The following is a 72089-nucleotide window of genomic DNA, read 5'->3' as shown; positions in this document are numbered from 1 at the left end:
TACTGTATTTAAGCCCTTTTCTCCATTCCCTATATGTCTGGTGCAAGATCAAGATCAAACCATATTCTCTTCTTGTTGGATTGCAGCACTGTCAATCCCATTGGATTATTCAATATCAGCCCGCCAGAGTTTAATGCACTTGTGCTAAGCATGCTGCGCTATTACTGTACATACTGGTCCTCTTTGAGGGTGGCCAAAGCGCCCATCTGACACAGGCTAGATTTATGGGATGCTCTCTTATAAATTGACAAGCATGGACGAGGACTCCGTCCACAGTACCACTGACCACCGAGGGAGAAAGAGAGGGGGAATGAATGAGAAAGAGAAAAAAGAAAGAGGCTTTCAGGCTTTCAACCAATGCATTTCCATTTCCTCCCATCGAGACTGACAAACTGACGACTGAATGTTGGGAAATAAAAGCAAAAACAAATAACAGCATAGTTTCCCACCCGGGAGTGGCAGTGGATTTAGCGGTACACTCTCTGGAGCTGGAAATGGCAGAGAGGAGAGGAGGTGTATGCGCTCTGAATCTCTTATCTGAGCTCAGCTCTGACCTCCTCCCTCCATCGATCACATCTGCTGTATGTAAACAGTTCTGATAAAAACGTGTAAAACAAAAAAGAGGAAGGTACACTCTTCTCCCTTCGATGCTTGGATCTTTTTTTCTGAAAGCGCAGAAAATCACCTTGTCTTATCTTCCGCTGACAGCTGAAGAGCAGTCCTTATAATTTACGTGTCCATTTTTGCTTTATTTTTTTACCTCAAGTTGTTTTTTCATATTTCATCCTACATGCCAGATTTGATTTGTCGAATATGTTGGGGATTCTCGCTCAGTCCTGCGTGACGAGTTCAGGAAACAGAAATCATCCAACATATGGGCAAGGCCTATCCTACTCCATGGAGTCCTCTATCATTACCCTGCATTCTGAAGTAAATGCAATCACACACACACAGACACACAAATACGTGAAAACACACACACAATAGATAGATAGATAGATAGATACTTTATTGATCCCCAGGGGAAATTCAAGGTCTCAGCAGCATACAGACAACACATACACATTCTTTAACAGCAGAAAAAGTAATTATATATATAAAAGTATATAATATAAAAAACACAACTAAGGAATAAGGACAGTAGAATATAAAGAATATACTAAAATACAAATTATACTAACACTTAATCTAAATCAATTCTAAAAACAGTATCCACATAGTGGTGATTAATCAATCAGAGGCGCTTGCAATGACTGAGGCAGGGACTGAGCCTGTGATTCTCTGTGCATAGTAAGGTAAGGTGCTCTGTGTGAATGAGTGTCATGGTGATAGTGGTCATGGTGATGCATATGCACTAATGTGCTAATATGATGCAGGGCTGCCAACTTTTCAAAAAACCTTGGAGTGAGATTTGGTGTGGCCAACCAAAATTTTGCTGCGGACATTTTTGTTTGGCTCATTCAGCATCATTACTGTACAGTAAAAAAAACGTACATCAGTGGTTTTCAGGTGTAGGGATCAGGGTCCCAGAGGTTATTTAACATTGGTATCAAAGGGATCTACTACTAGGACCTCGGCCTGAACCTGCGTTCATCTGATGCTGTGTCGTCCTAAGGGTGTTTAGTAAGAATTTAAGAAATGTTTGTATATTTTAACTTTTAAATGCATCAATCAGGTGCACTTTCAAAATAAATTCAGAGCTCAGACTTGCTTATTTTTATGGAAATATTTGTGCTGTAGCCTAAGCAATTTTGTACTTCAGAATTATAACCATGCACACACAGGTGGAATAGTTAATGGTGATATTGCAATAAGTTCACAACCACAAAACATATATGCTACATTTCACAGTTCAGAAATGTTCAAAAATGTGTGTACATTTCAGCACTCCATGAAATTATGCAGAAGTGGTCACCTGTGTTATTCAGCTAGTTCATTTAAGATATTGGTCATTGTAATGGCTATAGCCTACATGGTCTTCCTTTTTCAGGATATCTGGGAACGTATGATGTGAATGTTTGCATATGGCTTATGTCAGGCTTTATATCAATATTTGTGTCTCATTATTTGATTTTCATCATATTTTTGCATTAATGTCACTAGGAAGCATGCCAATAGAAATATATTCATTTATCTGTGTAAGTGGGATTGGCTGGAACCTACCTGACAATATAAGAACCATGATAGTGGGATAATCTATGGCTGAGCAATTTACGAAAATGTATGTACTGACAAATAGTTTACATTAGAATACATTATAATTTCGCCGCAATGAGGCTATGTAGAAATGTGTTGCAATTTCAAAACCGGATTACTCAGGAACCACTTATTGCACAGAGGCATGCTTTATATCCTCGTATTCGGTAGGCTACGGTTTGCTGTTTATTGTGATATTGGGTTTGCCACGTGTTGTGTGAAGGGTTAGTGAGATATTTAACCGAGAGTAATGGGTGTGCACTGTGTGCAAAATGCAAATATGATTAGCCTAAATTGCATGTCGGTTCAATGTTAATTTTCTCGCAAACCATTTATCACTTGGCGCTAATATCATTGGAAAGCTTAGATTCCGCTCGTTCACATGATGTGTGATATAGGTTTAGTTTAGTTGAACCTCATCTGCCAGGTATTTGACCTACCAGGTTGACACTTCAGCTGGAAAAATACTCAATAATACTCAAAGCATACCTGAAGCCAGGAAAATGCGGGGGAAATGCGCCTGGGATGGCTTCTGAAGAAGCATCGCAAATGAGAGAAAATTTTGAAAATTCCACAGACACAGCTCTTGAACCCTCTCACCATCTCTGAAAGCATAACTAGTCGATCAGTGGCTCAACAGGTAGATCTATAGATAGGCTAAGCTCATTTTTCAGGCATCTGACCGGGTTGACACTTCAGCGTGAGAAATCGGGGGTGTGGCGTGTGAGCGTGTGAAACTAATCAAATGTGTGTGTCTCACGGCCAATGCGTGAGAGTTGGCAGCTCTGATGATGCATGTAATGCATATGTGCTAATGTGCTAATATGATGCATATGTGCTAATATAGCACGCAAACAGTGAGGCAGAAAGACAGTGGTGAAAGTGGCTAGACAGACAGTATCCAAACATGGAGGGGGTGAAGAGGCAGACAGACTATGCAGAGAAGTCTATCTCTCCTCTTCCCTTAAGTGAAGCATTGAACAGTTCAATGGCCCTGGGGACAAATTACTTTCTCAGTCTGTCTGTTGTGCAAGGCAGTGAGCGAAGTCTCCAGCTGATCAGGCTCTTCTGCTTAACAATAGTGCTGTGGAGTGGGTGACACTCATTGTCCAAGATGTTGATCAGTTTGTTCAGGGATCTTTTGTCAGATAGTGAAATGATGCACTCCAGTTCAGCTCCCACTACAGAGCCAGCTTTCCTTACCAGCCTGTCAATTCGCCCCGCATCCTTCTTCCTTGTGCTTCCTCCCCAGCATACTACTGCATAGAAGAGGACGCTGGCAACAACAGACTGGTAGAACATCCTGAGGAGCTTGCTGCACACATTGAAGGACCGCAGCCTCCTTAGGAAGTACAGCCTGCTCTGCCCTTTCTTGTAGAGTGCATCAGTGTTGGCTGACCAGTCCAGTTTATTGTCCAGGTGGAGACCCAGATACTTGTAGGTGCTTACCACCTCCACATTGACCCCATCAATGTGGACTGGTAGCAGAGTGGGCTTAGACCTGTGGAAATCCACCACCATCTCCTTGGTCTTTGAAGTGTTAAGTTGAAGATGATTGAGTTTGCACCATTGCACAAAGTTCTCCACCAGGCTCCTGTATTCCTCCTCCTGCCCGTTCCTGATACACCCCACAATTGCAGTATCATCAGAAAACTTCTGCATGTGGCATGACTCTGTGTTGTAGCAGTCAGATGTGTACAGGGTGAACAGGACTGGAGAGAGCACAGTTCCCTGTGGCGCTCCGGTGCTGCTGATCACAGTGTCAGAGAGACAGTTCTTCAGTCTGACAAACTGTGGTTGCTCGGTCAGGTAATCTGTAATCCAGGTTACTAAGTGAGCGTCCACACCCATCTGCAAGAGCTTGTCTCCCAATCTGAGGGGTTGGATGGTGTTAAAAGCACTTGAGAAATCAAAGAACATGATTCTCACTAGAGACCGACCGATCGATCGGCCAGCCGATTTAATTGGCCGATTTTTGCTATTTTTTAATCAATCAGCATCGGCCGATTTTCTTATTTGGCTGCGCCGATTTTAAGTCAGGCACATCTGTGGGCAGCTACTTGGAACACAGCGCGAGGTTTTAAAAGAGACGGTCTATTTAGAACCAAGAAAATCTTTGGTTTCAAGAAGGAGCAAGACTGTCTACAGGTAAGGCATCAATTTTTACATTCCAGTGTCCCAAAGTTGTATATTTTCTCTTATGGTTGTAATCTGTGATGTTGCTTCATTTACCAAAAGTGCGTTGGGAATGCGCCGGCAAGCCCCCTCAATGCTGGACCCCGTTTCTCGAAAGCATTGTTGCTAACCAGCAACTTAGTAGGTTGCCTATGGGAAATTGCATTGCAACCAAGTAAGTTGCTAACGCCATTGCACCATTGCACAAAGTCCTCCACCAGGCTCCTGTACTCCTCCTCCTGCCTATTCCTGATACACCCCACAATTGCAGTATCATCAGAAAACTTCTGCATGTGGCATGACTCGGTGTTGTAGCAGAAGTCAGATGTGTACAGGGTGAACAGGACTGGAGAGAGCACAGTTCCCTGTGGCGCTCCGGTGCTGCTGATCACAGTGTCAGAGAGACAGTTCTTCAGTCTGACGAACTGTGGTTGCTCGGTAACTTAGTTAGCAATGACACTGTCGAGAAACACCCCCCTGGTGACCAGCGTGATGTTTTGATCTAAACTATAGTAACGGACAATCTAAGTGAAAATTGAACAAAAAGAGGACGCAAATCTAACATGTGAACGCTTTATAACACTGTCATCCCATGTCCATTCGTTTTCAACTGCCACGGAGTTGAAGAAGAAATGAAAGTTGCTTAGCGTTGTGGCTACGATTGCGTTGGGAATGCGCCGACTATGCAAGCCCCCGCCCTCAACGCCGGTGACTGCTATGTTACGATCTAAACTTAACGGACAATCTAAGTGAAATGATTGAGGAAAAAGAGGACGCACAAATAACAAGTGAACGTTTTAAAACATTGTCATCCCGTGTCAATTTGTTTTCGCGATGTATACATGTTTGATTTGATGCATGCTCACAGCATGCTGGGAGACGGAGTTTTATATTGTTGAAACCTAGGTCTGTGGTAAGGCATGGAAGTTCCACAGTGAAACTGTATAACCTGAACATGTATTTTGCCATTTTGAAGTAACTATCTGAAGTTGTCACATCATGGAAGTCTTCTTGCACTCTGTTAAACATATTAAAATGAATAATTAATAGACTAACAGACTGCAAGAAGTCATACATTTGTTAATTCTTGTTGTTATGAATCGATGAGTAGGCCCCTACAGTCATTTTTATATAATAGCCTACATAATATTTCTACTATATACATAAATATATAGTGTATATATAGAACATATGTTATTTATCATATGTTGATCTTTTAATGTTCAATTTTAAATAAATCGTGTGAAGTTTACAGTGTTGTGCCTCCTCTTACTAGTATGATTTTTAGCATGCCAATTAAGGATAATACGATAGCATATCGGCCCAAAAAATCGGCAGGTCACATCGGCCATCGGCTGACTCCTGTAATGTTTATGATTTATAACATGTGATGTTATGTTGTAGTAGCCTGGCTAGCGCCACCACTTCTCAATGAGACGTGGTCTGGGAACCAAACGTTCATTTTCTCGTATTTGAAAAAAATGCCCAGATCCGTTTATTGGGTGCCACGGATGTCTATCAAATGCGTCTGTGCATAGCTCATCATCGTCTTGCTTTCCCCCCTGTTCTGTGATTGGTTCCCTATCTTAGGCGAAAATTTGCTCCATGGTCTCCAGGCTGCCTTAGCAGCGTGAATCAAATCGCGCGCAAGGCAGCATGGGAACACCCAGGCTAATGTTGTAGTGTTTCATGTTCACATGTGTTGTGTCTTAACATTGTTCCATTCAAGCCACAAGGGCGCGCTCTGGCTTTATTGTTTAAGTAAAACTGCGGGAGTAGGAAGTCGGGCATTATTCACTAACATGGATGTACGAACTGAAGTGTGAGATTGAAGTTCAGTAAAGAGCCGAAAATATTACCCTGCTGCGTCTGAGTTTAATTCAAGAACTTTACAACTCTAAAAATCGGTATCGGCATCGGCTTTAGAAAAACCCAAATCGGTCGGTCTCTAATTCTCACAGCACTTTTCCCCTTGTCTAGGTGGGAATGTGTCCTGTGTAGAAGATAAGTGATTGCATCGTCCACGCCAACTTTCTCCTGGTATGCAAACTGTAACGGGTCTAGTGCTTGGCGTACCTGGGGTCTGAGCATACCTAAGACCAATCGCTCCATTGTCTTCATCACATGTGATGTAAGAGCGACAGGTCTGTAGTCATTAAGCTCACTAGGGTGTGGCTTCTTAGGGACAGGGGTGAGACATGATGTCTTCCACAGTGTTGGAACTTGTCCAAGGCGTAGGCTCAAATTGAAGAAACACACACACACACAATATACACACACACACATTAAAACACACACACACACACATACATAATTCACAGGTATTTGTGTGTGTGTGTGATTGCATTTACTTCAGAATGCAGGGTAGAACACACACACACACACTTCAGTCCATAGTGATGCATTGCCAGACAGAGGGTTAACCACCAATAGCATGTGAATGAACAGCATCCAGTGTGTCCCTGCTACACGGACCAAAAGCTGATATGCAGCTCTCTGGGTTCATGTGTGGGAGACAGCAAACAAATCACACAAACGTGCTGAAATGTTTCAGAAAGAACATTCTGTGGAATTATAGATTGATTTTGTGCTCTGAATATCTCTAACATACATGTGGTAAACACTAATAAGCTAATCGTGAAGACTTCTCTTGTGACCTTTCCAGTCTATGGAGACATTACCGCCTCAACAATTGAACAATTGCAACAAAAATCAACACCACCCAAAATGGTGGCTGGTGTTTGAATGACTGAAAAAGGCCACAGATGGCCAGTACTCTGGCATCATTTTCTCTCTGGATTGACCACCAGTTATCCCCATACTCCCCACAATAACACACACACACACAGAAACACCCACACACACACTCCTAATTGGACTAGTGTCAGTGGACGGGTCAAGCAGAGGTCGCCAGCTCCAGGCCCTCGATGTGGCTCGGCTGGAGGTCAGTGGAGCCCTGCAGGCTTTTGCTGATGACCATAAGCCCCTCGCGGACGGTAAGGTGTATTGATCAGTCTGTAAAATGAACTGACATGTCAGCAGTGACATTAAATGAGAGGGGAAAACAGTAGTCTTACAAAATAATTTAGCCATTGGGTTGCCTGCGTCTCAGGGTGCAAAAACACCCCGGGCCTCGTCAGATGTCAACACTGTAATAGCTACAAGGTGCTGTTGTTGCTTTGTGTTATTACAATGGTAATTGCTCAGGGCATATATGGTGCAGATATATGTCAGTTATTTTATGAAGTAATGCAAGTTTAGCAGTGAGATACATGAAACTAGGACGAGCAAGATTCTCGCACTATCACAGCATTGTTATAGACACACATACAGTATACAGTACAAAATGCAGCCAGAGTAACAGCAAAGGATCATTCACATAGATGTATTTGAAAATGAATACATTTCCTTAAAAAATGATGTCATCATACTCATAATCAAACTAGTAGAAGTCTGACTTACTTGATCAGTGACTGACTCACTGGAAGACGGCATCAGGCTCATACATAGGACTCCTAGTCTTAACTAATTCATTACCCTCCCGTTTTACAATTTACAACTCCTGATTGGACCAGGGATTACCCCAGCTCTGTTTGCTTTTCTTAAACGACTGTTTAGCCTCTACCACTTAGCTGATGAGATCGATGTGACGGGCCTAAAATAGTGACGACTATCACCCTAACAGCCTTTGCCGCATTACAGCTACAGACCCGCCATCATGCGCTCCCCTTATTTTCTTTGACACGCTTTCAAATGTGCTACTCCAAACGCCAGAATGCCAAACGCCTGGACGAGTCCAAATTCCCTCCACTCGAGGCCTCCTGACCTCCGAGTCAAGCTGTGGATGTGCGAAGCACTGTAGGTCAAACACCAGTGGAGGAGAACCTTGGCACCAGAACAAGGATAAGTGTCGGGGGGGACCACTGGTGTCAAGGGATCCCAGCGAGTGCCCTTTAAAAACCAATGCTTACTGGAGGACGGCCAGAACCAAGCAAGCGCGCGCTGGTGAAAGCCTGCACGGGCGTGCGAGAGTATTTCACCATTTTGGAGAGTGATAGGTTTCTGTGAAAAGTTTAGGACCGAGCAGCGCAACACACACACACATGGGAGTTCATGGGATAGTTGTAGTTATTCTAATAGATTACTCTAATTATTCTACTCTTAGAAATGGCATTCATTGTCTAGACCAGGGGTGTCAAACATACGGCCCGCACGTCAGTCCCTGTTTTTTTGTGTGTCAACCTGTCTAGGGCATATCCCGTAGCATATTGTTCAAAACAGGAGTGCCTGCATAGCCATCAGGCTATTTACAATTTTCTATCACGTAAAGTTAGTGAACACGTTATCAAAATTAACGCGCACACATTTTGTTTGAGCAGGAGACAGAATACGCACGCAGGCACGCAACTAGGCTACATGTTGTTTTCTTTTACTCGGCTATCTATATATGGTTATCAGCACACAATGTTGAGCTAATTCACTAACTCAATAGGCTACTCATCATGGATATCACAAGTTTAAACAACGAAAACAGAAAGGATGGAGGCAGCAAAGCTAGAGGAGTTATTCCAGATGGGCAAGAACAAGGTAGGCAATTGGTGTGCTTGTCAGAACGTTAGACTGCATTACAGCTGTTTAAAGCCAGACGTCACAGTACGCTAGAACAAAATTAAAGGTAACTTTAGCTATAGGGCTGTATCAAGTTGTCCAAATTAATAGGTCACCGTAGACGTTGTTGTTGTATTATTTCATGTGGATATGGTTATGCTATGTAGGCTACTTTTTTGCAATGCACGGACCTAAAACCGGGAAACGGACAAATATTGTCCACGCGTGGATTTTTTTTGCGGGTGTGGGGGGTGGGTGTGCGTACCATAGCTCTCTCTCTCTCTCACACACAGTACCACAGTTTCTTTTAGTGGTAAGCACAAACAAGTGTTATGGACATTGTTATGCACATTATTGACTGCAGTTTATTCTCATCAATGTCAGTCCATGAACGAATATTGATCAGTTGTTAACTAATAGGCCTATAAGTTGCATTTGAAAATGTTACTGTAGGCTGTTTGTTTTTTATTTCAGCCACACTGTTTTAAAGTGGTTAGGACTGTAGCGTTTCACCAAGAGCCAGAGTTTCATGAACTGGTTTATTGTCACCAAAGCACACAATGCAGCATAACCCACAGCGGCCCGTGTCAGGCCCAGAACCGAAAAGAGGCAGAACTTCCTCGAACCGTAGCCTATATTCCCCGGGGGTCCCGCCCCCCTCTCACCAGGCTGCCAACCATGAGCGTGCCCGGGGTTATGCATAGCACGGGCACTCCCTGATTGACAGCCGGTCGCTACAAGACCATTATTCCACACCAATTTTGAATAAACCATACTGCAATACAGATTTCATGGTTGCACCATGCACATGTTCGCCGATTATGTGGCCCTCAGTAACCTATAAATTCAATGATGTGGCCCTCTATGAAAATGAGTTTTACACCCCTGGTCTAGACAAACATTTGAGTGACATTGTGAGTCTGGATTCAGTGAGTTAGGATTCAGTGCTCCATAAGCATGTGGGACATTGACTCACATTTCCTCCGCATCTGTATGGGCTATTTTCTCTCCTTAGAGAGTGAGGTCGTGTGAATGCTGCCACCGAACCTGAATCCCTCGCTGACACCCAGGCACTTCTTTTCGTTGTTTTCTTCTTTCCCAGAAAATGTGGTTTTAAAAAATAAAATGCATGGGTCTGTTTACAAATTTCCACATAATTGGTTATGCTATTTCCCATGGTGCCCAGTACTGAATAATCAAAAGGTTCAGCTGTTGACACTTCTTCCATTCTAAAATGAACAAAATGGATAGCGAATATTTAATGGCAATGGCTTGAATGGGTTTTGTTGTTTTTAAGTTATATTTCTCACTGGAGCATTTAGAATTCACTTCTGGTTCAAAAAATAGCCCAATAACTGTGGTGATATTTCAAACCCAAAGTTCCTTGGCTTGTATTACAAGTCACAATGTTATGAACAAAGAACAGGAAATTCATGTCTGCACTTACTGTAGGGGACCGCTTTGAGAAATAGCTGCAGTACAAAAGACAAAGGGTGGCGTTCAGAGGCTGAGAAATAAAACTCAAATTCTCCCCTCTGTTTGCCTCACTAATGCACCCTGCTAGCTCATATCATTTACTCACTAACCTTCAATAGGGATTGTTATTGATTAGTTTCCATTAAGTATTTTTTTTTCACCACAGTTGACTGTAATGAACACTTAACTCAGAACAAGCAAACCACAAATAGAGTGAAATAGGATTTGCTAATCGTCTTAGAGTTCCTGAACCTCTAACAAACAACATAATTGACACAAAGTTTCTTTCTCTGGCTGAAGAGCAGAGCATTTCCTAGGATGTGCACACTGTGTTTAGGCCGCCCCAAGCCTCATATGGAAGCTTATAGGTTTGGCAATGGTAAAGATAAACTGTCAGAGCTATATAATGTGATTAACATACATAATTAACACATAATAATGAACATACTCTTAATCTAAAGCACAGATAAAGTATGACTGCATTGCACAATTGCACTGATTGAGATCGGGGATGCACTGCAGACTTTCAAATCAGTGTTAACCTCAGAAAGTACAAATCTATAGGGCATTTGGGTAGTATTGACACTGACACTAAGTTAGGAAGATGATTGCAAGCCAGCATTAGTCCACTTTGTCTGTCTTCTACCTCTGTGTGGTATTGATCTTGTATGATAGTCAAGTTTTCAATGTTCCCACAGCTGGTTTCTCCTCAGTCCAGGCACATCTAATTGATCCGAATAGAAAGTTAAACTGTGTGCTATCTAATCGCTCAGACAAAGCCTTCACTTTTCTCCTTTGTAACCCATGGCAGATGCCTCATTGTTAAAAAAATCGCAGCCCAGGCAAAAAATGTGTACCTTATCATCGTGTAGTCACTTATTCCAAAGGCTAATAAAATGTCAGGCTTATTGTCTTTGTTCTCCTTATCACTTCAGTTAGCCAATTTAGCCACACTTTTCCCCCAGTGTTTAATCACTAGCCCACTACAATTAAGCCATCCTCAAAGTTTCAAAACGGCAAAGGCAAGGAAAGGTTGGGAACGCAGTTAGGAGAGGTGAGGCCAGTTCAGTGCATAATATATATTTAAGCTTTTCCAAATGGAATCTTTCTCTTAGTAGACCAAACTTAATAAATGAAACAGAATGGTCATCACAGTTATCACATTACCTTTACAAAATTGGACTTTCATTTTATATAATTGAATTTAATTCTATATTAATTTAATTCTTTTTTTTTTTTTTTTTTTCAAAAAAAGATATCCAATATAGTTTTCTTTACCTATTCATGCTATTTCAGTTTAATGAGGATTCTTTTTAGATAATTGTACTTGCAGAAGAGTCATCCCATGAACCTATGAAGACCAATCACACCACGCATGGGTGAGGATAACCTTGCAGTCAACAAATGATTTAAGCTTGAGAAGGCAGCTGACAACATGGCAATTAATGTCTTCAGTTAATTAAGTTAGTTCATAGGGACAGAGGAGGGAGGGAGGGATGGTTTACACCTCCAGGCAATGGTTTCACAGTTTCATCTGTATCCGCAATATAAATAATCATTCCCTGTAGGCAGGTCAACATATATCTGCGGTTCTTTTTTGTAGTTCAATAACATTCAGCATCAAACTGATTTTTGGTGTTTTTCAGATACTGTATACATATACCATATATCCATGTTTGACGTAGGTCTCTAAGTGATATTTATCATCAGCATCCATACGTATTACGTAATATGTTTTAAAAATCACATAGTAAAGCAAACAAAAGATGACCACTAGGGAGTAATCTTCTCATAACATGCTCATCAGAAAAAAAGGCCTATGGGGATACATAAATAAACCATCTTTCCTGATGTGAAACAAATTGTTCCTTTTTATGATTAGCATACACTGTTACCTTGTCTATTTTATTTTTGTCCATTACAGTATCTTTCCAGATTTGTTTTGCTTGTTATTTTTTTATGAATAAATGTGCTAATGTGCTAGCCAGCATAATGTGAAATGATGGAGGACTAAGAGGTTCTGAGACATAGGGGGTCTGGTAGAAAGTGTTCGCGATGCAGGGATGTCATGTGAATTCATTCAAGCAATCCAGCCATCTACTGATGCCCAACAATAATCCTGTGGATTTGATATTGATTTATGTTAATCAGATGCAAGTGTTTTGTTTTTGATGTTGCTGTGTGTGTGTGTGAGTATGTGTGTGTGTGCGTGTGTGTGAGAGAGTGTGTGTGTTTGTGTCTGTGTGTGTGCATGTGGGGTTGGACAGCCTTTCTTTCAGGAAGGCTAAAGGTGAAGAAGAAGACTAAGTTCTTGTTCCGTTACCATTCTTAGAGTAGTGGCAGTACATATGGGATTTGGATGAATCTGCTGACTTTAATCAGCCTGTTTTGCATTTGTGTGTGTCTGCGGGCTGTCTGTCTTGTTTCTGACTATTGTAGGGGGACTAGGGGAGTAGGTGCATAGTGGGTGTTGACTGGATGGGAGTGGTGTAATGGAACTGTACCATAATCACTGTCTTTACTATGTATAGTTATGAAACAAATGATACCAAAAGGGATGGATCTGAGACAGAACACAGCCATGAATATCAGAATTGGAGTGATAAGACAATGCTGTGTTTATATCTCTAAATAGCCATGGGCAGTGTTCAAATTGCACTACTCTGCTACCTGTTTCATGCCTATAATTCTCAAAAAGTAGGGACGGTCTTAACACTGGAGCCACCTGTCTTCACAATGAATCATTCAAGACCTTTTGTAATAGTTATCGTTGAAAGCTCATAATTTTGGGAAATAAATTGCAAACCCAGGACCACTTCCTCAACAACAACGACAACAACAGCAGCCCAAAACAGCGTTTCACCTGATGCATCACAGAGGCAGACAGCGGAGCAGAGGGAGACGAATGAGGTATCCTTGAGACAGGCAATCAACAAGCAAGCCCACAGTGCTTGACTACTATATTTACCCATCACAATGAAAGTGGAAACAGCTGTTTGATTTTGTACACCTAATTTCATACCCATCTGGTTGGAAAGAAAGAAAGAAAGAAAGAAAAGGAAAAAGTGGCAATTTTCTCCTTGCACACACGTGATTCTAACTCACAGTTACCTTGACTATTCTAGCTGTGCGCTGTCAGGTCTGCTGTTTATTATCACACTCAAATTCTTTAGCTCCACGAAAAAAGGCAATTTCTGAATATCTTCCCCTCTGAGGGATTGATGAGGCATTGTGAGACCGGGGCAGCCTACAGGCCGAGGCCGAGGGGAGATGATGGTATATATACGTGGAGCATACTGAAAACCCCCTCCCCAGGGGCCCTCTTTTGCCAAACAGATCACTTTGAATAAAAAAGCACCACAAGTTATTTTGCGATTACCCATTTCATAATAGGCCTCTCTCCAGGGGACGCAAGGGCCACAGAGTTGCACAACACCCAACTCCCTTTTTTTCTTACTTCTAAGAGCTCAAACCTGTCTCTATGGCAACTGATACTGGTTGAAAGAGTCTGAAATGGCCGTCAGTTTATACCAGTGCTATACACAGGTGTTACGCGTTTTTTGTTGCTGTTTGTTTTCTGCATGGCTTTACACCATAGGCGTCAGATGAATTGAGACCAGCTGTGGCAGAGCACCAGGGAATTAAGACCCAAGCATTTAAGGAGGACTCTCAATGCAAAACAGAATAGTTAGAGCATAACGATTTAAACTGCTAAGTAAAATAAGTACGTATGCAAACAAAGAAACAAGCCCACAGACAGGCAAACATGAGCACATTCTGAAATGTGTGAAACCAGTATCCTGCCACCCCCCAGCTGTTGTGTCCTGTGCTCTAGGGCCCTACTAATCAGGGGCCACAGGCTGTTCTTTTCTTTCATTATTCAGTGCATCTTATTTCAGTCTTATTTATTTAGCCATCAATCTTGCCTGACAGACGTGCAGTGCAGCCGGCTCCCTCGTGGCAGAGCGCGGGTAATGAGAAACACCAGCTACCTGTCCTCAGATCATTCTTCTCTCTCAGATACTCTCTGATGCTGATGAGATGAACCTCAAAACTTTCGTAAATGGCTTTGTCATTATCATTTATTCATTTTCCCCCCGTTCAGCCCTCTGAGAATGCAGTAATAATAATAACTAGAGAATGTAATTCCAGGGAATTACGAGTGCATGAAAATGAAGCTAGGACAGACATAGCATAGCTTAATAAAAGTTGATAGTTTAGACGTAGACAGTTTAAAAGTTAAATGTAGATAGTTTAACAGTTGTTAATAGACAGAAAGTTTAATAGACAGATAGTTTAATGAATGTTGAAAGTTTAAAAGTTTAATGTAGATAGTTTAAAAGTTGTTGACAGACTGAAAGTTTAATGCGTGTTGATAGACAAATAGTTTGAAGGCTTAGCAGTTTTACTAAAATGCTAACATGCTAACCATGTGACTCAGCTAACTTAGCTAATCATTTTTAGCAGTTATGCTAAAATGCTAACAATGCTAATGATGCTAACTAGCTAGTGAGGACTTTTATTTTGAAACAGTTGAAGGCAGAGGATACAGTTGATGGGAGTCATAGTTGACAAACAGTTACAGTAACAGTTGAACAGTTGATAACAGTTGAACAGTTAAAAAGTTGGATAGTTTAAAGGAACTTTTATTTTGAAACAGTTGTGGGCACAGGAAGCAGTTGAACAGGATCTGTAGTCTTAATACAGCCATATTGTATGCTTAAAGCCTGAGAGAGTAGCTGCAGGTGGCCTGAACACCTGGCATAGGAATCTAATTGCTATTTTCATGCACTATAATAAGAAGACTTGGAAGAACAGTATAGTGCATTTTCATGCACTATAATAATAAGAATAATAATAATAAGAAGCCTAGGAAGAACAGTATAATGCATTTTCATGCACTATAATTAAGAATAATTCAGATAACAATAGATTGCATTTTCATGCACTCTAATAATAATAAGAAGAAGAAGCCTAGGAAGAACAGTACAGTGCATTTTCATGCACTGTAATAATAATAATAATAATAATAATAATAAGAAGCCTAGGAAGAACAGTACAGTGCATTTTCATGCACTGTAATAAATCGGATAACAATAGAGTGCATTTTCATGCACTCTAATAAGAAGAATAAATCGTAGAGTGTATTGTGTATTGTAAAACAGTAGAGTGCATTTTCATGAAAATGTATATTTAAAAAAATAGTGTGATGAATGTTGTTATTTTGATCATTATGAGGTCTGCCGGTTTGGGTATATTCTCACAATAATCACCCTCAGTCCTGCTGGACTGCCTTGTTTTACCTCTTCAGCTTCGTCCATGCTTTCAGTTGACCGTTCACTTGAGTTCAAGTTGCCACTCGGGCAGGATGAACGAGTCAAGTTAAATCTACTTTTCCATAAAGCAGAAAAACACACCTCTGCGCTCTCCCAGCGGAGCCTCGGAGGAACCAAAGCAAAGCAAGTGCTGTGTGAGCAGCAGGAAATGTTACCTCGCATTTAAATGCCCTGCTAATCTGCTGGGATTTTAAGCAAAGATATCGAGGACATGTGGGCTTTTGAACTACTGAGGAAGTGTAAAATTCAGCTGACACAATGAGGACCATTATGAACTTTAAGCACTGCTGACAAAGGGGGTGTTAAAGAAATCTCACTCTCTCTCTCTCACTTCTCTCTCTTTCTCTCTCTCTCTCTCTCTCTCTCTCTCTCTCTCTCTCTGGAGGGCACTAGTGGAAACTCAAGGGTGACACACAGGAAGATGAAATCATCAAACACACACTTCTTACACATCGCAAAAGATGAGGAGGACTTCGAAATATACGGCAGAGCAGTCATACGATGGCAAGTCATGAATAAAAATCATTGAATGGTACGGGATGAACCTGAATATTTCTCCTTCGTTCTGTATGTTTTATTCTCTCCTGTTCTGCATGCTGAATGAAATGCCAGCGGGCAGGAAGTGAAGAGAGAAGGTGAGGGAGAGAAAGAGAAAGTGCATGGAGAGGAAGAGGGGAAGAAAATAATAGACTGAAAGAGACAGACAGTGAGAGAGAGAGAGAGAGGAGGATAAAAATAGAGAGACAGACAGAGAGATGGAGAGAGAGAGAGAGAAAGAGAGAACCAGCCAATGAGGAAGCATTCAACCAAGACATCCCAACATTTGTTTTGTTTACAGTTCATGGCTGGGCCGGAGGAACTGTAAATAGCAGCATATCATTACATGCCTGATTCTATGAGTCACCATATCAAGTGCTTCCATTTTTAGATGTGTCATACATCGCCACGGGACACGTTTTTTCATGGTCACTGCTTTCACCTTGATCCAGGGATCCTGCTAGGACCACAGCATTAATTGTGCAAATGACATGACTTGATTACCACCCCCTCCCCATGCTGAGCAGGCTGCAGGGCACAGGAGGAGCTGTAAACTGGGTTTGCATGCAGATGCTGATGGACGTTTGCAGTAGGGAACACAATCTGACAGGGAACCTGGGAGCCATCTCAGCCTTTGATGAGCATCCTCCTTTCATGGGGGGGTGGTTTTGTTAGGCTGAGGCCAACCACATGAATAAGGTCAAGTGTGGAGACCTGTATGTATATAGTATACATTAACTAATTATAATATACTATGCCTTACTGTGTTGAGGAATTATCTATAATGTGGGGGAATAATTCAGCACTGTGGACAGGGAACAAGTCTCACTCTTGCTCAACCTAAAGGATAAAGCCCTGTCGGCAGTGCTTCAGTTCAGCACCTTGGACAGCGCTTCTGTTTTAAGCAGTGAGTTGAGGTCCTGAGATTTCTGCTGGACTCTTCCAACTTTGTAACAGCTAACTTTTTTTTCTCTCTACTGCAGCAGAATTCAACTGCAGCACAGATAACTACTTACATGTCTTAACATGTCTAATTGTTTGTATATTCAGAACAACATTTCAACTCCTGATATTTTAACAGGAGATTCTTTCAACTCTTCCTTCATTGTTGTGATTATAGAGGAAACTGAGCTTTTCCTACCAATTTCCTGAGCATGTGCCTCACGCAGACCAGGAGAGGAGGCATCGCCAGGCTTGCATCTTGCTACACCTACACAGCTTAGACACCTCTACATTGGATGGTTAAAATCATAGCATGTTACGTTGATTTTACATGCGTGGAAATCTAATTATGCTAAGTAATTATCTTACAGAGCTATGATTTGTATGTTTATGATTTTTGAAAATAATAGGCTTAAGAATAATTTTGATAAAACATATTATTTTCATTGTTGATATTTGATATTTTTTGTTGATATTTTGATATTGTTATTGCTATTATTGTAATTATTACTAATATGGTTAATGTAGATGTTTCCACTTTATCTAATGTAGTGTTCATATACTGTAAGTCACTTTGAGAAAAAACATCTGCAAAATAACATAACCATAACCATAACTTGCAAGTAAACCCATGGCTCTCAACAACTACTGTGGATATTCCTCTCTCTTAACATTGCCTGAGCCAGTCGCGTGTGCTGTATCAGTCCACATCAGTGATGTACTATGTGTGTCATGCTAATCTCAGGTACAGGGATTTCAAGAGTGACTAGGGACTCAGCTGAAGTATTCTTGGTTCACACATGTTCATGAAAAGACGGTTTCAATGCCACGATTAGCAGTTTATATTTTCAAATATGGATTACTGCAGTAGCACTCATCATCAGAATGAGGTCTCTCTACTCTGAAATGAAAATGTTTGCTCATGTGGAGCTGTGAGCTATGCTGTCAAGTTATTAAGTGGTCACATCTGCTGACAGGTTCTTGAGACAAGCAAAACAATCTTTTTATTAAAATATTAAACGTTTCTATGCAGTTTTCTATGGCGTGGATCCCCAAGAAGCATTTCCTAATGATCCAAATGTGCTATCAAACTTGTCAGACAGAGACTCCAGATGATTATGCAGCAATATAGGCTTTCACTCTGAGAAGTGATTCTGTATGCATCACAAGTGTCAGAGATTATTGTCTTTAAACCTGAATATCTCACCCATAAAATATGGATAAGAGAATTGCTTCTGTATAATCTATGTAAATGTGCGGTGGATATTACCTGCCCTTTTCCATTTCTCCATTTTCTATCTCCATTTCTTTTGCCACTCAGCCCCAACAAAAGCGTGTGTCTATCAAACCATGTTGGTCATCTAATTATATAGCAATTTGTGCACAGGGGACTTGAGACCTGTGCCCTCCAAAAAAAAACAAAAAAAAAAAGGACACCGTGGCAGAAGGACACTGTTGTGTGTGTTTTTTTAGAATCGCTCAAATGGACATAAAACCTGATTAACATTTCCTCTGCATGTCTTATTATTAGATTTGGTCAGGGAAGCAGACAGGCTGTGGCGGTTGTGAGTACTCTACTGTGGGAGGTAAGGGCTGCTCATTATGGACGGGAGGCTGCAGATGCTGCAGATATGAAGTTCTGCGGGAGAGAGAGGAGAAAGAGGTCTGGCCTCTCAGCAGTTGCCTAAAGACTGCAGTACTGTTTTCTTTATAGTTGTGTTATTTCCACTGTACTTTTATTTAGTTGTTTTATTACACAGCCTTTTATGGTTGAAACTTCTGCCCTTTCCAACTCATTTATTTATTTATTTATTTATTTTTGAACTGCTTTTAAGTTACACAGGCAAGCAATTTTGTTTTACTTTGTATTTGACAACCAGACGGTTTACAAGCCTCTTCTCTGCAAGAAATGCATGCAGCAAGGGAGCAGTGTTAGCACATAATATTGCTATGCTAACAGATGTCCAATAGATAGGATTGTGCAAGACACCCTAAGGCGGGAAAGAGATGGGAGGAGGAGAGGCTCCCAGAGAGAGAATTGGCACATATTGATCTCACCTCCTTCTGGCGGAAGCATACAGCTGCCAAGGGGAATGTTGTCATTGTCAAAATGAATGTATTTATTATGGCTAACTACAGTGGGTGGAAACGGGATAGAGATAGAACTGAGCGCTGTTTCCTCTCCCCAGGGAAGACATGAAGAAGGAGATGAGGACCCCAAAAAGAAAATGAAGGATGGTTTATGTCAAGGTACTCAGTGTGTGTGTGTGAGTGTGTGTGTGTGAGAGAGAGAGAGAGAGAGAGAGAGAGAGAGAGAGAGAGAGAGAGAGAGAGAGAGATGGGACAGGGGGAGGAAAGTAGGAAACAAAACACAGGAAGTGTGGCCAAGAAAAGTCCAAGTAAGATAAAAGGAGGTGGGTGATGAAGACGGATAGCATCAGACAGAGAGGGAGACCCTGCTTAAGAGACAGTCTACTCTACTGTATGTGTGTGTGTGTGAGATAGAGGCAGGCAGAGAGAGAGAGAGAGTGAGTGTGAGAGAGAGAGAGAGAGAGAGGTAGAGGAGGGAGAGAGGGAGTGTGAGAAAGAGAGAGAGAGAGAGAAAGAAAGAGAGAGAGGTAGAGGAGAGAGAGAGGGAGTGTGAGAAAGAGAGAGAGAGAGAGAGGGAGGGAGAGAAAGAAAGAGAGAGAGGGAGGGAGATAGGGGACACATAGTTTCATCCCAGGGAAGTGCCCTTCCTCTGTCTTCGGAATGACTTTGCAAGCTTTGTGGGCCGCTCCACTGGGAGTGGGAAGGCCCAGAGTGGGGATTGGATTTTGATTGGAGGCAGGCCTGGATGAAATGAGGCAGAGGCTCGCTGCATCTCCCCGGACTTCAATCTCAGCTCCCCGGCTGAGAGGAGTCACAGAGGCGCGCCCGGCAGGTGAGGGCAACTCGGCTCCCATTTCCATCTATCCACCCCCTCCACCCACACCCTCCTACGTCAGCCCCTGGCCACATGTGGAAGACAAACACTGCAGCCTGGTGCGTCGACTCCGATCCACACACCCTAGTCCACGCAGGCAGGAGTAGAGACGTCCCCACTGTCACACGCCTATCTATAAGCATTCCAGTGGACATGAAAGGATTGTGATCATTTAGCCATCATTTTGCATAAGCACATAATACATTATGATAGAGTGGCAATCACAGCTGTGGACTTCCAGTAGGGGGCACTGTTTCCATTTATCAGGCGTTGCAACTTCTCCACACACTGACGCCACACTCAGCATTTTAGCTGAGGGGTGTACAATGCATCTCAGGGATGGCTGCAACGGCTGTTCACATGGCTGCACCACTGTGTTGCAGTAGCTTTACTGGTGACAGTAGCAGGACTGGTGGGATTTGGGTTTACAGATTTACTGCCTGTGCTAGTTACACATTTATAAAAGTGACTGTATAAATTAGAGAGATTAGATTAGATTCAACTTTGTCATTGTGCAGAGTACAAGTAGAAAGACAACAAAATGCAGTTTGCGTCTAACCAGAAGTGCAAAAAAGCAGAAAAGTGCAATGTGATATACAAAGTATAGACAGGGGATGCATAGACAGGACAAGAATTATAGTGCAGTGTAGACAGAAGTATACAGATGGTTTACTGAAGGTGGTTTAGAGTAATATAAATGAAATATAAATATGTGCAGTGTATTAGCAGTTACCTTATAAGAGCAGAATAAATATGGCTATGTAATATGAACGATGTATGAACAACATATACAGATATGTGCAATGTAGTAGCAGTATCATTATAGTAGTAGTAAGAATGATATGAATAGAAATATATTGTATAATATGGAAGTACAATAGGTAGTAATACCTATTACCTACCCTCACGGGATCAAAAGAGTTTATATACTTATACTAATAGTTTTACACTAATGATGTCATTCTTACACCAGTGTTATAAAAGGCTGGCGGTGTTGCTAATGTTGTTACAGCTAAATGTGTGTTATTAATAAGATGTCTAAACACACTCACTGTAGTACTATTGAGTTGAAATAGTAACTTCTGTTTTTTTTATGTTAAAGCACCAAAATGTGTAATACAAACCATTGTGTTATGTTTGCAGTGTAAAGTCACATGACCTACAATAAAATGCTATTGGTTATGAATTGCATGGATGGAAACGCCTTATACACACATTTCAGCATGGCCCATAAGATAATAGGCGTCTATAGCACTGTGCAATAGGTGTATTAGGTTGTGCATCCTTTTGCTTATCATTGTGATCTGGTACTAACAGACTTCTATCAGTCATTTTTGTTGGCTATAATGCATGTTTGTGTGTGTGTGTGTGTGTGTGTGTGTGTGTGTGTGTTTGTTTGGCGGGACAGGGGCGTCTAACCCTGGCGTTGTTTATGGGAACCCAAGCATAATTAGGAGGATTAGCAGAGAGGCAGCCCATTCTCATTATCCCTTTAGAGTGTCTCGCGCTCACGGAGGTTTTAATTACAGCAGGCCAATGAACTCCCCCCCATCCAAAGCTTTTGATCTTCAAAGGCACCCCCCTATGTCTGGGAGCACAAGCAGCTCCTAGGTGTCACAGATTTCAAGGTGTGCCTGCCTTTGGTAGGCAGGCAGAGAAAATGCATTCGCTTGCATGTCTACCCCAGTAAGAAAATTATGATTGATTCTCATCCAGCATCTAACTTTATATAGTCTTTAAGACATATAAAATGACTGGCAAGACATGAGTCGTATATTGTTTACCAAATCAGTAATACATTAAATAAATAATAGTGTTGTGTAACTAAAAAATATAATGTTTTGAATACTCTGTTATTGTTTATGATGATAAGGATACTGTTTTGCTTTAAGCATGATAAGTGCTGTGACATTATAAGGTTTGAGAGTTTCATGAAAAAATACCAGCGATGTACAGAAAACATTTAAATTGTTGTATTTTGCTCAGCTGGGTTATTGAAGACTAATTTGTTAGAATAATTTGACTAATCAGTTGAAAATATTCCCTACTTATCATGCCTAAAGCAAAAGTATCCTTAACATCGTAAACAATAACAGAGCATTCAAAACTTATTACTTCTCTTGACTAACACATCTTAAACAAACATGTCAATCTTATCTACTACCATTACAGTAACAATGCTTTCTTGTCTTTTCAATCACACTTAGCATAGGTCAGAAGTTACGTCTTTTCAAATTTGTCATCACACTAATATGTCGGAAGTTAAGTTTTTTTAAGCAAGCCTTGAGGATGTAATAAGTGGCAAGGACAATCACTTTCAGGAACACAATTTTAATTTCCGGTTAATGAAAAGCGGCACCATAAAAAGGTGATTAGCAAATAGCCCTCTGATAAGAATGTCTGCTAATTCTGTGCATCAAAGGAGCTCCAGCCCTTCTGCGGCAGGAAGTAAGTGCCTATGCATCACACACAGCCTACAAAGCCTTGGGTTTTCACAAGCTATCTGCAGGACCCAGCCAAGAGCCCACTGAAACTTCACAAGTGTTTATCGCTCCATAGACGCCACATTTCTGTCAGGATACCAACTTGGTAGCTCACATTGTTCTGCTTTTATCAGTTCCCCTGCAGTAGAGACTGCTCAGGCAGTTCCAGCCCTGTCCCCTGTCTGGGGTGATGTGTGCCACATTTCACAGTTTATATGGTGGGCACAGAAACACGCTGTTGGGGCTTAGCATGTGCAGTGTCAGAGGAATGGTGTACATTTGCATGTCACATTTATAAAACATATCATAAAGCATAATATGCAACCTTAAGATCAAATATAACAATTGTTTCCTCTGACACCCAACATGTAGAAAAAAGTCATACAGCCGAACTTTCTCTCCACTTTCTGATCTTCAGCCAAATATTTTCTTATCTCCTTTATCTTTTAAACTCTTTTAAAATCCATTTGCACTCTTCGGCTGCCTAAGTCGGTGCTCTCACAGTTATGATCAGTGTTGGGCAAGTTACTTCAAAAGCGTAATGCATTATTTATTACTTGTTACTGTCATCTCAAAGTAATTTGTTACATTACAATATTACTGTCTTTGAATTGTAAGGCATTACACTACGTTTACATTATTTTCACCAAAATAACAGGAAATATGGATTTGGTGTTCTCAATAGATCTTCATGTGTTCAATGCAGCTCATTACACGGCAGGAGGTGATGTTGTATGGCATAATGACTGAGCTAGGCTTAAGGCTAACAAAAGAACAATATAATGGTTGCAGTTATGGCTCATGTGACAATGTAGGCCTCAAAGGCCAAAGGTCACTCACAACTTAATATAGTAAAATATAGCCATAGTGAAATTGTATGTTGACTTTAAATGGTTCTCATCATTTCTGGTTGCCTTTCCTTCCACTTACAGTGGTGTAGACTTAATGCAAATAGTTTGAGAATAATGGCTACGATCTTTGTCTGTAAAAGCAAAATTTTAGTCATTCTCACTGCTTGAAATGAGAAGTATAGCCTAACCATGTTAGATCTGTTGCATGAATGGAAGAGATAACTCAAATTCCCTTTCTACAGTCATCTAAACAAGGCAATCAAATTCCAGGACCAGCATAGATAACTTTTTTTAATTCTTGGATAAGCTTCTCTGCATGGTGCCAATTGAGCATTTCTCAATTTTGGATTAAAAAGCAAAGTAACTTCAGTTACTGAGAATTGTACCGAGTAAAATATTACTGAAATTGTATTGGTAATGCCTTACATTACTGCATTACAGCAAAAAGCAGTGCATTACTGTAATTACATTACTTTTTTAATGCATTACTCCCAACACTGGTTATGATTGAGATTGCGATCACATACTGGCGTTAAAAGTCCATCACATGTCTGTGCATGTCCATGTATGTTATTCATGAGAAAGAAATGGTGGTGAGTGAGTATATCTCCCCTGGTGTCTTATCCAGTTACATGATTGGTGTGAGGCTTTGGGAGAAAACAGCAACACAAGTTGGTCACTCTTTTTTTATCCTCTTTATGTCTGTGGTAGTTATTGATTGCGGTCGGACGGGGTGATTGATTTTCCCAGTGTCCTGCCTGTTTGACTTTCTTAGGACCCATATCTCATATCTCATACCCCCTCACACACACACAAACACACACACACACACACACACACACACTTCCTAACCCCACAGATTTCTTTCATGTTGTATTTCATGTTGCACTACAAAGGGGAGGAAGTAGCTTTGCTGCTCGAATGGAGATGGTACAAATGGTTCTTTCATTCACCCCATCATATACTGTACGTCCTAGGCTGTCATTATCTTTTGTTTCAGGGGGAAAGCATGTTTCCTGCATGGGGCTTTTGGATTCAGGCTACATGCTGTGAAAGTAAGCCAAACTCATTTGATTTCACTTAATTAAAACATTAGTAAAATCATATGCATGCATTAACACACCATTGACATAGACCACACAATCTGCAATGCCCGGAATCTGTCAACGTTTTTTTAGCACCTCTACAAAGCACTGGGGCCGACATGTTTTCTTTTTTCGCTTTTTCTTGATGCATCTCATATATGCGTATGAGAAATCCAATGTTCCGTCTATTTCTGCTCAGCAGAGGCCTTGATGAAACGAGGCCAGCCTGTGACAGAGTGAGAAAGAGTGGTATGGGAATCACGTTAGTTTCTGTGAAATCAGGACACTCTCTTCTCTCTCCCCCATCTTCCTAGAGGCACTTTGCTTTTCTGTGTGTGTTGGCCAGACTATAGTGCTGCTGTGCCTTGATACATCCCAACATACACACGGAACAAAGCCAGGCCACACACAAAGATGAACTGATTCTATCTTTCTCTGATATAGCTGATGGCTAGTTGTTTTTTTTTTGCCTAAGAAATATCACCACTTTTGATTAAGTGTTCTTTGTTTCAGCATTACATTTGTCTCAGAGTCTGAGGCTCTCTTGTCGAAGAATTACCCATTTCAGTGTGTGGGTGAGACAGTGTAGATGTAACTTAATGTCAGCATGATGCTAATTTCATTAATCATTTAACTATATATTTTTTGAGCAATGATTAGATGTGTTGAAAGAGTAGGAGTTTTTGGACTAAGTGTTATGATCATCTGAAATGGAAATAGTGAGCATCTCCTCTCTTCACCACATCATGTCTTTAGCTGCAAAGTTTGAAGCTGCCTGTGGAGGACTGTCAGAGACTCAAAGTTCTTTGCTCAGTTCACACACACGCACGCACGCACACACACACACACACAGAGAGAGAGAGAGAGAGAGAGAGAAAGTGATTTCAAAAATGCTTTTTCATCTTTTAATACTAATTTATTTATGGCGGTGAAAAGAATAGACAATGATACTCCTTCAATTATGTGGTGAAGATTGTGAAGATTTTGTGTTGCTCTTGGACTTATTATGTTATAGCCTATGTTTTTCATTGTGTACTTCGTTGATATGAAATATTCATATCACAGCTTTCGTAAAAGATGGCTAGGAGAGTGATAAAACAATATGGAACCTCTTGTGAGCACATTGAACACATGGTATCCCTTATGTGTAATATTACAAATACCAAAGACAAAAACATCCTAATTGAAAACCATAAAACGGACTATTACTGAAATAAGATGTTTTTTTGTGACTTGTGTGTGGCCATTCCAAATTGCTAAAATATCAGAAACTTGTTAGCCAACTTGTTATTCGTTTGTTTGGGAGTCTGCAACAGTGTGGACCAAGCAAGTCAAATTCGAAATGACCAGCAAAATAGTTGTTCCTGTACCTGTACCTGTATTTGAAGATGGCAATGTCACATGTAACCAGGGGTGTAGTGGTAAAATAAGAGTTGGGTAAACTATGAATTCTGTGATCACTGTAAGGTGGACTGCGCCATGCAGTATCGGATTTTTAAAAAATAATTCAGAACATGTTTGATCATGGTGGAGGTTATTGTCCAATGTTTATAACAATACCAGTGGTATTAAATGGTTCCTAGAGCATTGATGAATCTACGTATTGTGAATGTGGATAATACAGTGCGGTTTTATAATGTTAAAAGTTGCAACTGGTGAATAAACTCTTTTGGGAGGTGGATTCTGAAATGTCAGATGTGGATAAATGGCGTTTACTTGCGCATAGCCTCCACTATAGCCCTGCCCATAAACGCTAGTATTGGACTGCTATAATGGCAGAATAACACAAAGCATTCTGTGTTTGATCATATCCATCCAAAAATAATTGCATATTTGCATGTAAGTGTACTGTATCATTCCTTGCAGGCCTTGCATGGATAATTATGTCTTGTGTGCATACAGTATGTGTGGGGAGCATGGGCACATGCTTGTGCATTATTATACTTATACTATTTTTATGTGTATGAACATGTGTGCATACTGTATGATGAATTGTACAGCTTGTATGAACATTCTATTCTTTCCAAGTGTGTGCATGTACATGTGTTTGTGTGTGTGTGTGTGTGTGTGTGAGAGAGAGAGTGTGTGCATGTACATGTGTTTGTGTGCATATGTGTGTGTGTCATATACTGTATGTGTTCATGTGTGTTTTCATATATGTGTAGATGCAGGGGAGTATTGTTGCGCTCAGATGATCTAGAGTTTAGCCAGGTGCGTTTAAACCAAGAGTTGAAGAGAGAGAGAGGAGTAGTTCGCACACTGAAAGAATTGACTTAAACAAAGTCTTCAGAAAGGAGTTTTTCATTTAATTTTGGGAGCAAGACTGCTCCCAAAATTAATGACTGTTGATGTATGTGTATACAGTATGTACATGAATGTGTACCGTATCATCACCACTGCATGAATATTGCTGTTTTGTGTATTTGTGTGTGTGTGTGTGAATGTGAGTTTGTATGTGTGTGTGTGTGTGGTGGTGTGTGTGTGGGGGGGGGGGGGGGTGCCTGTGTATCTATTTTTATGTGTGCATGTGTGTATACTGTATGATGAACTATAAAGCTTGCATTAACATCCTGTTGTGTGTGAGTGTATCTGTGTGTGTGTGTGTGTATGTGTGTGTGTGAGTGAGTGAATGTGTGTTTGTGTGTGAGTGCGAGTGTGTGTGTGGGGTGGGGTGGGGTGCGTGTGTATTATAGCATGAGTCTATTTTTATGTGTATGTATACTGTATGTGCATGTGTGCATGATGAACTAAGCTTGAATAAAGCTTGCATTAACATCCTGTTGTGTGGAAGTGTGTGAGTGTACCTCTGTGTGTGTGTGTGTGTGTGTGTGTGTGCATGTGTCTGTGTGGCGTGTGTGTGTGTGTGTGTGTGCGCGTGCGCGTGTGTGTGTGTGTGTGTGTGTGTGTGTGTGCATGTGTCTGTGTGGCGTGTGTGTGTGTGTGTGTTTGCAGTGAGGGTCTGGCTGAGCAGGAGGTGAGGCGTGTCAGATGTCAGAGGACCATGTGTCCGGTGATGGCCAGAGCTGGCTCCTGGCCCTGGCGGCAGACAGCAAGACCTCGCACCTGAGAATCCACAGGAGGTGTGTTTGTGTGTGTGTGTGTGTGTGAGAGTCATCCCAACAGCTCTGTGCTGTCCCCACAGCTGACATACCATCTCTTGGTCCCTCTTATATCCTGTCCAGCTATTTATCCACCACTGAAAAGCCTTGTGTGTGTGTGTGTGTGTGTTATATTTTCTGTAAAAAAAATAAATATATAAAACACTACAGTGAATTGCTTCTGTCTTAATGCCTTGTGTGGAGTATAACTTCACAGTTGCTCTCTAAGCTGGCATGTTAGAGCTGAAAAGAGCACACTTATTATTGCAATTAAGAGTGGAGCACCACAACACATCCTTCATACCTGAGCAACAGGTCAGCTTGAGCCAGCAAAAAAAAGAGTAAATACACATTATGGACTACTTTTTCCATTTGTGATTATGTGGGTACGTAACAAAAGCTTTTTTTTTTTTTTTTTGGCAAAAAGAGGACACTGTTTTGTGTACAAAAGCAGGAAGGAGAAAAATGGTCTCTGCACTTAACACTACATTTATTCGTTTAGGACCTCTGCTATACAAATAAATGTAATTTATTTGCACTTACCTCTTAAAATTTGACAAAGATACTTACTGTTACTGTTTTGTAAAAACAATTCAATAAAACTCTGAAAAAACTTTGCTCAGAAACCACACAAAAGCAACACAATGCATCAAATTGCCACCTTTTGAGGTATGCTATGAGATAAACACCCCGGTCATTCCCACACAACATCCTGTGCATTATGAAGTTCTGTGGTTTGGGTAAAAACACCCAGCGGAAATGACAGACAAGCCTTCACAACAAAATGGTGTCAACAAATTGCCAAAATACACCAGTTAGTATGTTAGCACACTTTTATCAGTACCAACTGAGCAATTGGTGGTGTGGTGTGTTCAAGAATCTCCATGCTTTTTCAAATAGCTCACGTGTTACTTGAAGTGTTGCATGAAAACATTATAGTGCTTCTTAAACTGGAAACTAACCTTTACACAGCCACAGCTATTTCAGTGCACTCTTAAGACAAATTGAGCGTCAGCGTCAGTTCTGGCAGGCCAAGTAGTCAAGGCGCTGCTAACCGCTATGGGCGTCAGCTGATCAGCTGTCAACTCCCTTCGCACTCCCCTCGCTTCTAAATGGCTACATCCAAACAGGGCGCCTTATTTAGCTTATTTTATTAAGCTGCTTTAGTTATTCCTAACTGCTTGCTGCTCGCATTTATGCAAACCACCTCCTCCCCTGTTCCACCCTGTCGCCTGCTCTGTTCATATGGGGGAATAGTTTAGCTCGCTCAGTGTTAAACTGTGTGAGTCCCCCCTAATGCTGCTGCTGTCCCCAGGCTCACTGCTCTTTCATGGTGCTTATGAAAGGTCTGGGGACAGAGGTCTGAACAGAGCCATACCGCCAAATTTAATTTGTAATATATTCAATAACATTTCTTAAAGAATTTATTGCCTGTGTTGTTCTTGACTTAATGGACCTGACAGAAATGTGTTGAAAACAACACAACTTGAACACAGTTAGTGTTGTTTCCAACACATTCGTTTTAGAAGTGTGGTTGTTTATTTTTTTTTACCTCAGCTAAGCAGAGCTACAGCAGTTGTGCTGACCGTTAAAAAACCCAGAAACGGTTCCATATATTCCCTCATTCCCTCGCGGTGGTCAGCGACTCCAGTTTGTCATACTGTCCAGTTGACGGTTACTTCGTTTTGATCAGCCAACGCTCTAAGCAAAAGGGAATTTTGAGATTAATGTAAATTACAGCTTTTAAGCAATTATAGCAACCATGAAGGTAGAGTATAGTACCAAAAGGACTTCAGATGGAATCAGCAATACACTCCTACAGCAGTGTCCATTTGTCATCACTGGTGGGCTGATTTGATACTAAAATGGGGACATTTAGCATGAACTGCCTATACATGAATATGAACAAGTCCAAGTCCTCTAAAAGTTTAGGCTTGAGTGAGTGGGTGACTAGATTATGTGTAGGAATTCCACCTTTCATCAGTTTTAAAGGTGTCTCGTACTCAATTAGCGTTAAGAGTATTATTATATACCCAATTTGTCTAAAACTTACACAAGGGCTCCAATCTGTGCCATAGTGCCATGCCAGGTATTGCAGGTGGGCATCAGCAAGGCCAGACTCCATTCTCCATAAGTCAGTGTAGGATCAAAATGAGTTTGAAGCCAGTATTGTAAGGTAAAAGGAACTACACTATGTTGTTATAAATCACAGCTGAGGCTATTATGCACTAGAGTAATATTTGTTTTTATCTCTGAAAATATTGCAGGTATTCTCTATGCAATCTGGCAGGCATTGCTATGCTTTTAATCTTGTGCTCACTTGATAGCATCTCAAATTCCACTGAAAATGTTATATCTGAAAAGAACACAATTAAGACTAAATGCTCATGATTAGATCAATGTTTTATGCTTTTTGCTCAAGAAAAATGACTACAGCCTGATCAGCAAACACATAACAGGATATGGAATGCCCTCTGAATAATAATTCCATGATTTTGGAACTTTTAAAACACTCTCATTTTAATTCTTTAGTTGAATTTGCCAATCACCTTAACCAACATTAGGAGATTGCTGAAAACAGCACTTGCGCCACAGACGCACACACACACACACAATATGTAAGTAAGTATAAGTATATAAGTATATATACTCTTTTGATCCCGTGGAAATTTGGTCTCTGCATTTATCCCAATCCGTGACTTAGTGAAACACACTCACACAACACACAGTGAGGTGAAGCACACACTAATCCCGGCGCAGTGAGCTGCTGCCTGCAACAACAGCGGTGCTCGGGGATCAGTGAGGGGTTAGGTGGTGCCTCTCTCCGGTTACAGGTCCAGAGCACTAACCAGTAGGCCATGGCTGCCCCATGTAACTAATTACATCCCATAAGGTTACAGTAATTTCCTGTGTATTAGCCACACTATGTTTATGCATGACAACAGCATAAAAACAAAATAAAATCAGGTATTGACCACACCCATGTACTAACCACAGTGCCCGATGGCAGATTGCACTTTAATCAGAATGGAGAATGAATAAGAGAATTGCATTCCTATGTATAGGCAACTCCCGTGTTTACAAAAGCAATGTATAAACCTTGTTTAATAAGCAAATGATGGTACTAGAAAACACAATTATGTTTCCTTCATTACTGAATATTTCTTTGTTATGCAGGGAAATTGGCAGTACTAACTGTGACATCAGCTGGCTCATTATAATATATATATATATATGTATATATATATATAAGGAATTAATTACTTACTATTTTGTTTCAAGTCAAATATTATACTACTCATTCACAAAAGGAAACCCTGGTTCATGTCCTCTATCAGAAAATGAAAGGCTAGGTTGAACAACACATTGTCAACCAGAGGCAAAAAATATGAATGAAGTCTAATCAGCGTGATAATCAGCAGTGTTTGGAAAAAGGCACATGTCCTTAAATGAACTGGCAGGTAATGAAGTGGTAGTCGGATGATTGCTCAGAGAAGTTGCTTCTGTGAATCATTAATGAAGTGGTTGAGTATCCCTCCAAAAAAAGCAGTGGAGAGGCTTTGAGAGTTACCAACCAATCAGACCCGTATTCAGGTCTTTCAACAAAAATTGGAGGTTGATGGAACTGAGTATTGGTGTTTCCCTGTAGTGCCACATCTAAACTATGACATCTGTTACTTAGTGACATTTGTAACTGAGCTCTTTTGTCTTAACAATAACATATCTTTGGTCAGTCTAGCTTAGTTTAGCATTCAAAGAGGTAGTGTAAAAGCCGGATATGTTGGGTGCTTATCTGCCCTCGCCCTGAGATAGCCTCTATCCTGCTATGGCCAACCCTTCCCCTTTACCTTTTGTCCACTGTTCACTTCTCCCCCAGAGGACTAGATCTCTGTTTCCCGAGGTCACAGAGTACTAAAAAACTAAAAAAATAAATTGGTGCTACCTAGCTTGAGTTGCTGCAGCCAACAGCTAGAGCTGCCAGACAGCTAGTGCTACACTCTTGGGGCATCTTTAAAAACATGCCCCAGAGTATTGCCATAGCCATAGCTAAGCTAACCCCACATCCTATTGTCTCTGTAAGTGTAAGTGACTGTAAGTGACATATATACAATATATGTCACTTCCTGTTGACCAAATAAAACATCAATCAATTTCTTCCCATTGTTGAGTAGCCATTTCTCTGAGCACCACACTGAGGGTGACTCAACACTGGAATAAACTCCAAAATCAACGACTTACCCTCTTCTGGTACTTCATACAAATTGGTGTTATTCAGCAATTACAAATTGGTGTTATTCAGCAATTACATCAAGGTGAAAGAGGAAATGTGCTTAGGAGTGGGGCTGAGAGATTTGCTGTGTGTGTGTGTGTGTGTGTAAAGTCCAGCCAGGCTAAACTTCTGCCTGCCGAAATCTCAGAGTGCTCTGAAAACACACCATGCTTGAATGATTACAAAAATACAGCTTCCAAAGGTCCAAGGTGCTAAAATGGTGCCTTCAAGTGAGCGTTCACATGTTGGAAGATATCTAAATGACTGACATATTCTCTATTCACTGCTATACGGACTGGGTGAAGGAAGTGAAGGCAATTGACCTGTCGCTAAGCCCCGCCCCCCATTGTTACTGTGTGAAAACTCGGACAAACAAACCAGACTTGATTAGAAATACATTGTGGACAATGGCAGCTGACAGTATATGAAAGCAGGCTTTGAGGACGTTTTGGTCGATAAACGGATTTACTTTCCTCCAGAAGCTATCAAAAGGGACTTAATTATGTTATGGGGGGGTGTATTCAAAACTTTAGAATACATACAAGGTGACAAGCAGTTGTGGCGAGTAGCCGTGCAAATCCCACTGACGTTATTGTTAGCTAGCTAGCTAGTGGAAGATTGATACTAAGATATGTTAGGTTACGTTAATATTTTATGTAGTAAGAATATAGTAGTTGGTTAATGAGCATTTTCATCTTGGGATTTAACAGGGAACCTGTTCCCACGTTGTTGGCTTAGTTGCCTACATTACGTCGAGCTGTTGCAAACGCGAGAGACGTCCTGTAGGCTACTTTTGATGAAAATATACCCCGTTTTCTAGCCTCTCGGGGTACCGGCTATCAGTATTACACGTCCCCAATGCAAAATGTTTGACCATGGTTATCCGTCGGGGTTTTTTGAGTTAATAAACTCCATAAATAACCATTAATTTGTCATTTTATGCCTGCCCCGTTGTTTCCTATGGAGTTGTCCGAGTCCCGTTGAGGCTGGACTGTCATTGGCTCATCAGCGTTCTAAGGGTGGCGCTTAGCGACAGGTCAATTAAAGCTTGACAGCTTTAGGAAGTAGTTGAAGCAGCCTTCCTGGCTCCAAAATACTTTCTACTGAATGAAGTTAAACACTTCTACTGATGTTAATGACGTAACGGAACATAGCAGTCAGGCAAAAGCAGACCTTGGCCACTTTTTCACAGTTTTACAGTAAGAAAAGTGAAAAAAAAATGGCAACTGTAGGCTATCATGATTCGGAACCTGACCAAGCTTTGGATCTGAATGAGTGTTTAGGAGACATTTTAGTGAGTGGTGACCTTCTACCTTAATTGAAAATTTTAAATAAATTGGACTAGTCGTTTTTAGGTTAAGTGGGTGAGCGCACACTCACATATACTGTAGACATACGGAAAGGCAGACAGGAGATAGATAGTCTTTATTGTCCACAGGGTAAATTTGTTTTCACAGTCTTTACTGAGGCTCACACATACAGTATAAATGCACACACATTAACATCTTCACCCTAACACTCTATTATGCACACAATTACTACAAGTCATATTCTACCAGGCCCTTATCAGATGTGTGAAAGTCCAATCATTCACTTAATCAGCTGATTCTCTAATTAGTACAACTCTTAAGGTAGATCAGTTAATTAGTGAAATCACCTGTGTTAAGTGCACATGTAGAACTAATTTATGGCAGGACTTTTAATTTCTGCCCCTTATACATATACTGTAGTAGCATACACAGCATACTCTCACACACGTAGTGGTCACCTCCTGGCAGCTTCATTTAGATGTGTTGTGCCTTATGCTATGGCAGAGGGCACAAAACGTCTGCCATAGCGCACCTGTTGCCTATGGAGTTACATTTGTTCCACTTTTATGAGCAAGCAATAGCACAATTTGAGCGCAGAAAAATATTTTGAGCGAGCACACAAATTATATTTTGAGGAAAAATGAAACTCGAGCACAAAAAAACTTAGTTTTTAGTTGAGCAAACAGGAATCTATGTTGTGCTCCACAAATGTCTTTGCCTGTTTGCTAATATCAATATGTATGTGCAACATCAGTCCCCTTTCTTTCAGTTTCACTGTACGTGCTCACATAAACTGTTCCTCCGCTAGCTTAGGAGATCTCTGTCACGCTCGCTCAACTTCGTCTGTGTGCTCGCTCAAAACTGTCGACAACGTTACATTGTTCCACAATTCATCAACCAATCAGAAAATTCAGGGGCTGAAGTCCAATTCTCATTGGCTGCTGAAGTCCACAACGCCTAGCGTCATTTACTAGTGTCAGTGGGAATCGGGAAAGATTGGACATTGGAGCACGCCACACGAAAATACATCTTTGGTAAGTATTTATCATATGGGTATTGTTGGATTTACAACACGGTTACAACGTCTACTTAACTTTATGCGTTGAAACTAAGACCAGCATTATTAACCTTTCCCGATTCCCACTGACACTAGTAAATGCTAAGGATTAATTGGCTCTGTGGTAGAACACATCAACCCTGTGTTCGCCTCCACATGATCCAGCCGACCCAGTGATAACAATCTGTCCCAATGACAAGTCACCAATCCTTAACCTTGAAGATCCACATACTTCTCTAGGGCCACACAACATGCTGTAGCATCCAACACATGGAGGCAGGTCTCCTCCCTTCCAATCAGAACAGCACACCTGCAGTACAACAACACAGGGATTTGGGGAATGTAGACATCCTGTTGTGAAATGGGCAACCTTTGCATGAACAAAGGAGACAAATCCATCACTTCAGCTCTAGGGGAATGTTGGCTGACTTAGCTTGAGAGGCTTCTATTCTGGAGCTAAGCACAGTATTCTATCCTTGGCTTCTTCAAGACTGACACCACATGAAAGGAAACAGCAAACATAACATGAATCACAGCATGGGCAATATCACCTGTGCAGTAGTCTCCTTCATACATATAGTACAAGGTCAATCAGGAATATTGCAATATTGTATAGAGTCATTTTTATCATCTTCAGCAGTATAATGTAGTTTTGTTATTTTTCATAACAACTGAAAAAAGCAAGCCATAGAAAAGCTAATGAACATAAATATGTTTATTTATGCAAACACAAAGCTAACAGGAAGACCTGCAGACACAACCTATACCTGCCATTTTCAGGAAAACATGAAATCAGGAATCAGTTAATAGGGCCAATCTAGTAGGACTAATCTTGTGCAAACACAAATATGCTGGTTTTAATAGGTTATAGGGAACATGCACAGGGAACACACAATAGTAAGCCTAGCCTAAGTGCTCCTATTTAACGGTAGACAGCAGGTTGGGGCGATGTAGGGGGCTTTTATCCACCTCCGTGTGCGTCTGGTCAGGTGGCAAGTGAAGAAGCCAGTATCCTGTGATGCACATGACGGGAGGGTGCAGGCCCAGCTGGTACTGGCACCACTTCCTGGTCCGGGCTATGAGGAGCGGCACAAGATGCCAGTCCCGAGAAGTCAGAGCACATCAATACATTAAGACATTTCACTATAACCTCAAGCTGAATTGTTGGAAATGTGCAAGGTCTTGATGCTAGTCAAGATCAAAGATGAAATAGGACTGAGAGGGTCAGTAACACTGACAGGAATTTTTCTGGGTTGTGGGGGTCAGTGCCAACCGTGCCATCTTAGGCCTTACCCTACAGTCACATTAGCTACAAAAGACAGCGGCAACTCCACCAACTTGCTGCTGAGTGGGTGGTAAACAAGGCTGTGCTTTGTGGTGATTGATTTCAACATGCTAGTTGGCTGGCAGATAGATCGTATAAGGCCTCAGATGTATTTTTTGGTTACAAAACCAAATTTTGGTAGGAATGCTAAGGACAGCTTATGAAACGTGGTGGAATCACCACTCTTGTTAGCTTTACTACACAGGAGTTTACATGTCATCGGACACATCCATATCTTCATATCTATTACTGAAACCTTCTTCAAGGCTGTTGTTGACTGCTGCAGCTGTTTCGACATGGCTTTATAAGGAGGGTTACAACAACCAGATGTCTCTTTCTATTCGGAAAGGTTGATGAGGTTGACTGAGTAAATCCTTTGTGTATATTTCCCTAAGAATCAGAGCAAGGAATTTGCCATATCTGTGTAATATGAAATAATAACAAATAGGCATTTCTGTTGCAGTAGGTCTGTAATATTTCTATTTTTCTTTGAATTAACTCTAATCTGGTCACATATTACCCAGTAATACATTTATTTCCGTTTCTTTTATTTCACTGAATGAAGTTCAAGTGCTGTGAAGTGTCAACTTGAATGGTAATTATGATGCACTAATGATGTTCAATATTTCTGTTCAATATTTCCCAGGTCACATATTTCTAGTTGGGCTATCACAAATGAGCATGTATCATTTGAGATAAGAAGAACTTCAGGGCAAATTATGAAGACATTCGCAGAGTAAAATCAAATATAAGAGCAACCTTGTCACCAGTGGAGTCTGTCCACATCTTCATCTGGGCCCATCATCTTGACAAGCACTAAGCTGTAAAGTCAGAGTGGAGAATAAATGCATGGACCCGAGACTCTCTCAAGGACTTATATGGCAAGCTCATCAGTCTTCCCAGTTCAGGGGCTTCTATCCTTCAGATGCAGTCTGCAGAAAGGAGTCAGCACCCCATAAAACATGCCAGTGATTTGCATCTAGTCTTCCTGACAGATTAAGCAGCTCCTGTTAGCTGCCTAGCACCCTGCCAAAAAAAAAAGTCCTTACATCCTGGTGCTTTCTTAGAAGTAAAGTGCAGTGTCGCCGTCACATGGGACATCCTTCCTTCATTATCGACATTGATCTAGGGACACGGCAAGGCCCCGGACAGCAGGAGGTGACGGAGGCCCCAGGGAAATATAGGCTGAGTCCTCGCTGAACCGACATCACAGTCCTGCCAGTCAGCATCAGCATCCTGGGTGACCCTTCACAGGTGTGGAGCTGAATGAGAACGAGTTGCTGTTTGGAAAACGGGCATCATGCCATTACGTGCCCATGTCTGTGCCAAGAGAAGGGTAAGAGAGATGCTCGCGTTTAAAAGCATGCTTAACTGAACTCTGGCCCGCTGCTTTGTATGCTATTTTTGGCAGTCATTGTCACTTCCTTGAACTGCGTTGGCCAAAAGGACAAAAATTTTGTTTCATATTCAGACTACGTGCCCTTTGTGGTTGCCAGGTTTTGTTTGAATGTTTTTTGTTTTTTTTTTGAGCGGTAGTAACTCTTAATCTAAATCCAATAACAAAGGTTCTAGTGTATAATATGATTTGAGGAGTATACTTGGAGTTTCCAAAGCAGTAGGTCATGATTCCATTATGCAATGAGCATTATTTTATTAAAAGCTAATCAATAATAAGGCCTCAAGACCTACAATGACAGCATACATGTAGTTATTCTAGACTGATGAAAAGTCAATGTCAAAGATCAGAATATATTTTAAATTCTTGCTACATGTAGGCCCCTGAAGAACAAGGATCCCCCACCCCACCCAACACACTCTTCAGATTTGTCAAAGCTCTGGTTCATTTGTTGAGAATTCTTGAAAATAGCTCATGTGTGTGCAACATTATATAGATGTAGAATTGAACAAGCTGTGGAAGGAAACATTCATGAAGAATACTACAGTAGTTTCATATTAGCACTGCATACAGATTAGCACTGCATAGTACAGTGAGTAGTGTTGGAGGATCATTGAGAGCCAGGGCAGATTTCATGGTTGAGTCTTTACTCCGGCCTAGATGTGCTAAGAATCACTGCCAAATTACTGCCTGCTTCTGACACTATTTGCACCTTAAACATGGCATCATACGTACAAACACACCACAGATGGATGATTGGATGATGGCACATTTTGCCACTGGAGCGCAGAATGGTGAACTTCGCTTTTCTTACTCATTCAGATGCATTTATGGGAAGGTCGAGGCAAAAGTATAAGTATTGCACAAAAACATGGGAGGAGAAGTGTTAACAGTGAATGATCGATTGATTGACACACACACACAGTCCACATTCAGTGATGTGTCAAGGGACCACATTCTTGTGTCAAGGGACCATACATCATTGTGTTGGTGAGATGTTGGATTCCAATTAAACAAGGGGTGTCTAGTCGATCCAAATCATATTGAGAGTGATTGGATCAGCTCATTGCCCTCTTCATGGACACTGAGGTCAAAACGGGTGCAAGGATAAGTAGAAACAATCAGTAAATTCAACTCTAACCCCAGTAAAAAGAGGAGCTTAGATTAGGCAAAGCAGGTACAGGCACCGACTGATGGAATGTTAGTTTTCATTTGCATAGTGATTGATTCAGTTGTCAACATTTTACGCTGAGCAGTACTAAAATATTCTTGTAGTATTATAATATTCCTCTTCTTCTGCCATATTAGGGGTGCTATTTAAGTTCACTGAGTTATCATAGAGAGTCTGATGAAATGGTTTAAGATGTAAGGACTACAGATATTTTTTTCAAAAAGAAATGTTCTGAACTTTGCCAGCTGTAAGTGTTTCCTTTTATGTCTCATTTTGATTCATGGGAATATACTGTATATATCTCCCTTCTGCTGACTTTAATCTTATAGCAGGCTCAGTACGGTACACTTTTACAGCTGAGGCTCAAACAGCATTGGTTGAGGAGGAATTGAGCATGAAATACAAAATATTTCTACCACCATATTTTGCACATGTTGATCATTGTAAAATGTTATCATTATCTTGAAGTTGGACACCTTCGAAGATTAGGTTGTGTCAAATCATGTGTAATTTTTTTTTACCATAGACACAAATGATGAGCTCATAAAAGATGACATAAGCAAACCATTAAACTAGTGTTCAGACTACCAAAGACTTACCCGCCAAAATGACTAGTTTTATCAACCAAAACTTGTGGCTTAGGCTTTGTAATTAGAATTGTGTAATACTAATGCAAGTCATAGTCTTTTCCGGTACGCTTTGGTCCCTTTCCATGAGAACCAGTTAAGTTTAAAGACTGTTGTGGTGCTACAACTGCTATGTCTTGACCATTGATTAATTTTTACATTCCTGCATTTAGAGCATTTAGCAGGATGTCTTGCATATTTAGCAGCTTATGTTCAGGTGAGCTTGAGTGAACATGAGTGAGTATGCACTGATGAGTAAGACACTTCCGGGTAGACACTTCTGGGGATTCAGGAGAACACATACATCTCAATCTGTACGTTGAAGAGTTAAAATATGACCAACCTAATGGCTTTGAATAATTTCCTACATGTAAACAACCTGCAAATTGTCAACACACAGTAGAGTGGACATAAATTACCCTTCAGTACAGTCCTAATAAACCCCCCCCCCCCCCCCCCCACCCATTCCCCCCTGCTTTGGCATTATTTGAAGCCTGATAAATGTACACTTCCTTACTATCCCTCATTCTGTTGGTGAGCAAAACAATTTACTGCATCTCCTAATGAGTTAGAGCTGCTGTTAATTCATTTTCGTAAAGAACAACAACAAGGCGCTGAATGAGCGGGATGCAGGGTGGTGGAGGGTCAGAACACACCAAGCAGATGCTCATAATTGACATTCTTTCCTGTGACAACGGAGCATGTTTTTCGTCAAGAAGATCTGCTATTTCTATTTCACAGTTTCTTTTTTTTTTTTTTTCATTTTCTCTTTCTCTCTTTGTCTTCTAGGCTCTGTCAGGCTTCGTTTTCATGTTTTTTTGAGAAGTAGTACCTCCTAATCAAAGTCAAACAGCAAAGGTTCTGGCACATAATTGGATTTGAGGACTCCTTAGAGTTTCCAAAGGAGTAGGTCATGATTTCATTATGAAATAAGCATATTTTTAAGAAAATTTGAAGAACAATAATCAATAAAGATGCTTTAAGACCTACAATGTCAATATGCAAGACCTATTTGTTTTATTTTTATTTAATCTTCTCTACATCCTTAAGCCCTGGAAGAACAAGGATTTCAGAATTCAGAACACACAACTCAGATGCTCTCAATTGACATTTTTCCCTGTGACAACGGAACATGTCTTGTCAAGAAGTTCTGTTCTTCACAGTTCCTTCTGCCAGTTCCCTCTTTCTCTTTTACACAAGGCATAGGCTGCCTTAGTAACTGTTGGCGTGCAAATTAAGTGTTTTTGTTTTCTTGTGGTTCACCTCTCAAAATCATGGAAGTCTTTCATTTGCTGTTCAATTTTGGGAGAAAGCAGGCTACAGCTCTGCAGCAGTTATAACAGTTAAATAAATAAAAAATAGAACATCTCTAAAGAGCTTAATAAGCTTATATCTACTATATGAAACTAACTGGTGGTCTATTCACTAACACAAATGTTGCTAAAAACATGTCATACCTTTCTTCATCTATCATGTCATATAAACCCTTTCACGGTTCACGTCACAAAAAAAATGCGCGCACATATCGGGGTCAGAAAGCCTTCCATCCGATTGAATTGTGTGTGTGTGAATTGACTGAAATGTCCAGAGAAAAATGCCAGAGAAACATAGAGAACAATGCCTACTTGTACTACAGTAGATAGCCATAGATGGTAGGCCAATGAATCTCTGGCCACTTGCTAATGTCGTCTATCCATTGTGTTATCAGCTCAGGATCAGGCAATCATCATTAGCTAAGACTAATTTAATAAGGTATGGTTTTCGGTCCTAGGGTTACAAGGACAGTGCGTCAGTTTTCTGACCCCATGCTGCCCGCACACCCAACCTAGGCTCTGGATGTTTGCAAACATTGAAGAGGTCTATACTACATAATTTTTTTCCAGATATACTTTATTTTCACTCCATTGTTTTCCTGTCTCTAGATGGGACACGGATGTTTAGTGAGCAATGGGCAAACAACATGTTTCAGGGGTAGATAGGGAGGGAGTGGCCACTGCCATCTTGGTGTCTTGTGAAGACATACTTTGGCACAACTCTGGTCATGATTGAATCTGTAAGTCAGCAGGGGAGAACCCAAATCCATCCAAACTGTACAAATAGACCATTCATGTCAGGTATCAAGAACCCTCTTGTTATCTTTGGGGTCAATTTGACCCCAAGCAATGTTTAACATCATGAAATATGTGGTTAACTTTTTGCTTCATGTTTCATGACTTTTCCTCAATTGAAGGGTACAACTAACCTGACTCTCGCCAGATGAATTTCGTTCCGCCTAGCTCCACTCACATCCATCTGGGATCAGTTCCGTTGAGAGTGATTTCGGCACCAGATTATACGGTAGAGCCAATCAGGACGCAGGGTGGGAGTTTCATAGATGTGACGTAGCGTAGAAGCGACTGTGAGACTGTTCTCAGCGTCACGGGTTGGCTTCGATGTGAGTGGTTGAAGTAGCAGGTCAATAGATGACAGACAAGTGGCTTATCCAATCATATGCAAGGATTTTTTGATAAGGCCCAGCCTTCTGAAGCACCACTCGAATGGATCGATCCCAGGTGGATGAGTGGAGCTAGGCGGAACAAAATTCATCTGGCGAGAGTCAGGTTAGGGTACAACAGAGTTTTGTAGGGCTTTTGATGGTGGTTATTACTCTCTTGTTAAGTACCTGTCACAAAAAACTGGGTAACAATATGAATTATAATCATTTTCTGAGGTTGTATTTAGCTGGGGTCAAATTGACCCCAAGGATAAAGCATGTCGGTAAGATTTGAGTGTAACACAAGGGTTAATTGCATACATGCTGAACAAATGAGCCTGTAATTATTAAACAATGAGGACATATAAGTGATCCAATTGTGAGGGTCTCACAGTCTTGTCTGCATGTGGTAAATGCAACCCTTTTCAACAGATCCATCAAGCAAACTGGCCTTCTAGAAAGAGCCATGTCTCATGCTGATTCTCCTCCTGACGTCCACCTGAAGATGGGCTTTTAGCCCAGTCGTCTGTGGGCAGGTGGCTACTCAAGGCCACCCATGCGTACGTGCAGCAGGTCTCTGTTCATTCTTGACACTAATGAGTCCATGAGCAAGGTAATTGACTTCCTTAGTTCCTGGCACATGTTATTACTGTGAGTTTGTGGGAGAAAGAGTAGAGAGGGAGATCCAAAAAAAAAAAAAAAAGAAGAAGAAGAGGAAGAAGAAGAGGGCACTGAGAGTTAAGAAATGTGTGGGGAGAAAGAGGGAGGGATTGTAAAAAAGGAAAGAAAAGAAAAAAAAGGCAAGCCATGGCTTTAGCTACATAAAGACAAATATGCAGATGCATGGGGGTAGGTGTCTAAGAAGACCAGGAGGCCATTAGCCAGACATATCCCTTAGTCTAGAGCCTTTGTCCTCACACCCGTGTGTGTGTGTGTGTGTGTGTGTGTGTGTGTGCGTGCGTGCAGGGGCATGGGGGTAGGTGTCTAAGAAGACCAGGAGGCCATTAGCCAGACATATCCCTTAGTCTAGAGCTTTTGTCCTCACACCCGTATGTGTTTGTGTGCGTGCATGCGTGCAGGGGCGCCTTAATACCTCCTGAGGCCCCTGGGCTATATGTTTTAAAGCCCCCCCCCCCCCCAAACCGCAAATATTAATTATGATATCCGGCCCGCGATCTGACCCACCTATTTACATAACGTGCGCTTTTGGTTGATATAGCCTAACATGCAGTGTAGCCTATCATTATTGAGCCTATGTAAAACCTTTACATAAACAAGAACAGAAAGCCCTCCTTAATCACGTCAGACTACCCATGACATTGTTTATCAAAAAGGCTAGCCTACTGCATGAAAACAACAGCGTTGAACTTTTACAACACTATAGGCTAAGTTAAAAGATGCGTTACACATATGGACGTTTCAATCTTTTCAAAAGTGCATGTGTTTGTCGTGTCGGGGAGTTCCCCAGGAGGTTTTTTGAAATTCTGTCTACTTAACACACCATTCTAACGCACATTGGGAGGGACAGAGATACTTTTAGCCTACAGAACAAGCAGCTGGCTCATGTGACGTGAACATTGGCTACCTTATGCATTATCACTACACTGCCCAACATGGAGACATATCTCACGTTAACAATCTGAAAACATAACATAGGATATTATTTGTGCAAATGGGGTAGCACAAACTTAGCTTTTGGTGAACGGAGATGCAGATCACTGATTCATTTCTTTGCGCAACAGCCCATGTTCTACGTTCACTCCAGTGAGACAAGTGAAATAGGCCTACATGTTTTTAAAGCCGTTTCATTGCCAGGCTATTTTCTACGATTTACCTGCTATGCCTTCTGTTTTCATAGACAGTTACAGGAATCCACGTCATTTGTTTATCGTTGCTTCAATCCAACCCACGTTATCTCCAGAGTTTGTACGTTTGTCAGTCAGTTTCAGCCTCTCCTCTAGCTCCTCTACTACACCCGTTGGGATTTATTAAGTTTTGTTACATTTTGTTACACTTTAGAAGAGAAGACAAAAGGGGGCCTCTGCATCGATGTCATTGTAGAGCAGTGCGATGTGCTCAATGATGTAGGCTAGCTCCAGAGTAAACTAATGACTGACGCCGCGAATACGGACACGACCGTTTATTATTATTGATTATCATTATTATTATTATTAGGAGGCCCCTCATTGGTCGAGGCCCCTGGGCTGAAGCCCAGGTAAGCCCCTGCATTAAGGCGCCAGTACGTGTAAAAAACTTTGGATCCAAGATGGCGGCGCGTACACACGCAGCGACCTCTCTCTGTCCCAACCGTACGGTGTTTTGTTCGTTTAAAAAGTGTTTGTCCGAAAGTTTTACGTGTTCGTCTCGTCTTACTACGTCGTACTACAAGTACAGCAGGCAGTTTTTAATTGACATCTGCAAAAGCAAGTTTTGCAGCGTTCTGGACTTTGCAACAGAGACGCTAAAGGAACTCGGACTACTCCGGCCTGCAACAACACCGGACTCGCCTGCTACTCCTCCCCCGGAAAGAAAGCGTCGGAAGCGGTGTGCGAGGAAGCAGAAGAGGGGCAAGCGCGGAGGCGTCCGGGCCAGGCTAGCGGCCAGCCCAACTCGCCCAGCCATACCATCCATTCTCCTGGCAAATGTACGATCACTGGACAACAAAATGGATCACATACGACTGCTGAGATCAACGAACCGGACAGTAAGTAACTGCTGTGTGCTCGTCTTCACTGAGACTTGGTTAAATGACAACATTCCGGACTCTGCTGTACAACTGGAGCAGCTAGCATGCTATCGAGCAGACAGGGCCATTGTAAAGGGAGGTAAATCACGAGGAGGAGGAATCTGTGTTTACATCCGTGACGAATGGTGCCGGGACACTGTAGTAGTATGCAAACACTGCTCACCACTGGCAGAGTTTATGATCATAAAGTGCCGTCCTTTTTACCTGCCAAGGGAAATTACTGCGATTCTGCTAGTCGCAGTATACATCCCGCCTACCAACAACAACAGCGATAAGAACGCGGCTCTTAGTGAACTGTACCAGGCTGTCAGTGAACAACAGACGGCACACCCAGACGGTTTCACCATCTTCACTGGAGATTTTAACCATGCTGATCTCAAAACTGTACTTCCAAAGCTACACCAGCATGTTGATTTTCCAACAAGAGGAGATAACATCCTGGACCTGGTCTACACTACACACAAAGGAGCATACAAAGCCACCCCCCTCCCCCACATTGGACTTTCAGACCATATCACTGTTATGCTAATGCCCGCATACAGACAAAGGGTAAAAGCGAACAAACCGGTTCGTAAGCAGGTAAAAGTGTGGCCTGAGGGAACCTCCGATGCTCTTCAAGACTGCTTTGACACAACAGACTGGGAAATGTTTAAGCAGGCAGCCACTTACAACAACCGGACAGACATAGAGGAGTATACAGACACTGTAACCTCTTACATCACCAAGTGCATCGATGATGTGACCCACACAAAAGACATCATCACTCGGGCTAACTGGAAGCCATGGCTGACAGGGGATGTCCTCAGGCTGCTGAGGGCCAGAGACAAAGCCTACAGAGCTGGGGATGAAGCTGGCATGAAAACAGCGAGAGCCAACCTGTCCCGTGACATCAAGGAAGCAAAAAAGGAATACACTCACAAGATAACCACCCACTTCAAAGACAGCAGGAACGCACAAAGCCTATGGCAGGGCATTCAGGCCCTCACGGACTACAAGCCCGCGCCACAGAGCTGTGAGAGCAACATCCCTCTGCTCAACAACCTGAACCGCTTCTTTGCTCGCTTTGAAGCACAAAACAGCACCTGCCCACAGAAGACCCATCCCCCTCTACATGAGCAGCCCCTGTGCCTCTCTGCCGACAGCGTGAAGAGGACACTTGCTGCTATCAACACCCGTAAGGCAACAGGTCCAGACAACATCCCAGGTCGTGCGCTGAAGGACTGCGCAGGGGAGCTTAAGGATGTCTTCACAGACATCTTTAACACTTCCCTGAAGCAAGCCATCGTCCCATCATGTTTCAAAGCTGCCACCATCATACCTGTGCCGAAGAAAACTGCTCCATCCTGCTTCAATGACTACCGCCCTGTGGCACTGACACCCATCATCATGAAGTGCTTTGAGCGGCTTGTCATGTCACATATCAAAGCCATTCTCCCCCCCACCCTGGACCCCTTCCAGTTTGCATACCGAGCCAAGCGGTCTACAGAGGATGCAATCTGCTCTGCCCTCCACCCAGCCCTCACCCACCTGGAAAAAAGAGACTCATATGTGAGATTGCTGTTTATAGACTTCAGTTCTGCATTCAACACCATAATACCACAACAACTCATCTGCAAACTGGACAAACTGGGACTCAGTACCTACCTCTGCAACTGGCTACTGGACTTCCTCTGTCAGAGGCCCCAAGTAGTACGTGTTGGCAACAATACCTCAAGCAGCATCACACTGAGCACAGGGGCCCCCCAAGGCTGCGTGCTCAGTCCGCTGCTCTTCACCCTGCTGATGCATGACTGCACTGCAACCTACAGCAACAATCACATAGTGAAATTTGCTGACGACACAACTCTGGTGGGTCTCATCACCAAGGGCGACGAGACTCAATACAGGTTGGAGGTCGACCATCTGACCACGTGGTGCAGGGACAACAACCTCCTGCTGAACGTCAGCAAGACCAAAGAGATTGTTGTTGACTTCCGGAGAGGTCACACCCAACACCTGCCACTGACCATCGACGGTGCTGTGGTGGAGAGAGCGAGCAGCACCAAATTCCTGGGGGTGCACATCAGTGAAGACCTCTCCTGGACCACCAACACTGCATCACTGGCGAAGAGAGCTCAGCGCCGCCTGTACTTCCTGCGGAAACTCAGGCGAGCAAGTGCTCCACCAGCCATCATGACCACATTCTACCGAGGCACCATTGAGAGCATCCTCTCCAGCTGTATCGCTGTGTGGGGCGGAAGCTGCACTGAATACAACAGGAAAGCCCTGCAGCGCATAGTGAACACAGCTGGAAGGATCATTGGTGCTTCACTCCCCTCCCTGAAGGACATTTACACCACCCACCTCACCCGCAAGGCGACCAAAATTGTGAGTGATTCAAGTCACCCCGCTCACAATCTGTTTGATCTACTGCCCTCTGGGAAGAGGTACAGAAGCCTGCGCTCCCGCACTACCAGACTCACCAACAGCTTCATACACCAAACTGTAAGGATGCTGAACTCTCTCCCTCCTCTCCCCCCTCCACCCTCAGCTACATAACATCCTGGACATTGGACCCACAATGGCCGCCTGCACTACTCCACTTGCACACTTGCACACTTGTACACTTTACAACTTGGTGTTGTTGTCCTGAAAACACAACACTTCTGCTGCTCTTACATAACTTGCACCACTATGCCACTTTCTTTATTACTTAGGTCAAACAGAACTACCCAAGCCTTTTATTGGCCTGACTTTGCACTAGTATTTTATTGACTGTCCATGCACAATTTCAACCAAATTTTGCTGCTCTTATTTTTTCATTATTATATGTGCCCTCTTATTTACTTATTTACTTACTTTTTTGTTTACTTGAATGTTATGTTTGTCTGTGGACTTAAATTGGTAAAATATTTCTTGTCTTCACCATGGGATAGTGAGAAACGTAATTTCGATCTCTTTGTATGTCTGGAACATGTGAAGAAATTGACAATAAAGCTGACTTTGACTTTGACTTTGACGTGCGTGTGTGTGTGTGTGTACAGTAGTTACAGGCTTAGAGATGCACCGATATGGAATTTTAGTGCCGATAACGATAACCGATATTTATTGGTTTGTTGTGGCCGATACCGATACGATAACCGATAATATTACTCTTGAAAAAAAATTGTGAAAAGTGATTTGGGGAAAGCATTTAATAAGCATAATTTTATTGCAGTAATTTTACCTACCACCAAATGATGGACAGAACTCATAATAGTCCTCAATAGTACGGCAGTCAACAACATAACAGTAGCCTAGCCCTACAGTATGTGTGGCTCCTTTAAGTGAACCTGACGTCAGTGAATTGCGAGTGAGTGGCTAGAGAGTTTGAATCGTTTTCATTTAGGACTAAACGCTAATAAACGGGCCACGGCTCAGCTTGGAATAAGCTACAGTATAGCGACCAAATCAGAGTTTGTGAGGGAAACTTAGGTTTAGTTTCAACTGCGGGTAACTGAATAAAGCTGCAACTCCTCAGACTGTATCTTATGTCCGTCTACTCTGTTGCGCACAACCTGCTGGAGCAGAAATGAAAGGCGTTAGCCCCGAAGGTTTTAATAACTTGGTGACCTGTCTGGAACTGAAGCACGAATGGTTAGCATATTTCTAGGTAATAATTAGTGCTGTCAAACGATTACATTTTTTAATCACGATTAATCGCTGAATTCCTATAGTTAATCACGATTAATCACATATTTTATCACATGATTAAAATTCTATTATTTTGTATTTCTTAACTTTCCAGGAGTCCATATTAACAATATTAAGCAATTGTGTATCTTGATTGGGATTCAAATGAAAGCAAAGCAAGTTAGCCTACTTAACTTTAGACGTAGGTCTATTTGATTATTTCAAATCAAATTTCAAAAGATGTGCAGCAGGCCTTGAGGCAACACAATATAGGCCTATTCCTCAGAAATATAGCTGATATAAACTGAAATAAATGCTACCGCAGAAGTGCATGCACAAGATGTACACACATTATAAAAGCCATAACAAACAGAAAATACTATAAGTATAAATACTATAACTTGTTCATACTATATTCATTATCTTTGAGTTCAGTTGAAAAGAATGGAATCTAATGTAGGCCTAAATGAATGTCGAAAGCAGAGTGCACGCACTCATGTCGGCATTGGTGTCCACAGCACCAATTGACCATTGATCTCCACGACTACAGGAGGAGGACTAGGAGGAGGTAAAGTTCTTAGAATATTTGCTGCTAGGAAGTGTCTGGCAGTTTGAGGACAAGAAACGGTGCATCAAAGCCACATAAAGCCAAAGACTCAATAGTAGCAGCCAAAGAGGATTGTTGATAACAACAAGTGATGGGGAAAAAATCTTTGGCGGCACACGATTAATGCGTCAGCCTACTACTCTTTGGCCGGCTCGTAAGCCCAACCAAGTGTGTGCAGCATGCCTTTACGTAGCCTAGCCTACTAACAGGGCATCATAAAGATACATTTAATCTGCATCACGCCCCATTTTAGCGGAAAGTTAACATTATATCATTGATTCCAATGGGAAAGACAGCTAGTAATCACACGTTGACGTTACATCTAACGTTAGTTATTAATTCACAGAACATTCAAAGCTACACTTACCATAATATCCCATGTAAAACGGTTAGCTTGCTAGCTATAGTTAACTGAGGAACTTTAGTATAACATAGCCAATTATCTCCTAGTTGTAGGAAATAGGCTACGTTCATATTACAAGTGATAGAATGAATGTGTGACTTATGTTTAGTTGATGCTATGACATGTAAAGTTAAGCTTGCCGAACTTATAGTCAGCCATGGGCAGTTTGACTATGCCTACATTCATGACACTCCTGTTAGTAAACTGCAAGAGCAACAAATAGGAACATAATGGTCATATTAATCCCATAAACACACAGATAACTCTTACACCAACCTTATTTTGTGCCTTTTATTTACGTTTGTTTCAAGATTTAGGGGCCGTTTATACGAGAACGATTGCGAAGGAAGACGACAAAATATTTTATCATAAGGGCCTTTCGTTTACACGGCGACCCCGCCATCGGGGCTTGAAGACGCAAAAATCTGAAGACTCCTTCCAGAGTGTAGAGTTTTGAAGACGACACGGGTTGCGTCTCCGTCTAAACGGCTAAACCATCTAAACTGTCAAATTAGAATGTCTGCAAGTGACGTATCGGGGTTGTATCACTTCACCACCCAGCGGTCTGGAATGCATATCCAATCGAATATCACATACTCTTGCGTCTTCATATAAACAAAGATTTCCCCCTGAGAATGCTCGTCTAAATGCAAATAAAAAAATGAAGACGAGACGCCACTTTTGCGTCTTCTCTTCATAGTCACCCTATAAACGTAGCCTCAGTAAGTATATAAGCCCTTTTCGCTCCCCACTTCGATGCAGCATAGGTTTCCATTATATCCAAACAGTCATCTATGATCTTTCCCCTAAAAGGGGGCGTGTACGTGCAGCACATACAATGTTCCATTCCATTCGTCAGTGCGTATTGTTTAGTTTCCGGTCTAGCTGGATCCTGTGGCAGGATAACCGATGGCGGAGTCAGGGAAGATGCAAGTTTCCAAAAAAGGTCTTTTGTTTATTTTTTTTTATTTTTTCAAAAATATTTTTTCTAATACGTGCAAATATTCAGTGTCAAGATGAGCAAAAATGCAAAACAAAAACTGTTCAAAAAGAAAATAAATAGGCATCAAGTTGCCAGGCTATGTCTCAAAAGACCCTGCACACTTAACCAGTCCACAATTCTCATTCACAGTTCTCTCTCTCTGCACAGACCCCTTGCAACTGAGGTCATGGGGCCTAATACAGCCTTAGGCTAGCTGTAGCCCCTCCCACTAGATTGCCCCATTGCTAACAAAAATCAATTAACCAAATAATCACACAATAATAACCAAATAATAAACCAAACAAGCAAACAGCAAATATAGAAATACATACAAAATGTTTCCCCCACCAAAATCACATTTGTAAAGAGAAAAACCCATATTAGTGATAAACACAAAAACACCCCTGCAATAATGGTTCCCACCACCAATCACCCGCGAAACCCCTCTATTTCAACCTAGTGGAACATTCCCTCGGCTTCCCCACGTTAAACCAGGAAGTTGCAACGGAGTTCGGGATGGTGGTGAGTTAACTGTGTACAGAGTTGTAATTTCGAAGGTTTAACTAAATAAATGAGAAGTTTGACAGCCAGTGTGGGTATTTTCATTACTTGCTACCAGAAGACATTAATACATATGGGAGATGGAAATGACAATGTATATAGTTTGAGTAATGTGAATGGAGTCATGCACAAACATTTGCTACTTAAGAATGCCGGTAGGCCTTTCCCTGCACCTTAAACAACAACGCATGCTAGCTGGCATTTATGGTGAACGGTGGTAAATGACATTGTGAATAGAGAACCAGGAATACAACAGAGCAAACGGTAATGACAGTGATATTACACGGAGAACAGCGGCAGGACAGTTTGAATGTTAGCGCCGGCGTTTGGCTGGCTGCACGCTGCGTGAGCACGTCACGGCTCAGTCCGTGACAGATCCGGTGTGGTGTTGTAGTTGTTCTAACGTTACTAGTTGTTGTAACAGCATGTGAAAAACCTACAAAGTTTGTTAGACCAAAAAGAACGTTAATCTCGTGATAAAAAATTGACGCCGTTAAAATAGGTTTGCGTTAACGCCGTTAATAACGCGTTTAACTGACAGCACTAGTAATAATACAAAACCCAAGCTAAAGTAATGCAAATATAATACTAAAACACAACTTAGTAGTACTTATATAGTACTACTATAGTACTTATGTACTCGTCCCACTAACAAGTTTGTTTATTTGTTTCCCCGACCAGCGCGGTAAAGTGCAAACACACCAGCACAAGACAGCTCTAGATAGGGCTGAGCTCCGCTCTGGTAAGGTTAAATGGCGGATCATTCACGAGAGGATTTTGAGATGCACAGACTCCCAAATGAACGCATATCCACAGATTTTGTTAGAGTGGTGAAATACATTCACACCGCTGACATTATATTGAGGAAAAAGTATAGCCAACCAAGCTCAAGTAGCTCAGCCAGACGGACCTTACGTAGGCCTAAATTAGGACTTTAAAAAATATCGGCGCAAATTATCGGCCAGAATTCTGTTATCGGACCGATAATAATATTTAAATTTTTTCACTTATCGGCCAATAATATATCGGCCGCCGATATATCGTGCATCCCTAGCTTTAATAAAGTCTCAATTTAAAGTAGACCTACCATCCACTCGTCTTTGTGAACAAGCCTGCTCAGATTTCAGCTGATGTCAACCACACCTCAGTGGTGCCTGTAGTGGCTCTGTTAAACAATTACCTGGTATGTTACTGATGGATCGCTTGTTATACTAGTATTTAGGGGAAAAGAAGTAATTATCCAACATAATCCTTCAGTAATTATTGTAATGAGGCAAAGATGAACTGGGTTGCTGGCCTCAATTCTTTAAGAGTTTAATGGGTTTCGAGGGGCCTTTACAAATAAGCTCTGAGGTAATAAGAATTGATCAACAACTAAACCAGTCACAACAAAGGCTGCTTTCAAATCACAGCTCTCAGTGCTTGTGTTCTGTCTTTTAAAGGTGCTCTAAGCGATGTTACGCGGTTTCTAAGGTAAAACATTTTTTTCACATACAGTGAACATGACCTCACCATCCGCTAGCTGCTTGTGCCCTGAATACACTGTAAAAAAATGTGGTCTCTGTGGACAGCCCAGGCTCCAAAACCGGCAACATAAACAACTTGGTCCAGCCTGGACCATAAAAAACATAACAAATTGTTGCAGCAAGTCACTGACTAGATGCACATTTAGTTTCAATTGCACAGGAGGGAGGGGGAGGGAGTAGTGAGCTAGCTCTCTGTTTTGTTTGAACGTCAACAGAAGTGACGTTACCCAACATCGCTTAGAGCACCGTTAACAGTACGATCGGATGGCACATTAGAGTGTCTCTGATCCTTCTTTACCAAACAACAAACAGTAGAAAATGTACCTCCTCCCCGAGGCCAAAATATGTTTCATTGCAACTGAAAGGAAGAGCTGTGTGGTGCAAGTGATGGATGTAGCATACACTGAAAAGTCCACCTGCTATTTCAAGAACAATGGTAATGCTCATGTGTGTTTACAGTGGACTCTACAGCTTGTCCCATTAAGGTGCTTTTTATGTGTTTGAGAGAGGCTGTGGAGGATGAGATATGGGTGGCCATTATTGATATGCCCTCCTTCCTGTACACAAAGACACGTCCTTTTGTGTTTCCAAATTGAATCAATTTTTGAGCTGCTGTAGGGCTACATGAGTATATAACCATCAATTAGCCCACCAGGACTAGCAAACCATCTCAGCCCAGACCCCAACAGGTGCACAGAGGAAATTAGTTAGAGTTATTTATAGATACCTTTAAATTTAAGTAAAAGAGAACAGGGAAAATGATCGCACAGTGTTTGATACATTTGAATTTTTCATTTTTGCAATCAGGGTGAACTTAATTGCCAGGTCCTACAGATATATTATATTATCAAGTTAATTGCCAGGTCCTACAGATATATTATATTATGATGTTTAATGCCATATTGTTATAATCTACATAACGCCTTCACTGTATATGATATTTTGGAGATCATGCTAGCCCATGTACTTATGAGCTTAGAGCTGTCAGACTCAATGCTTTCTAAAGTTAGGAATGTGCATTTAGGGCACATTTTCTTGATCTTCAAACCCTTCTGACCATTTTAGGTACATTTTTAACAATTTTGAGCATTCTAGTCTGGAGAAATCAACCTTATATCAAGAGTGCGCTGCTATTGGCCGGTTGCTACGTATGCTCATCAATACGTCAATGACGCCTCTTTATGCAGACAGGACTCGATCCCCATTTCGCACCTTTTCTGGATGGCGTCCATGTTTTTCTCATGGGAGGAGAGGTATTCATAGCGACTAATTAGATATGCTGCATACATGTATGTACGAAAACAGCACACGTCTGTTTTGCAGTGAAAAATGTCTTTTAAAAGCAATGTTGTACTTGATTGACTTCATTCAACTGTGCTTGTGATTGAACTATATTGTTTAGTTGTGAGCACCAGAGATCACAATTGGGGTAGAGATGAGCACCCCCATCCTGACCTCCCACTTCCCAATAGTGGAAATTCTCATGCCTCCGGTTACTCTGCGATGGCACCAGCCAATTTTAGAATTGATTTAGATTAAGTGTTAGTATAATTTGTAATTTTGTTATTTGTATTTTAGTATATTTTTATATATTGTATTAAGTGTTAGTATAATTTGTATTTTAGTATATTTAGCATATTCTTTATCTTCTACTGTCCTTACTGCTTAGTTGTGTTTTTATATTATATACTTTAATTACTCTTCTGCTGTTAAAGAATGTGTTTGTCTTGTATGTATGCTGCTGAGACCTTGAATTTCCCCTGGGGATCAATAAAGTATCTATCTATCTATCTATTGCTAATGAAATACATGCTTCAGAAAAAACCCTACATTATGGAGCTATATAATACACGAAAGCTCTGCACGAAGTGTAACACGAAGATATGTTTGGTGACCCGCCTGGGGGTCCCGACCCCCAGTTTGAGAATCACTGGTGTAGTCTACATTATATGCAGGACTACACAGTATACCCACTTAAAAAGTATCACCATCTCAGTGTACCCACTTAAAGGAGAATTCCGGTGTGATATTGACCTAAAGTGTGTTGAAACATCAGATTTCCCCATCGAAAAACTGTTGGTAGCATCGGCTAACTAGCGCCAGATTTCTGAGTGCAGGGGACAAGCAGAGATGAGCTATGAGACATACGTTCACACTCGGTATCATGATTCAACACACTTTAGGTCAATATCACACCAGAATTCTCCTTTAAAATAGGCAAGGATAGGTATTAACATTTGGGGTTGATCACAGTATACCCACTACTGCTAACTAGACTACATCACCACTGCTCCGAAGTACTCTATCAAAGTAGACATCATAGCCTCATGTCTCTCCCCTACCCATGTTCAATTCCAGCTCATGTATTTCTGCTTACTTTCCTTTCCCCAGCAAATGAAATCACATTCATTTAAGTGAAGGGCTGCTTTGCAGACTCTTGCATTTTATTCACAAAATAGGTCAATAAATGGAATTGAGGTTGTAGGAACAGGATCATACTATTGTGATATCTTCTCAGACTCTCCCTTTTGTACTGTTTGTATTTGATCAATATTTTCACCAATATTTCGTACAGCCTATCTGTGTAGCCTCTAGATTCTATACCCATGTATTTACATTGGCTTCCAAATATCGGTGAACTTAATGCTACACAGTCTTTGCCACTTCACAGAGGTGACATGATATGCAAGGCAGATGTCATGTTTACAATCCAATATTTGTCTCCATTTACATCAGAAGATTACACAGTGACAGTGTTGACATCAGTTAGTGTTGACAGGCATTGACAGCATTTGGTAGATTAGACCTGCTGTTTCAGTTCATTGTTTTGTAATGCTGAATGCACTAGATAGGGGTGGCTGTACTGTTTATAGGGCCTACATTGATCAGTGCAAATGTATTTCAGAGGAATATCTACTTGTTTTGGTCCAGAGTGTGTATATAGTGTTTTATCTGAGTAACTAAATAAACTCAGAAATAGTTGACGCAAAAAAGTATAGTATGTGAAGTGGAGACCTGAAGTTGTATCCTGACAGTAGCACAGCAAGGGATGTTAGCCACATATAAAATGGAAAGATACAATTGCTATTTGAGTCACCAATACCATATATTTCCTGCTGAAGGCATGAATTCCCTCTGAGGAAAGATACTGTAGAAGTCATTCTTTGTTCCCATGCTTGCTAACCTGCACAGACTTAAATATTTTTAATGTCTTTATAATGACAAATGAAATGAAAGCTCAGAAAGTTTATGCAGGGCCACAATGCGTCACAAATGGAAATGCTGAATTTTGCTTTGATCTCTAAGTGCCTTCCTGGCAATTGTGATACATTTCATGAATACCATCTTTCCGTGATTAAAGACCTTATGATTTGATTATCAAAGAACAAGCCCTCTACTCTCCCAGAAAATCTCGTTTGAGCATCAGTACTCTCACTCCAGTCCTCCCAGCTTTGATAGTGCTATAAGAGATGTCTTATTAGCGCTAATGAGCAGGGTCTTTCCCTTCAGTCTTCACAGTGTTTTACAGCCTTTTACATCATCTTTAACACAGGTAGCTTGGACTAAAAAATACTTTTTTTCAACACAGTAATAGAATACTAATGGAGGTCTTGATTTTTGTTCTGCCTTTTTGACTGCCATTAAACAGCCAGTTCACTTTTACTTGTATAAGTAATGTTTAATGTTTATATATTTCACAGCTATTTTATTTTCAAGTCAAATGATAACATATGATTATTAATCATTAAACTGTTATTGAAGAGATTGCAAAACATGTTATGCAGGACTTGTTATATTGACCTTTACTTGGACCAACCCATTTTGGCGTGATGCTCACAGAGTGTCAGAATTTATCATGTGACCAAACTCCCCCCCCCACACACACACACACTTACACACACACACACCTTTTGCTTTTCGCCCACACCTCTGTCTTTGTATTGATGTAGGTTGTCATCACTTCCTCACAATTTATTCGGGCAGATGCTACTGTACAGCCAGAGCTGGGGGTGGTGCTGGACTGGGCCTTGGGCGTGGTGCGGTGTGGAGGCTAATGTGGGAAGTGGTGGTTTCTCCGGTGATGAACGGCTCGGGAACTGATCCCATTATTTGCAGGCCTGCGTCTGGCAGCGGCCGTAAAAGACATAAACTCCTGGTGCTTAATCCTGTTAGTGGAGAGGGCCTGACACTGCTTATTGGCTCCGTGGCAGCGTGACAACATTAAGCAAAGAACATTTTGCCCTCTAAATATACTGGATAATATTACTGTGCACCGGATGATTATTTAATTCATTATTTACCCCTCTTCGACCCCCCCTCCCCCCCACCCAGCTTTTAATTAGCTATGGAGGCGCTAGCTGAAATCACCACAACAGTGTCAGCGGTGATGATGGTTGACACACTGAACTAGAGATAATGGTGTCATTTTCAGAAAGAAGGCCCTTACCCCTTACAATTATCTCCCCATACCCACTGTTAGAGAAGGTGGGTTGCATATGGTGACAATTTCCCTTGTTGAGAAGGAGGGTTGTTTTGAAAGTTGCGGCGAGGTATGAGATGGAGAGGGTTTGGCACTGCTGTGATGTCTGCCAAGTTCTTGTTAGGTCGAGTAGGAGGATGGAGTGGGGGCGGAGGAGGGGTAGAGGGAGGGAGGGAGGGAACGCCTTGGGGAGGGAGCTAGGACCATGGGGGCAGGCAGGCGAGGCGAAGGGGAGGAAAGAGGGGAGGACGGGACTATTATCCCAGCTGAGCTCAGAGGACGGTGGCTGCTGCTGGGCTGCTAAGCCTGATGTTTGGCCTTGGACAGGGGGTCTGCCTGCGGTCACTCCGTCTCCCCTGTGCACCTCTGCCGCTGGACCTGAAGCAGTCGGGTATCGATGCTATTAGTTTTAGCCTTGCCAACTATCAGCAATCCTATTATAAGTTACAAACATGGATTCAAAGCTGACGGAAGAGAAAAAAATGGAGGCTACATGAGGGCAATACCTTTGGGCTGAACAGCAATAGTGGGAGTTACTACATGCAAAGCACATACATATACAGAGAGTTGTAAAAGTAAGTGAAAAGTAAGAGGTTATTCTAGTTCAGAATTAAGAAATCAGTTTGCAAGAATTATCACAGCTTTGTTTACCAGAAAGTCCAGTCCTACCCGAAAGATGATGCAGCATGTCACCGACATGGTAAGCCAACAGCAATTAAAACCGCAAAAAACATATTCATGTTCTTCAACAAACATACAAAATCACCCGCAGCGTATGTGTGCATGTTTCTGTACTTGTAGCTCATCGGTCTGACTCTAATATCCATAACAACCAATATGCAATGAATGGTTGAGGTCTATTAAGTTAGTGGTCAATTAAAATCAATGTATAACAAACTAGAGCCACTGACATTGAGTTTTATAGAATAAGTTACTCTGACCTGTTAGATTTTGCAGTAATTGACAAATTGCACACATCTATGGCTTATACATAACACATAATAATATGCATCTAGGCTCTTCAGAATGCTGCAGAAGGTTCCATTATATGAACGGACCTTCTCAACGTTCAGATGTCAGATATTCCTGTATAAATTACTGGCGACTGCCAATAGCGATGGAACTTAATTGAAAGTTAAAGTCAGTAATACAGTACGTTGTTATGCAACACATAAAACTTTCTATTTCATTAACTTTTATTTCTATGGCAAACTATTTGTTTCACAGCAGAAGCCACAAAACAAAAACAAAATAATTTTAAAAGACATAAGACATTTATTTTCTTGTTTTGGCAAGTATAGAAAAGAAGTCCCTTCAGGGTGAAGCAAGAAGACCCATTTTCTTCACATTGGGGTCTTGTTTGCCCTGCTGGGACTTATTATGACCGCCGTGCAGCGAAGCGGCGGTCATATAGGTTTAGTCAGATTTATTTTTTTTCCCGCATGTCCAAGTTTCCGTCAAGGTTTCCCGGGACACTGTAAGACCGGTGTACACAAAACTTGGTGGGCATGTAACCCCACATGGATAGCATGGAACCATCTTTTTTCGTTTTGATCTGTAGCCCCCCCCGCTGGACTGGACCCCCCGAAAGGAGGGTAGGGCAGACACAGTTTTCTGTGAATATCTCGAGAACCGTAGGGTTTAGGAGGACCATTTTTTTGTATGTTGATCTCAAAGGTCCATGTCAACCCATTCCATAACCACTCAGTTCATGTATAGCGCCACCTAGTTAAACACAAAAAAGTAAAAATGAGGTGTTGTAATCGCAGGTATCGCAGGTATCTGTGACCTAACATAGTCAAAACTGCACAAAATTGGAAGTGTAGGATCATTATGACACCCTCTGAATGCACGCCAAGTTTCGTGGAATTCCGTTCATGGGGGGCCACACAATAAATTAATTTATGTTACTATACACCAACTGGCCTGTAGGTGGCAGGAGACAGTTTTCTGTGAATATCTCGAGAACCATAGGGCCTAGGAGGTCCACCTTTTTTTTGTATGTTGGTCTTAAGGGGGCATGTCAACCTATCCCATTACCACTTATTTCATGTATAGCGCCACCTAGTTAAAAATTAAAAAGCAAAACATTAGGTGTTTTCATCACAATATCTCTGGCTGACATGGTCAAAACTGCACGAAATTGAAAGGGTAGGATCATTATGACACCCTCCGAATGCATGCCAAGTTTCGTGGACTTTCATTCATGGGGGGCCTTACAATAAAATAATTTATGTGTACATTTAGTGACCGTACACCAACAAGGATTCCCGGGACACTGAAAGACCGAGGTACACGAAACTTGGTGGGCATGTAACCCCACATGGATAACATGGAACCATGGTTTTTCGTTTTGATCTGTAGCCCCCCCCCCCACCCAGCTTGACTGGACCCCCCGAAAGGAGGGTAGGGCAGACACAGTTTTCTGTGAATATCTTGAGAACCGTAGGGCCTAGGATGACCAATTTTTGGCATGTTCCATATGTGTTGTGCATGCATTACTTAAAAAAAGAACTAGCACCAGTTATGTATGAACAGTGAAGGTAACGATCTCTTGTGAAAAACGTGAACTTGAAGAAGTGAAAATTGAACAATATGAACTATGAATATTGAACAACTTGAAGCTAAAGTGTGAACATGCTTAACAAAATATGGGAACAAAACATGGGAACTAAATGTGCATTACGAATATAATCAGTGTGAGCCTTGCTTGTTTCCCTGCAACAAGAAGCTTCCATCTGGGGGTGATGGAAGACAGTGACACCCTCAGTGTGTTTGAAATGTCCAGTCGATTGCGCAATTTGGTCTTAGTTGCAGTCATTGCCGAAAACCCGGCCTCGCATAGATACGTGGTGGGAAACGTTTTCAGCGCTTTTACGGCTATCTTGGGATATTCTGCTTTGGTTTTGATCCAAAAACCCGCCAGAGAGGTTTCCTTATACACACTCTTAAGACCACCGTCATTTGCAATTTCGATCAACTGCTCTTCCTCCTGCGCTGACAAGTTAGGACTATTCGGGATATTGACAAATGGGTTGCGGACCCACTCATTGGTTTGCCGTGGATCTTTGGAGGATGGGAAGAGGATGGGACGCTCAAACTCATTTGAAAGCGCAACAATACAAGGTGATCGCGCACCAGCTGCGAGAGAAAGGGCCCTGCCTCAGTCTCTCCCAAAACCCCCACTACTGTTTGGAACATATCAAATACACCCTGGTCCACTCGTCGTCCCCACAAATCAAGCTTGCTTTAAATGCAGCGACTTTATCTGCCAGTTTAAAGACAGTCGTCATTCTCCCCTGGAGTGACAGGTTGAGGTCATTAAGCAACCCGAATATGTCACACAGGTAAGCGAGTTTTGACACCCAGTCCTCATCACTAAAATGTGCAGCTAACGGTGACTTTTTTTCTGTAAGAAATCTCTGCAGTGGCGCTCGCAACTCTCTGGCCAGTGACCTGCTAAAGATGCTTGTTTTTTGTTGCTCATTCTAGCAGTTTAGCTAACTTCGTGTGACACTACCGTTCGCCAAGAACTGATCAAGTGAAGTGAGCTGACCTGAGGCTGCGCAGCGCTGAAGGCAATATGTAAAAGTGTTGAAGGCGGGACAGACAGACGTAAGAAAATAGACCTTGCAAAATGCAAACATGCGTGTAATCAAACAACTGCATATAGACCTATGCCATGTAAAAACGTGACATTATTGCGAATTAAATTTAGTTTAGTTCGCATGCATTTTTTTTAAACTCATGTCGTAGGCTACGGCCCGGTTAGGAATGTCCTGCGGCCCGGTGGTTGGGGACCGCTGGTCTAGCAGATACCAGTGAGAATTGAGTGTGCATAATGCAATTCAGTGAGACAGTTAGAATCATATATGCCTTTCAGCGTGACTTATTTTTGTGGAAAACATGTGCTGGACTGGGCGGCGGTCATATTTTGTACCGCTCTGCGGTACATCTAGTTTTTTAAATATTGACCGGCAGACAATACATTATCCCGTGCATATTTCAAACAAAGGCGGTTCTCCAACACATTCTAATTTTCACTCACCTCCAAAAGCTCTCACTGCATGTCCAGGAGGCCCTGTCCATTAAAGATGAATGAGTTTCAATGTTCCATCATAAATATTTCAGCTTTGACATGCAGCCAGCACAGGCTCCTTTTTCATAAAAAGGAAAAAAAAAAAAACTCCTTGGCGTCCACCACTGTCACCACTTCTCTCATTAAAATGAGATTTAACAGGGGTTTTCATTTGCTGTTACAAATGTATTCACAGCCAAGTCATCAGTCATTGTCAGAAGTAATCACATTTCCTTCAAGCGAGGTGGACAGCAGACACAGGAGGGGATAGTAGTCATATCAGTTATGTTATGTTATTTATTTATATATTTATTTACATATTTATTTATTTTAGAAAAGTGTTGGAGGAGGTCCATCAGCAAGTTCCTTTCTAACGTCCTGCATAGAGTCATGTGGATGCAGGCGGTAAAATTGGTGGCTTTACAAAGCTCTGGTAATCAGCAGTGTGGCATAGAGTTTGCTCTCTGTCTGTGGTGTGCACACACACACACACACACACACACATCCATATACCTATACAGAGTAGGGCTATTAATTACAGTACAACAAAACAAAGCACAACGCTGTCTCCTACGTGGAAAATGGATGAATTAACAAATGAATGCTGCAGTGCCCTTCTGCATGGTACCTCCGCTGTGACAATTTGTTATCTATCAGTGAACAGCTGTGTACCTGCTCTGTGGTGCCACTTCCTCTTCCTTCAACATGTTTAGACTGGGCTGTTTGTTTATGCATTTATTTCATTTCCTCCTGGCTCTCGTCTGCTGCTGTTAAAATAGCTAGGATTACCCATGAAATAAATAAATCATGTATAAAAAACATCCACAATGGGTTTTGGAGGCAGGTGGAAGAGGAAGGGATTTGTGCTTGGCTTTTCTTGGAAGGCTCACGTTTCACTTTGTTTTCTCGTGAAGGTTTAAGAATGACGTAGTGGCAGCGAATTTCCCCCCTTGTGTTTTGGGTGCCATTTACATGGATGAATTCCACTGGGAAGAAGGGGAGATATATATTTATTTATTTTTTACCTAAAACTGGGCGGCAAAATGAAGCTTATGGCTCAAGTGCTTTTCTGTTTCATAGTGTGAATTATTCACCAAAACCATGTGTTTATCTCAGCTAGTGGAACCACCTCTCAGACATAATCACTTGCAGAACGAGGGGCTTATCAGACAGAGATAAAGAGAGAGAGAGAGATACTGAAAACCATGGTGCTAACGTTTATAGTTGCTCAACATGGTCTGTCACAGTACCTGACATTACACGTCAAATAGAAACGAATATCCTAATCAACTTAAGACTTTGTGGCGTGGCTCTATGCATGTGAAGAATGGATAATGCTTCTTAGTGTCCTTGCCATATTGCTCTGGATTACATGCCACAGTCTTCTTTTCAGTCAAACACTCAGTGTGAAGAACAGGATAAACACTAGGATTTATGCAGAAATACCAGTCAGAGAATAAAAAAATGTCACATACTAGAAATTGTATTTCCCCCTGCTCTGAAATCAATTTGGTAAACACTATACTAAAATATCACAAACCAATCGTTTTATGGCAAATATAGTGTCAGGCTATTTGATGCCATTTTTTGTTTATTTTAAAAAGCTAGGTTTTTATCAATGTGAAGCTGAACGTTGCTAGAAAGCTGTGTTTGGAAACATTTTGTACTGTATGCTGGGTACAGTGCAGTGGGAGAGAACCTGCCTTTTCAGGTAGATATACATGGAATAAGAAGCCAAAATCACTGATCTAGTCTAGTTTTAGGCCTCTTTTAGAGGACATTTCCATGTGCAGTTTATGAAATTCCCATTTGTTCTCATCGTTACATCTTGAATCCTTGTCTCGAGTGGCCCATGCATTTACCTCAAGAGGAGGCAGGCATGTTTACCTTGTTGTCGGCGCGCGTTCATGCTCCCGTACGCTCGCTCATGTCCTCAGGCCCATCCATTTCTCTGAAGGGGGCTGCGCTTGGATCTTTAATTAATGTGCTCAGGTAATAGGTGCCATCTGGGGATGTTCTTGACAACTAATCACATGCTGTGTGTGTGTCTCTTTTAGGCTCAGATGCAGCAGCATTTTCTCTCTCTCTCTCTTTTCTTTTCATCCCCTCCAACCTAATTACCCTTTCTTTCACAAATAGAGTGAATGCAAACAGCATTTGGCCATTATTCCTTTTAAAAAACACTCCTTGGAGTACACCAATGCGAGAGAGCATGGCAATTACTGCAAAATCAATGCACTTAATCATGCTGCTGCTAGCCAGTAGTATGAGATAGTTATTGCAGGTGTACAGTAGGCTTTGTCAGGCAGAGGTGAGCAGGGAAGGTGAGCCAGGGAGTAGAGGAGACCTGAAGCTTCAGAACAACAGACCTCAAGGGGCTCAGAGAGAAGGGCCTTCACACACACACACACACACACACACACACACACACACACACACACACTGTCTTTATAGAGACACAGTGGTGCACTGTTGTATTACCTGAGACATACAATGCTAGTGTTTTTTCATGTAATGGGAACCATGCAGTGTTACGAAAGAATCCCAGTGTTTGATGTTTTACCATCCCTTACAAATGGGCCTACCATCACACCCTGCTGAAAGATACTGGCCTTTGACCTGCTACAATATTTGGTTCCCAGATGATCTACCCTAGTAGGAGCTGTTGTACTGTAGGCTACATCAACATGTCTCTTGCCGTTCCCTTCATGTGTTCTATCACAATGCTGTCTGCCCTCATGGACAGTAGCTCTGTGATGTCTGCATCTTTCCAGGTAAAAGATTTTCTGGACAGCACTATGCCACTCCATAACACTGGCATTTAAGTCAGATTAAACCACATGGACGCACGAAAGAAACGTCACCGACACGCCCTCTCACAGGTATGAATTTTAACCGCATGTTCTATGCTCCGTTCAGACACAGCACATTTATATAATGTCCGGAGGAAATACTAGGGGGGGAGCAGTAGAACAACCGGCTAAGTTTGGACTTCCATATGACCGGTTATGTCGTTCAGATATGCGACCCCACCGTTTAACATCCGCCGAACCTCCGGTCTTACACATATGTCTGAAGGGGGCTTACTTACTAAGACTGCCTTCTTTCACCTCCGTAACATTGCCCGCCTCCGACCCTTCCTGTTACTCCGACTGTTAGTGATGCACAGACTTTGGTTCACGCCTTCATTATGTCGCGTCTAGATTACTGCAACTCACTTTTCCTTGGTCTCCCCACTAAAATCACTTCAAAGACTACAATATATTCAAAACTCTGCAGCCAGGCTCCTCAACCATACCAGACGATCAGCACACATCACCCCCATTCTCCATCAACTCCATTGGCTACCTAGCCTGGGTGTTCCCATGCTGCCTTGCGCGCGATTTGATTCACGCTGCTAAGGCAGCCTGGAGACCATGGAGCAAATTTTCGCCTGAGATAGGGAACCAATCACAGAACAAGGGGGAAAGCAAGACAATGATGAGCTATGCACAGACGCATTTGATAGACATCCGTGGCACCCAATAAACGGATCTGGGCATTTTTTTCAAATACGAGAAAATTAACGTTTGGTTCCCAGACCACGTCTCATTGAGAAGTGGTGGCGCTAGCCAGGCTATTGGCTACCAGTTCCGTCCCGGGATCAAATACAAAGTACTACTACTCACCTTCAAAGCCCTCCACAACCTTGCTCCCCCCTACATCCGCAACCTCCTGACCCCTGACACTCCTTCCCGCTCACTCAGATTCTCTGACCAAAACCTCTTGGCTATCCCCCGCTCCAGACTCTCCAAACTCCCTCCCCCAACCTCTTCTTGCCTGTCCTTCTCTTCCTTTCTTCAAAGCACATCTCAAGACCTTTCTGTTTAATGATCACTTCTCCTCCACACCCAACACATAGCTCCATACAGATAACTTGTCTTTGTTGTATTGTTTTGTTTGTTTGTTTGTTATTGTGTTTCCTTGCCTTCCTACTACCTGTATGTAAAGCGACCTTGGGTTTGAGAAAGGTGCTATACAAAATAAACTTATTATTATTATTCTTTTTCTGCATTTTACCCCTCTGTGGTTAGTGAACACTCACACACACATACACACACACACAAAGTGAGAAACAAATGCACGCAAACCTGGAGCAGTGGGTAACCATTGCTGCAGCGCCTGGTGAACAGTTGGGGCTTAGTATATATATATATATGTAAGTATATATACTTTTCTGATCCCGTGAGGGAAATTTGGTCTCTGCATTTAACCCAATCGGTGAACTAGTGAAACACAAACAGCACACAGTGAACACACAGTGAGGTGAAGCACACACTAATCCCGGCGCAGTGAGCTGCCTGCTTCAACGGCGGCGCTCGGGGAACAGTGAGGGGTTAGGTGCCTTGCTCAAGGGCACTTGAGCCGCGGCCCACTGGTCGGGGCTCGAACCGGCAACCCTCCGGTTACAAGTCCAGAGTGCTAACCAGTGGGCCACGGCTGCCCTTAAGGTGCCTTGCTCAATGGCACCTCAGCCATGGATGTGGATATGAGAAAGCAATGTTCAACCACTTCACACATTTTCCCTACAAGGGAATCGAACCAGCCATTCTTTAGTCAATCAAATAGTAGACCACGGCTGCCCTACTTACTGCTATAATATGTAAATTACATATTATTATATCACAGTTGAGCTTAGGCCTTACTTTAATATTTCCTGATTTTCTGTAATGAATGTACTCACTTTGCCTTTGTGAAGAGTGTGAAAAGGAAATGCACCTCAGACTCCAATGTTGTACGCTGACTTTCCGCACAATTTGTGAACAAACAGTTCAATAATGTTCAAAAGACATATGACTGGCAGTCAGCACTGAGCCTCTCGTGCAACATTGTTTCCTCAAAATATTTAATGATCACTCTGTACTTTGACATGTGACCTAGTGCTACGTTTTCATGGGATATTTATATTGGTAGAAATAGAAAATGTGTCACATGAATTGACGACGAATAAATGCTGTTATGTAAAAGTAATTCCTAATAATTCCTAATTAATGATTGCTATTCAGTGTCTTTGAATTAACAAAATGTATTAACAGAAAGTATTATAGAGTTCATCTGGCAACAAAGGTAAAATAATTGAGAGTGGAAAATCTCATGATTGCTTGAAACTGGACATACTGTATGACTTCTTTGGTCAGAAATATGGAGGAAAAGAGCCATTTTCACTTCTCCATAACCTCCACATAGCAGTAACATCACCAAGGAGCTCTTGATGCAGCCTCATTCTTGACTTGATATTATCCTTTTCTTTTCATTTTTTTGAGTTGAAGATTGCCTAGCCAGGGGTTTTCAATTTGTGATTATCAACCCTGTGAAAGAGCTAATCTCTCTTATTTTAATCTGCAGCTGGCTAAATCTCAAAAGGGACAATGGAATGGAGGGAACCCACACTGGTGAAGACTGAGATATGAATAACCCAAGGTATTATGTCATAAATGTGTGTAATTGTTTAAATTGTTTAGCATGAAATATTTTTTAAAAAAAAGAAGGGGACCTTGGTGGGACCGAGATTAGTAGGCATCTTTGGGAGCCAAGAACCAGTCCAGCATTTTGCTGCGGAAGTGTGTTTGGTTTAATCGGGTTATCGTAGCAAAAAATAAATATCTTTTTACAGTGGGACATTGATCCCTGTGTGCTCGCACCACATTTGAATTAGTCGTCATATTCACATTGTACGATAATCCTTTCATTTCCACACTATTCAGGGGCTCATTCATTCAGCTTTAATCCCTTTGACTCTTCCTTTGCCTCTAACCAAACAGTGGGGATCTCGTTCGAAAGTTCCAACTCCTGTCTTCTCTGTGCAGCCTCCAGTATAAGACCTGGAGCTCTCGTCCTCTTCCCCTTCCTCTTCCGCTCTCCATTCTGGGACGCCGAGGATGATCCTCGCTGCTTATCATGCGCATCTAGAGTCTGCGGTGGGAGGTGTAGCAAGGCTTATCAACCCATCAGACTCTGCCAGTTCCGCTGCCGGGGTTGTGTCCCCAGCTGCTCTCCAGCCTTGGCAGCTGTCCTGAGAGTTTGTAGAGTGAGAGAGGCTACAGAGAGACGCTGTCGACTTGAGAAACGTGTTTTGGCAGTGGCCGTTTAGCCATCGTGGCCGCTGACACGGCCACCGCACGCACGCATGACCGCTCGCTCGAGTTGGGTTGCTTTCACTTCTGGCAACGTGGAGAGGGCTGGTTCTCACCCACCATACTATCTAAATGATAAGGTCAGAGCAAATTGGCAGAACATATTGCCTGAGATGACATTCAGGAATCAAAGTGAAAGTCAAAAGAGACGGAACGCAAATACATTTGACAAGCGGAGTGTTGACACTCCTCAGCAAATGGAGAGACAGACAGATATAGAGAAAGAGAGAACGAGAGATAGAGACAGAGAGAGAGAGAGAGAGAGAGAGAGAAACTCAGAGCTCAGCTCTCAGATATCAACATACGGCTTGTCTGTCGAGTGCCTGACAGATTAAACACTTGCAGCATCACTCTCCAAATCCATGGCGCCAGCAAAAAACCTGGCCTGCCGGTGGTGGCTTAATACTCCTCCACCCTAAACCCCCCCCCCCCCCCCCCCACTCCAGGAGCCCATCCATAGCCCCCATTAGAGGGAGAGTGTATGTGTGTGGGGTTGTGGGGGGAACAAATGTTTAGAGACAGATGCCTCTAACGGTCAAACAAGTCCTGTGTGCCAGGGCCGAGTTACAAAGCTGAGAGGTGTCCGGTTATCACGAGTGCATGTGCGTGTCCATGGCACGGGGCAGTGCAAATCAAGCCTCCCCAGACACACTCAGTGCCGCATGGAACTTTGTCTGCTTGCATTGGAGCAGACACAGGCGCCATTCAGGGCAGCCGAGCATTAGCTTTTAGTTCCCGGCATACTTAATCAAGAAATATAAAAATAATAAATGCCGGATTACGAATCAGGATGTCCTATGTTGGAATGATGCTCTTTTGCCAATTAGGCATATTCGATAAACGTAATAATCAGGTAATAACGGCCATTTTGTTGATATAGAAAATGCATAGGTGGGTCTATTTAATGCAGCTGTCAATTGACAAGCGCGACAGCGCCGGTATGATCGCTGTAGGCTATTTATTTATTTGTACAAAATTTAACGTGATGGTAGGCCTATGTTGTGCAATAGGCTACATCGGTTCTAACAACAGCAATAAGGCCGTTCTAACAACAGCAATAAGGCCGTTCTAACAACAGCAAAGAGCCCTAGAGTCACCCACTGTCAGAAACATATCTGTCAACTTTTTTCCAGCAGTCTTCCTGTTTTAATATTTTTCTGTAAAATATCCCATATTTTATTATTACTTTCATAACATTACCCCCATTGGACTTGTTCGTCTCTGTAGTGTTGTCCTGTTGCTACCCCCTGCCCTTCCAGCTAAAATATGTTTTTAAAGGATCATTTTGCTTGCCTGAAAGCGACCTTAGAGTGATCAGAACAGTGTGGGAGAGAGCATGATTTGACGCCAATCTTTTAAGCAAAGTCTCATTAGACCTAGCTTCACACCTCGTTTAATTAGTGCAGCAGTTTTGTAGTACAAATTCTTGCTCTCAGCAGAGGGATAGCAACAGAAAGACGAATGTTGAAATTCCCCTGTATTTTGGGTGAGTAACCCGGAAAATCTCCCTTATTTTCAATGCTCAATGTTGACAGCTATAGTCAGAAAACGAGGAGAGAATAAAACTGAGTTGAGTCAGCGCAGGAGAGACTTGGCTAGATAGGATAAATAGCCTAGGCTAAACTTACAGCCAACTCCTCACATCCATCGCCATTATTATATTTGTATTATTAATACTAGCCTATATTATGTTGTCCTCTGTGGGCTTAAGTTAAATAAGTTTTAGACAGTGCAGACAGCGCCCCTATGCAATGTCGCCTACAGTAGATTACCTTTGGACATATTGCATTTGCATTAGGGATTTGCACGGCGTGTCATCAGATTTGGACGTTGCAATATTGGAGATACTCGCCTCATTAGAAAGCATTAGGCACTGAAGTAAATCCCTAACATCGTCAAGGAAAATGGTTAGTTATTGCCGTGTTTTAGGTTGTACCAATAGGTCAGACTGAGAAAAACATCTGGTGTAGGTATCGACTTCCAAAAGTTATTAAAAAACAAGGGAGAAAGGAGAATAATGCCAGAAGTTATCAGAGGAAGGGGGGGCGCTTGTGGTTGAACTTGGTACTTCGTCTCCCTCACCCAACTCATATGGATCTGCGCTGCCAATAAAATGTAATTTCTTGAAACATCGCACATTTTCTTGTGGTCCAAGTCCTGCCCTATATGCCTTTGCATCTTAGACGCATTTTGATTAGCTTTTCTGTTGTTTAGACACGGCTACAATCACGTAAGATTTCCAAAGTGCATAATACTCCATTGTACTCGCCAATATGGCCGCGCGTGCTGGGTTACCATGGTTACCGGCCAGAATGTGACGTCCGTGCAAACCCCTAATAGATACAGTAGCATTGCTAGGTAGGTAATGTCAGCCAACGTTTACAGTAGCCTAGGCTAACTGATGGTGCACCCTTCTCAGCTCGTCTTAGGCTTTTGCACGGCAAGTGGCAAATAGTAGAAACAAACTCAGCAGAGATAATTCTGATTTGTATAGTGTTTTGTTCACTTGGATTTTGGAAATGTTACGGAGAAATATGTTAGCCTTTTCTGCCTCCAGACCATATAATTACATCATAGATCCTCCTGTAGGCTAGAAGTTATCAGACAAGAACGATCACTGGCTAATAACCCACTTTAAACTAGGCTACTTTAGCAAAATCCTTGGCTGCAGGTTGTGAGCAACAGGCAATGAGATGCAGCTTTATTCTCTGCGATCATGGCAATGTTAGACGATGTAGTTGGTGGTTAATAAGTTCGCCGTCCTTGACTCAAGCAACTTGAGCGCCTTGTCGCCTACAGCTGTATGAACAAGACAGTTAGACTATAAATATCGGGGTAAGTTACAGCTGACAATAATGACGGATCTTTACATAATACTATTGAGTCTATTAGATATGGGTCCATAACGATAAAGTTGATCTACTCTTGATATTGACGAGATAAAGCCGTTAGGCTACTGCTCTGCTCAGCTGAAATCTGCGCGCTACAGGCGATTGTCACATCGAACTGGAATGTCATATCAACAATATTAGTCTGTGAGCCAGAGGGGTTGGTCGTTACCAAAAAAGTGGCAAAGGCTACCATACCTTTTCTGAAAGCCTGGAATCTCAGCTTTTCAATGATGTATGATGGCAATCTGACAAGAGTAGCTGTTTTGAGTTATCACACATAATGTAAACTAAGGTTGAGAAAATAATGCGTATAAATCAAGCAGTACACTGACATTTAATCACACACATTTTCCTGCCATTTCCGCCTAAGCAGTGGCGGCTGGTGGTATTTTTTTCTAGTGAAGCAGTTATGAAATTATGACAACCCCCGCCCCTCCGGAAACGAACATTCCGCCTAACACGCCTGTCAAAGTTGGTGAGGTTGAATGTAGGCTATGATGACATTGAACTGTCTGCAATGGTATAAACAAAAGCTATGTTGTGTGATCAGTCAGAGAGCTCAGAGTAATTTGTTGAGAAATCAAGACCTGTTTACCACCATCTCAAAGTACAGGGCACAAATGGCCAATATTCTAAGCTCTTAATTATGCCCCCTAAGCAATGTCAAATTCAGTAGCCTATTAAGAGATGGTGCATGGAACTGCTTTACAGGAGGATTACTCTCAACACGCTCAGCAGAGAAGGTTCTGTAGGCATTCGTGCCAAAGGCGTGTGCATTCAGAAGGTCTTCAGCAACATCTGCTGGTGCTGTACTTCCAGTAGACAGAGAAAGAAGGGACTCACCACCTGCAAATGGATTTATCCAACTAGAATCCAACAGATCCACAGTGCTTGTAATGTGTTCTTTGTCTTTGCCAATTCTGCTTCGTCCAAGGTCCTTGTGAGAACAGTCACTTTGTTGGAGTCCCAGGGAACTTTTCAATATAGACAGGTAAGTGCTTTTGTACTCAGCAGGAAGGTAATATCTTGAGACAGCTGCTGGGTTCAAGCTGAACCCTTTTGTGCCTCCAGCTGTCTGAGTGTCCCGATTGACAGTTTCCTCTAGGGTCTGGTCAATCGGAACCCTGCCAAATGTGGTTGTTGCACTCAGCTGGGCCGAAAAGCCACCTTTACAGAGAAACATGTACAGATCTGGTTTCTCATGTTCAATATGGCTCATCTCTGAGTAGTAAGCAGTGAGTGACCTTGCATAATTCAGATTAAGTATAAGTATAAGTACATATACTCTTTTGATCCCGTGAGGGAAATTTGGTCTCTGCATTTATCCCAATCTGTGAATTAGTGAAACACACTCAGCACACAGTGTACACACAGTAAGCACACACTAATCCCGGCGCAGTGAGTTGCCTGCAACAACAGTGGCACTCGGGGAGCAGTGAGGGGTTTGGTGCCTTGCTCAAGGGCACTTCAGCCGTGCCTACTGGTCTTTTGGCCATCCAAAACACCACTGACAGATCCCTCAGCCACAGCTCCAGATTCAATGCATATGTTCCTTAGGCCGGAAGCACTTCCCAATCACACCCCAAAAACATACAGATGGTGTGAAAGAATCCAAGTCTTAGCACAATGTTGGGAAACCTGTCTCTATGTGCCCACAGAATGTCTGTAACTTTACAGTAGAGAGCCTGATCAAAGGCAACTGACATGTTGCTGATGTGTAAGGAAGTTATGATTTTTTTTTACTTTGAAGGAGAATCTCATGAACAGTTGCCATCTGGGTGGCCGGGGCATTGATGGTTGGCAGATAGCTGACAACACTGGGAATAACATCCACAGACTTTGATGCTAAGATATTGTAACCTGTCCCGCTAGGGACGCTTTGATTTCCTGCAGCGTGCAGTCTGCATAGCAACCATAAGAAGTTCTTCTTCAAAGCATCAGCACAGATATCTGTCTTGACCTCAACATAGGATCTAGTTTGAGGACCACACCTAGTTCCCACAGCATACACTGGCAGAGCTGGCAAAGATACAGAGACAGTTCTCTGTTTGCTCTTGGGCACATCACACGGTGGTCTAGGCAGTTCAGGACCGAACATCCAAGGCTGCACTGCTGCATTTGACCCTATGGGATGTTCCACGGCCAGTCAGTGTCTCTTCCACCCTGTCAATATTGTCCCTGGCCTTGAATGATGCAATCTGTGCGAAAATGTCATAAAATGTCATTGACCATGCCTAAAGGTCATGACCTTGACCTTTTACAGTAATGGCAGTGTCATAATTGGGTTTACCACACCTTAAAACAGGAATCCATGTCTCATTTGTTATTTGTTATACCGTTTTTAGATTTTCAGCTGTCAGTGTTCTGCTTAATTTATACGCATTATTTTATCAAACGCCATGTCTGATATAAGACTGAAAATCACCCTCTCCAAATCAGATAATATGGGTAAATGATACATTTTCTGAATCCTCAGAGTCTCCCCTTTAAAATGATACCAAACATATATGTCCAATATAGATCTTCAGCTATGTCAGTGTTCAGCTTGATTTATACGCATTATTTTCTCAACCTTAGTTTACATTATGTGTGATAACTCAAAACAGCTACTC

The 72089-nt window shown here is 41.9% G+C and overlaps 1 long non-coding RNA gene across 1 annotated transcript; it reads left to right on the top strand.

Annotated features, from left to right (window-relative positions):
* The first annotated feature begins 36311 nt into the window (after positions 1–36311).
* LOC121724578 lies at positions 36312–66301 on the top strand. Its single transcript, XR_006035239.1, has 3 exons — positions 36312–37049; positions 65799–65873; positions 66215–66301. It is a non-coding gene; the product is annotated as an uncharacterized LOC121724578 (long non-coding RNA).
* Positions 66302–72089: the final 5788 nt, after the last annotated feature.

This window comes from Alosa sapidissima, chromosome 11 (genome assembly GCF_018492685.1).
Source record: "Alosa sapidissima isolate fAloSap1 chromosome 11, fAloSap1.pri, whole genome shotgun sequence".
In the NCBI taxonomy this organism is placed as follows: domain Eukaryota; kingdom Metazoa; phylum Chordata; class Actinopteri; order Clupeiformes; family Clupeidae; genus Alosa; species Alosa sapidissima.
Note: the sequence above shows the minus strand (reverse complement) of the source record. Positions and strands in the feature narration are given on the sequence as shown.